The following is a 60,948-nucleotide window of genomic DNA, read 5'->3' as shown; positions in this document are numbered from 1 at the left end:
TTTTTATTTTCAAAACATATATATGGATAATTTTTCAACATTGACCCTTGTATAGCCTTTTGTTTCAGATTCATCGCCTAGATGGCCAATAATCCAACATGTTATATATGTTAAAATATGTTAAATCCAATATGTGTAAACATATTTATACAATTCTCTTGCATAGCAATTTTTCAAAGTCAAGGTTTTTTCTTGTTCTGTTTTTGTTCATTTTTCTCCCTATTTTGTGACTTGATATTTTTAATGTGAGAGTTGGCTCTGCTCCTGGTACCCTCTCCAGCTTCTTGTGTGGGGATTTGGGACCTTGGTGCTGATTTTTACTGGATCTCAGAACCTAGATGCTGATTTGTCCTGAAGGGAAAGCCTCCTTCCTGGCTTGTATTGGGGTGTGGAGCCTTTCTGTTGGCCTCCTGGTTATGTGATTTCACTGCTGAGTGATCTAGCTGTTGGATGGCCTGTGGTCTTGCTACCCCGGTGGAATCTTCCTGTTGGTGAGCATAAGGGGCAAGGCCTCACCCTTGTTCAGTAGTGGGGACCAGAAGGTTGAATCACCAAGGTGAAGCTTCTTGGAGTTCTTGCTTGCATCCCTTATAGCTGGGTCTATCTGCTGAATTGCCATGGGGCTCAGAACCTCCCTGCAAGCCTCCTGCTGTGTGGTCTACCACTCTCTACCTTCTTCCCCTCACACCCCAGTGAAACAGATCTTTCCTATTGGGATCGTCTCCCTTTTTATTTAAAATCTAATTAGAAATACTGAATTGGGTGAGTCAAACAGTTTGAATAAAGTAAAAATGAGATGTTTCTTCTTTTAAAGAAAATAATGAATGCTAAATTTTTCCTGATGTTGGATTTATATGAGCAGAAACAAAAGATCATCTTGTAATTTGGAGAGCAAATATGGGTTTGGGGTAAAAAAATAAAATCTGCCAATGGAAATTACTAGGAAACTTGGCCACATATTCTTCAATTATGTATCACCTATAAAGTTCAGTGTCTCAATTGGTAATAACATTTTATATTCACTAATTGTTCAGAAAACCTATGAAATTAGGATAGTAGAAAAGACAACCTCTTAATGGATTTACCAGATCAAGAGCTTATTTATTCCTTTCCATGTTCCCTCAGGTCATTCTCCTGCTGTTGAAATTTTACTCATACTTTAAATTTCAGCTCAAATACCATCTTTTCCTCTGATCTTACCCTGGCACCTCTCTCTACCTCCCTTCATTGCCACTCCTTCCCTACTTAGCATTCCCTATACTCGAAAAGGAGGAAGTATCCTTTCTTCCTCAGAATTCATCATGCCTTTATTTCTAATTTTTTTTCATCCTTATCATTTGATATGATAATTATTTGTACATGGCTCCTACTGACAACTAGATTTTGAGTGACATGAGAGCAAGGACCATGTCTGACTTGCCTTTGTATGCTTCATAGTATGTAACAGAATTCTCAGGCTTAATTCTATAGATGTTTGCTAAAGTCCCCAACATGCCTCACATCTATTGGAATAAACTGAAAGCACAGAGTAGCAACCTTTTAGTAGATAGAATATGTATGTTCTATACTAGGAAGATACACAGAACAATTCCTATTTCTTCCACTGATTCCAATTATGAAATCAGAGAATTGCCATTCCAGGAAAAAATGAATATTTAAAGACTAAAAATATAATTTGGAGATTAAGAATGTTAAAAAATTGAAGAATAAAGTAAGCCCTTCTTATTTAAAGAGTATAAATTTTTTTCAATTTAAACAACATATATAATGCTTCAAAATAAAAATGCTGAACTTGAAAAAAATCCAACATAGGCATTCTGAAATATTATTATTATATGGGATTAACATGACATGGAAACTTTCTAATTTTGTGATTTTTTTTCAGATGTTTAAAATTTCTTGAACTATTTTCACTTCTAGTTTTAAAGCTTTTTTTTAAAAAAAGCTTTTTATATACTATTTTCTATCTTCCTTTGAATCCAAGCTAAGAGGTTAAAATGCCTAATTCTGGCTTCTTAAGTGTAATGTTGCAGAGAGTATAATGTAAAGCAGAAGGAGAGTGGTCCATGGATGGAGGAAGTGGAGTTTGGTCATCTTCTTAACTCTCAGGCAATCTCCAAATTGTGCTTGTTTCTCCCCTTATTATAAAAAAAGTCCCACAGGGTAGCCATAAGTGCTGACACCAGGACTTCCCTTCTGCCTTTGGCATGGCAACTGTGGAGGAAGAAAGCCACATATATTCCAGCTGCCACTTTGGTATTTTTAGCCTAGACCTTGTTATACTGGGCTAGAAGCCAAGGCCAATGCCCTGGCCAAGATGGAAAAGGACCAGAGAGAGGCTGACAAGTCATGTAAACACAAATTGTAAGATAACACATGCCCAATGTGTTCCCAAAATTATAAAATCTTGCAACATTGAAATATCAAATCCTATTTTGGGCCAACCTATATCAAGAGATATATCTTATACTAATAAGGTACCATGGAATGTAATTTCAGAGGAATTGTTTCAAACCCCTGTCTTCATGTACAAAAAACCACAACTCTTGATAAATAAAACATTATTTAATGATTTTTTAATCTAATTTTAGACATGGCTTATCAAATGTACTTTAATCAACAAAGGCATGTATTTAAAACATGGCATATTGATGGAGAAAAACCAATAACAGACATGGCCTTTAAAAATTAACTTTACAATTCAGTAGGTTGGACCTTAAAAGTCTTTAAACCTCAGTCACAGATGAATATTTAAGTTCAGTTTTACGATGAAAAAAATTGAAGGTAAAATTGAAAAGAGTTTCTGCAGACAAGACCAAAATGGCACAGTAGACTCTAGAGCAAACATGTTACTCCAACAGGTGTGAAGGTTGATTCTTGAAACCACTTTAGGGAAATCCTCTGCCACTATTTGCACTGAGACAATTTTGGCAGAGTAAATATTTTTATGGTACTTCAAAGGAAACCAATGTCCTCATTTAAATGTTCACAGTGGTTTGTTCAAGATGCAGAAATTGACATTTCCAGGTTGTATTCCCTCAAAGTGCAGCATTTGAAATAAGTGCAAAGATTGAGTACATTGTGCTGTTTGAAATGCAGAAGGGGCTGCCAACCTCCAGCACTCTACTACTTGCTGAAGACTTGATTTGCCAGTTTATTTTATTTCAGTAATACAAATCTAGGCACATAGTGACAAGCAATGTTTAAAATCTCTAAAGACTGGTCATCCTTTCCTTCTGGATATTCTGAAGATTAGAATACTACTACCGGTCCAGATAAATAATTTGAAAAATTATGAATAGTTATTGTAAATCATGAGTAAAAGTCATGCCCCTAACTGGAATGCTTCAAAAGCAGCCCCCAAAACTCAGTGAATAGGGACTGTTTCTTTTTATTATATCTGTATACCTAGGACATAGTACAATGAATGGTATGGAGTAGATTAATAAATGCTTAGAGAAGGATTGGTTTTAATAGACCTAGGGTTTAACATGACTGCATTTCACATCACTGGCTCCCAATTCTGCAATTCAGATAAGTATGATTAGAACAATAGATCTTTAGAAAAGACATATGGAATATCTGTGAAATCTGAGGATCTAAAAAATTGTATGTTATACAAAGAAATCTGACTTTAAAACCAGGTTGTCATTTTGAGACTGCACGAAGATTTGAATCTAAATGCATTTCAATTTGCAGCAACATGTGCCAAATTCTTTTTTTAGTATCAAAGCATCTTCCAGGCTTTGCTTAACACAGGACCCAGAGCTGCTCTAGAGGCTTCTTATATGCAGTGGAAAGGACCAAAAATTCATTCTTTGAGCCCCAAAAGACATAAGAAAAAGGTAGTGATGGGAGGTGAAAGGAGATGACAAATGTTGGTTCTGATTTCCTTCAGGGGAGTCTGGAATTCTTGTGATTCCAAAGGATGTTTGTGCCCAACCAAGGGTAGGGGCAAGGAGTAAGGAGTCAGTATCTTTCAAAATAAATGAGGCACCTGCACCTTTGAAGAGCACCTCACTGTGCTGTGTAGTTAAATTGGAACAAACTAGAATAATTTAGTACATCTTTCGGGAGATGAGTAACAGAATGAACAGGGGAAAATCTCATTTCAACAAATAAGTTTGTGGGTTTTAAAAGCACATAGTTATTGGAGGAACAGTGAATGGATCCAACCATTCTGGAGAGCAATTTGGAACTATCCTCAAAAAGTTATCAAACTGTGTATATCCTTTGACAGGCAGTGTTTCTACTGGGCTTATATCCCAAAGAGATCTTAAAGGAGGGAAAGGGATCCACATGTGCAAAAGTGTTTGTGGCAGCCCTCTTTGTCGTGGCAATGTAGTGCCCATCAATTGGAGAATGGCTGAATAAGTTATGATATATGAATGTTATGGAATATTGTTGTTCCATAAGAAATGATCAGCTGCATGATTTCAGAAAGGCCTGGAGAGACTTACAGGAACTGATGCTAAGTGAAGTGAGCAGAACCACGAGATCATCGTACACAACAATGGCAAGATCATATGATCATCAATTCTGATGGATGTGGCCATCTTCAACAATGAGATGATTCAAACCAACCAACTGTTCAGTGATGAAGAAAACCATATACACCCAAAGAGAGAACCATGGGAACTGAGTGTGATTCACAACATAGCACTCTTTCTGTTGTTGTTCACTTGCATTTTGTTTTCTTTCTCAGGTTTTATTTTTCCTTCTTGATCCAATTTTTCTTGTGTAGCAAGATAACTGAAAAATATGTGCACATGTATTGGATTTAACATATTTAACATGTATTGGACTACCTGCCATCTAGGGGAGGAGGTAGGGGGAAGGACGGGAAAATTTGGAGCAGAAAGTTTTTAAGGGTCAGTGTTGAAAAATTACCCATGCATATGTTTTGTAATTAAAAAAAACTTTAATAAAAGAAAAAGAAAAAAAAAGCACATGTAGGAATCAGATTCTCCAGTCCCAGTTTTTTTGTCTGTCCTTCAACTTCCCCTGTTAGGCAATTAATCTGAGGCCAGTCTTTAGATTCAGTCAATCCATCTGTCATTGCTACACCTTCACTCAGATAGCCAACTGAGAAGAGTTTTGAAGATAAAATGCCGTGCCTTTTTGAGATTCTGAGGATCACTGAATGGGTTTTTAAACATCACTTCACAGTGGGAACTATCTGAAAAGTGAAAACATTACAATTGTCAGTATCTTTGTTAATTAGTGTTTCATGTAAAACAGCTAGCCAATATTCAAAACAATGAAAATCAAGGTGAGAGAGTGGGGGGATGCTTAAGCCCTTAGCTTTAGTGAACATGATTTTTAGCTTCCTTGGCTAGGCAATATCATAGTTCACAGAGTTCTGGGTGTGGAATGAGGAAGAATTGAGTTTGAATTCAGCCACAGTTAAACATATTGCATGTAGTTCCTGCACTTAGCCCAGCACAGTAGAATATAACTGTTTGACTAGTGTGTGGCCAACACACACTAGATGTTTAATAAGTGTTGATTAATTGAAATGGCTTGAAGACATCAGACTTCTATTAAAGTGTCTAAACTTCACCCTCTGGATCTTGGGGATTTTGGGGTCTTTTGTATTTGTTTGCTTGTTTTTTAATATGCAACTACGCTTGAAAGGGAGAAGGAATCAGATTTTATCAACTAACATCATAATGGGAATTTGTTGTCTACTAGCTGGAAGCAAATCCTTATGGGGATGGTAAGTAGAACTGAAGGAGTAGGGGGGGAAAGAAGACTGCAGGAAAGGAGAAGAGAGATGCTAAAAGGGGAAACAACGGGGCACTAAAAGCTACATAATCCCCTTCTTAATTTTGCCTATTGAGGGGGTTACATTTAACTTACAAAAATGCAGCTGGATTTTTTGGCTAGCATCTCTGAACAGACAAAGGCTCTAGCTCTTTTATGAGATTCAGTATGGCAAAGGGAAAAGAATACTGAATTTAGTCATGGGATTTCTAATTCTAACTCTGTTCCTTGTGACACTGAGTAGATCATTAACCACTCTAGGCCTCAGTGTCCCTATTTATAAAATCAGGAGGTCGTAACATTTCTGGTTCAATTTTCAAATGATTCCTATGGCAATTTTTCTTTTCTACTATTTGGACATCACTTCTTCCAAATTCTAAATGAAAGATAATAATTACAATGAATTTCTTAGTGGATTTGATATTAATACTCCCTGCCCATTTTAAAAAACATTTTTATTTAAGTTTTGTTTTCCAAATTCTATGCCTCCTTCTCTGCCTACCTCCCTCCCTGAAACAGTAAGTAGTCAGATATAAAGTTATACAAGTTCAATTATGTAAAAAATTTTTCATTAGTCATTTTGTACAAGAAGACTCAAAAGAAAAAAATAAAAGAAGGTTAAAAATTATCATATTCCAGTCTGTATTAAATAAATATATGTTCTTTCTCTGGAGGCAGATGCTTCTTCTTTACTTCTTTGGAATTATCTTGGATCATTGTATTGCTAAAAATAGCTAAATCATTCACATTTTTATTGAACAACTTTGCTGTGTATAATTTTCCCCTGGTTTTGTTCACTTCGCTATGCATCAGTTCATGTAAGTCTTTCTAAGTTTTTCTGAAATCATCCTGCTTGTCCTTTCTTATAGCACAATAATATTCCATCAAAATCATATACCCGATCTTGCTTAACCAGTTCTCTATTGATGGGTATCCTTTTGATTTCCAATACTTAGCCTCTACAAAAAGAACCACTACAAATATTCTTAAACAATGATGTTCTTTTCCTTTTTTTGACATGTCTTTGAGATACAGAAATGGTATGCTGAATCAAAGGGTTTACACAGTTTTGTAGCCCTTTGGCAATTGTTCCAAATATCTCTCCACAAACGTTGGATCAATTCATAACTCTACCAATATTACATTACTGTCCCAGTTTTCCCATATATACTTCAACATGCAACATTTTCCTTTTTTTGACATATGTGCGTCTCTCATGGTTTATTTTAAAAGAAGTTGCAAGCTGATAAATCATGTTCACAACTCATTAGATATTATGGTGATAAGAGGTTTGGGAACTGGTACCTGAGAACAATATCATCAATTGTAATATCTAGGGATCTAGTGACTTTGAATTGTCTAGCACTAACATGGCACAGGGCATCTCAGTGACACAGTGGATAGAGTGCCAGGTCTGGAGTCAGGAAGGCTCATTTTGTTGAATTCTAATCTGACCTCAGACACTTTCTAGCTGTGTCTTACCCTGGGAAAGCCACTTTACCCAATTTGCCTCAGTTTCTTCATCTGTAAAATGATCTGGAGAAGTAAATGGTAAACTACTCTAGTATCTTTGCTAAGAAAACCCCAAATGGCATTACAAAGGGTCAGACATGACTGAAACATTTGAACAATTATGATACAAACTTGGCACCAAATCAAGAGGGAAGGAATAATAAACAAAACTCAACAAAGGCAAAAGGGATTTTCTCTTTTTCATTTTCATTTTCATCCACTATGTATTATGAACCTATTATTGAACCTGAGGCATCATGCTAAGGGGGAGAGAGCAAGGCTCCAGGCAGGAAGACAAAGTCAAGACCTGCCACTGACCCTCCTCATGCTTCTAGGCTAAGATGACAATTCAGTCCTCATCTGTGTCTGATCCTTACTCCCAGCCAGCACAGGGCTTTGCACATTTGTTTTACCAGACCTGCAATTTTACAGGCTTTGGTAATGTGAAGAAACTCCCCTTACCAATACAGATACTCACCTACTCTTGCAACCTGATTGAGTATGATTGTAAGCTTTTTCACAACAGAAAAATAGAAAAGAATTCATATGAGAACATTGAACTTTGAAAAATTTTAAGTTATCATAAAGCATAAATGATAATCTTTCCAAAAATGGGGTTTAAATTTGCCCTCGATAGACCACATATAATCTGAATTTATATCCCATATAGAAACATAGTAGACATTGAAGATAATCAGACTTAAAAAACTATTTACATTTATATTCATTTCAACAGTTCACAAAATAAATGAATTATTTTTCTAATTGTTGGAGTACTAATAATAAATACCTGTAGTACATTATGGATTATCTGATGGAAAGTGAAGAGAAATGATCTTGGACCTGTTTGTAGAATTCACCCAAGATCATAAAGTTATAATAGAAACATATTAAAACAGGTAAACGGTGGTCTCCTCCAAAAAAGAATGTAAGACACTTGAAAATAGGAAGTTAGCAAAAAAACACCAAAACACCAAAATAGATGGCTCTACTACTGAATAATAGAGCAATTCTCATGTAAGCCTTCTGAACTGGCTATATGATTTCTCATATATTAGCTTCTTATGACTTTGAGGAATCAACAATAGCTGATATTTGAATCTTTTCATGCTCAACAGAGAATTTTTTATGACATTGTTAAAACTCTCCTTGAAAGCCTTTTTCTGTTATTTAAGAAATCAGAAAAAACTGCCACAATTGCATGGTTATGAGTAGGACTTTTCATCAACCAAGTCACAAGAATTCACTCTGATCTCACAAACCTTAGTGATGCTTTTAGAAATACTACATTAAAATAATAAGCAACAGATTTTTTTTACTGTTATGAGGAGAGTAACACATGAAAATTTTAACAAGAATAAAAATATTTCCCTTTTCCAACTTAAATCTTCATATTTTAAATCCAAACCCAGAAAAGTTTAGATGGGGACAATAAAACATAAAGAACGATTATAGGTTTCAATAGAAATTCATAACTCTGAGAATTGAGAGGGTACGGGGCATATATGGGACACTTTTATTTCACAACATTTAAGCCTTTTTAGATTTAATGAATACCAGAATTCATAACAGGATCAATCTGCTTCTTCTCATTTAATTACTGGGAGGCATATTAAATGCTCAAAGGAAAACCACTGAGCATAACAATCAGTCAAGTGGTGGATTCAGAATGCTCTCTCCATTTTACTGTGCTATCATTTTTCATTGTTCTGTTTTAGATGCAGATGTGATTATTCATTATTTTCTAAAGAGGAAAGAATCTGATAAATTAAATATTGCTTGCTTGCTCACATATCTCTATTCCAAACAGCAGGTATTTATGTAAGTGCTTTTTGTAAAGTGCTTTGCATACATTATCTTAGTTGGTCTTCCCACAAATGTGAGGTAAGTGACGATATTATTCCCATTTTACAATTGAATAGTTAGGCTTCAGATAGTTTAGCTGACTTTATACCACATGATAATGTATATGGGATTTGAACCCAGATATTTCTGATCCCCAAGTGCCGCACTCTACTCTTTCTGCCATGCTGCCCCTAAAAGAGATTCTTAATCTGAACTCTGAACATATATGTAGATATAGATATACATGTATATATAAAATACATACACATGAAAACATATCTACAAATCTTTGGATATGTATGTGTGTTTTGATCTGTCTTTCTTTGTAATTCTAAGATTTTTATTTTATGAATTAAAATCATTATTTGGAAGAAGCCAAAGGTTTCACAAGATGCCAAGAGATTAAGAACTCTTGATTTAAGATCCAGTTGTCCATGCTTTTCATAATGATCCTGTATCCCCTAAACAAAATTAAATGATACTTACTTTTAATGGTCATCCCTACTAAATTTCTTGGCATTCTGGCATTGATACTTAGTGCATTCCAAGGATCAAGATCACCGTTGAGAAACAGAATTCTTTGGCCAGTCTTGATTAAGGGTTTGAAATAATACTTGTTGGTATTCTTGACAGATTCAAGCACTGAATTAATGTCGAATTTCAAGTCAAATATTTTATTACATTTATCAATATAAAAGCTGCAAAGAGAAAAGGGAGGAACAGGAAAAGGAGGTATGCAGAGTGAATATTTTCAATGATTTCCCCTTATTGAAATATAGCTTTCTTAAAAGAGCCAGATGAATTCCATCTATTCAGAAAGGTCATCATCTTAACTTTTTTTAGTATGCTATTTTCATGCAATTAATTAACTTTGACCCAAAAATCAAATACACTGAAGATATCTGCCTCCTGCCACAGACTGAAAGTTACTTTTTCATTTCTCATTTGGTTAATATATTGGATATGGTTCGTCATTTTGCTAAAGCATGTTCTTTCACTCAAATCGACAAATGCTTCTTATGTAGCCTCCTTGACTCTTAGACAATTACATGACCAAAATTTAAAAAGTTTTCTTAATCAAGTAAATCAGTTTCCAAAATTCCTAAAACAAATATTGAGGAAAGCAGTACAATGTCTCCCCAGGAAAGGGACCCTTATTTCTCCATCTCAATTCTTTGTTCCTTATCCCCACAGTATCAGTTGTATCACTAACCTTTGGACTAATCATTGATCCAGTTTATATTTCAGTTTTTCAATTTTCTAAAATATGGTAACATTTTGCCTTATACCCCACTCAGGGTCAGGTGATAGCTTTTAGGTTCCTTGAGATTTCAAGAGCACTATCAGTAAAATTGATAATTTATAATTCATAATAATCTATCCAACATGCAAATGACTGTGAGAAAATTATGAATAAATGCACTAGTTTTCAATGAGAAATGACATGAGATTATTATGACCTTGTAGTAGTCTTTTTTCTTCTTCTTCTTTTTTTTTTTTTGTTTGAGATAATTGGGGTTAAGTGACTTGCCAAGGTCACAGAGTTAATAATTGATAAGATTTGAATTCAGCTCTTCCTGACTTCAGGACTAGTGCTCTATCCATTGTGCCCTCCTGCTTCTTACTGCATCCAGGGCCATCTGTAGTCATCCTGATCTATATTTGATCACTGGACCAGATAGCTCTGGAGGGGAAAGTGAGGCAACCCTTCTTCACTTAAATCCAATTCCCTTGCATGTCATGCCATCAGCTCTCTGATATCATAGTCTTCTTCAAGAACAAAGGGCAAACAACAACAAAAACATGAGATCATGGTTGTTAGATATAAGGAAACTGTATTCTAGTTTGGTTAACAAAAAATCTAGCACATGTGTATTGCATTCTAAGATTCTATCATTGCTAAATCTCTTTGTGGCTAGTTAAAACATGGCACTCAATGTCTTTGACTGGGCTAACTAGGAAAATTGTTCATCTTCCCTAGATATATTTTCATTTCTAATATGAGAGATTCTTTTAGATTATTTCTGAAATTTTTGCTGGCTAGAAACTATACGACTGTTTCTGGTACTTTTATTTTACCATGTAGAAATTTTGTGTAGCTCATCCTCCTCTCAACAAATCCATAGATAGCATTTGCATGTATTCTGTTTGTGTGTATTTCTAGATGTGTGTGTGTGCGCGCGTGTGTGTGTGCGCGCGTGTAGTGTGCGCGTGTATTCTTATAACAAAATGCTAGGATTACCTACTTTACAGCACTCTTGTGAGAACCAAATGATAACATTTAAAATGTTCTAGAAGCCATCAAATGCTAGGTAACATTTTAAATATTTGGCTATGATTATTATCATTACGAAGATAACAAATAAATTACTTATTCTTGTATTTAATCACCTTCAAAAGTTGGAACAGATATGACAATGTACCTGGTTTTACATAGTTTTTGAATTACAACTATTCCTTGATCTGAAGGCAACTTTTTTTCAGACAGCTACCGCATTCTCATATCTTATAGCATGACCTTGATTGGAGAAGCCTCCTCTAAAAGCATTTGGTCTTCACTCCTTGCTAAATTACATCAATATACAACAATTAGTTTAAGTAATAAAATCCTGCCTCTAAATCCAAAATATTCAGCAATGGTAAGTTGGACTAAGCTTAGAGAGAACTGAAACTTTTTAAGTGGTATATACTTTACCTCATAGGTACTCCTAAGAAAGGTTGATGTTTTGAATCAGTGGTCTGGAAGAAACCAAATTCTGTGCAAGTCTGATAAAGCCATTGTCTCGCTAGAAAACAAAACATTAAATTAAGTTAAGACAAATAATCTCACTAATAAAGGTATTTTTAGTGTTTTTGAAAAAATATATGTATATATATTTAAAGAGAAAGAGCTTGATAAATTCCATCTAATCAGAAAGGTCATCAGAAAGGATCTAGAAAGAAAGAAAAAAAACCTGAGAAGGAAAACAAAAATGCAAGCAAAAAATAACAGAAAGAGTGGAAATGCTATTTTGTGGTCCATTCCCATTTCCCAAAGTTCTCTCTCTGGGTGTAGCTGATTCTCTTCATTACTGATCAATGGAAACTGGTTTGAATCATGTCATTGTTGAAGAGAGCCATGTCCATCAGAATTGATCATTGTATAATATTTTTGTTGCCATGTACAATGATCTCCTGGTTCTGCTCATTTCACTCAGCATCAGTTCATGTAAGTCTCTCTAGGCCTCTCTGAAGTCATCCTGCTGGTCATTTCTTACAGAACAATAATATTCCATAACATTCATATACCACAATTTATTCAGCCATTGTCCAATGATGGGCATCCATTCAGTTTCCAGTTTCTTGCCATGACAAAAAGGGCTGCCACAAACATTCTTGCACATACAGGTCCCTTTCCTTTCTTTAAGATCTCTTTGGGATATAGGCCCAGTAGAAACACTGCTGGATCAAAGAGTATGCACAATTTGATAACTTTTTGACCATAGTTCCAAATTGCTCTCCAGAATGGCTGGATTCATTCATAATTCCACCAACAATGTATCAGTGTCTCAGTTTTCCCATATTCCCTACAACATTCTTCATTATCTTTTCCTGTCATTTTAGCCAATCTAAGAGGTGTGTAGTGGTATTTCAGAATTAATACCACACTATCTCAATCCCTCTCATTTGCTAGTTGTTCTTCCCAATCCCTCTTATCTATATGTAGTCCTCCCATTCTCAGTCCTAAGTGCTCTGCTATAATCTTTCAAAAGAAGTTAATTTGTATTCACAGTTTGAATGACTCTTAGGAGTTAAAAGCTTAATTTTATCCTCTTATTCCCCCTCAACTTCTCTCCAGGTTAGTGTTTTCAATTATCTGAAGGGCTTTTTCATTTGATCATTCATTATCTAATAGTTAAAGACAAGCTATTCATCTCCTATTTATGGAAAAAAATTTAGACTTCTTGTTGATAAAAGTGTTGTCTTATTAGAACAAGCTCATAGTGTTGAAGTCCCATTATCTCTTTTCAATCACCTATAAGCCTTCATCATTTAGGCTTTGACAAACATTACCTGGACCATCTGGGTCTTCTTATTTCTCTCCTTCAAATTTCTTCGTTTTCTAATGTAGTCCATCCACAATAACAAGAATCAGCTTCTTTAAGACTTATTTTTTATCAAGTTAAAAAAGCCTTCATCAACTTCCAAATACTTGTTAGTTTTGTCTGGAAGTATGGTTTTAATGGTGTAAGAAATTCTCCACAAGGAAAACACCTACTCAGTGGAAGCAGATCATCAAGGAATTTATAGTCTTAGTGTTCCAGAGTACTGAGAGTTGACAGAGTTCTACCCAGAGTCACACAGCCTGCATGAATCACAAGTTTTCCTGACTCTGAGGTCAGTTATTCATCCCCTATACCAATGGAATCTAATTTATGTATGTCTTCTGCTTTAGACAAGGAAACTTATGCAGTATCATAGTTTGCCAACAATACTAAACCATGAGTCAACTGATTTTCTCCTTGTTATATTTGCATTCATTTTCTGTATGATCTCGGGCAAGTGATTTTGTCTAAGTACTTCCAGCCTGTAAAAAATGTCAATGATTTTATTTGATTCAATGAAAATGGACCTTACTCCTACTTTTGTTCACCATTTTTTATTTCATTATTATTCTAGTAGCTCCACAAAAGTCATTTCTGATGAAACTCCACTATATCTTTATTAATTCTAATTCAGATTACCTTGATGCAAATTAATTTGTATCTAATATAATACAAACTAATGCAAGTTTATTTCTCCAAATCTCAGTTTCTCCATATGTAAATTGAAGAGGTTGGACTAAATGATCTCTAATATTCCTCCCAGTTTAAATCTATAATCTTGTGATCTGAGGACTTCTTATCAACTATATTCTCCTATCTAAAATTAGAATTTGGTGCCACCTTGAGAAATGTTCAACTCAAACAAATTACAAAATACATGAAACCTAAGGCATAAAGTACTATCTGGCCACTTCAGTTGGAAAGGTTCCTTCCCACTATTTGTGAGAAGGTCACTCTCAAGATCTCTCTAAAGAACTTTGGAATTGATTGTGAGACATAAGAGACACTGTGCACAGGACCACCCAGCATGGGTACCCCCATCAGAGAAGAACCCTAAGTTCTATGAGCAAAGCAGAATTGCAGTAGCTCAAAAAACCATGAGATACACAAATTTAGAGACATCTCCATACCAAATGTGGAGTATTTCTGCCCAACCTATGTTAGAGGCTTCTGAGCTTAAATTGATTTAATCAGCTACAGTCAGACCCATTATAGCTCAATTCCAATAGAGTGATCTCATTTTAGTTCTTGAGAATGGACAACAACAGATCAATGAACCAACTGACTGAGGTATTGCACGGAGGGTTCTGGATAGAGGAAATCACAAGACCTCAGGGTTCCTAGGTGCAAAAAGGCACCACATTAAAAGTAATGGCTATCATACCCTATAACAGAAGTCTGATAACTATACTCTATAACATTGCCATTCTGCCAATGGTAGTTGATAGGTTCAAGAAGTTAAAAGAAGTATAAAAAAGTGGTAGCATTATATAGGAAATGGCATCTTAGCATATCTTGGCAGAGTGGATAGACTGCTGGACTTGGAGTCAGAAGATTTGGTTTCAAATTCTGCCTCAGACACTTGCTTAGCTTGATGACTCTAGGTTAAGTCACCCAACTTCTCTGTACCTCAGTTTCCTCTTCTGTAAGTAAGAGGTATGATGGATTCATTGATCTTTAAGGTACAATTCTGAGCAGCAGGACCATTTCCCATCTCCTCCCTCAATTAACCCTTCAAGGGTGGAGCAAGAAGGAGGAGGGGAAGAGGCAGAAACACAAACAGAATTGCCGGTGAAGTAGCCTAAGCCTATGACAAGATTAGAAAAAGCATTGATTAAAGCTAAGAGAATCTCTAAGGGAACCTTCTTTTAGCTTGAAGTCTATGATCCTGTAATCTAATCAAATAAAGAGAAGTTCAGGTCCTTCTGAAAATTATTAGAGCACTGAAAGATATTAGAGCATGCCTTACCTCCTTTTGCAGCTTCTCTATTCCATTCAGAGTGCCTCATAAATGCTAGAAAGTTTTCATAGCTTGAATTCCAGCATGGGAATTGATAGGCTTTAAGATTCTTAATAAAAAAATATGCATATCTCTCATATGGTGTCCCAAGTGACTTAGTAGTCATTACTTGGCAGAAATAATCAAGAGTGATATCAACAGTTGTAATCTGGCCAAAATTATGATTCATTTGGTTCTAAAACATAAAACAAAACAAAACAAAAAATTGAAAAAAAATGAATAAACTTTAAATAGTGGGTTTGAATATTACTTTCATTGGCTGAAACTACTACTCATATTTCAAATTGATTAAGCAATCAATGGTCATCAAAAGCAAATGGAAGAAATAGTTCCTGACCTTAAAGATTTTATATTCAAATTAGAAAGAGAATTTATGGATACATCGGCACATAGAAAATAGATAGGAAGTATCCTCATAAGGGAAAGCACTATTAATAGCTTGTTGACCCTGAGAAAGGCCTCTTGCAGACATTGATCCTTGAGCTGTCTTAAAGGAAGCCAGAGATTTTACAAGGCAACATTTAAAGCAGAAGAGCATGAGAAATCCATGCATAAAGTCAGTTTAATGAAGAGATGAAGTGAGTGTTCAAATTCTTATCATTTGACCTTGAAGCTAAAGTTTGGACTCGCTTTTTATTTGTGAAAAATTAAAATCATATCAATTTGTCTCTTTCAAGTCAGTAATCTGACCAACAGTTTAGTATAAATTAATCTGGCAGGCTGTATGGGTCTGAGGTAAAAAAAAAAAAGTCAATCAGCAAGGGAGCAGGATTTACTAGGTATTTTAGCACTGAATTAGATATTTGTTAGAGAAAAATTCCCAGGTAATCAGTTGAGATCTAATTGTTCAGAACTAGACTTTCAACTTCTATAGAAGATTGTGAGACATATACTGGGAAAAGAGGGAAGGGCTTGGGTTAATCAAGGAGAAAGAAGGTGTGGAGGTGGTTAGTAGAAATTTGGGCTTGTGAAAAAGGCTGGGATTTGAATTTGGGAAGGAGAAATTTGGAAGAAACTGAGAAGGTTTTGAAGGAAAATCTTCAGGATCAGATGCTTTGTTATGAAGACTTTTGTGAGACATAATTGAAGGAGCTGGTTCCATAAGGATCAAAGAGAATGAAGAAAGATTAGAGGAGAAGACTCCAAGAAGAAAAGCATTAAAGGGTATGACAAGAAAATGAAGATTTCAGGAGCACAGTTTGTGTTTTACTCACTGCTTTTGTCCATTGAAGGCAAGGAATAGAGAAGAGAACAATGAACTTAGGGAATGGACAGCAGGCTGAGAAGATGATGTTTGAGAAGTTTGGAATTCTAGGGCATGGTGGAAAATAGAAGGATTACAACTCAGTCTGGTAAGGTTGCATCTTAGTGATATTTAGCAAATCTAATCAAAATGGCTTTAAAAACAATTTAGTATATTCCATTGGTTTTTACCAGATTGCCAAAGGGATTATGATTCAAAAATGACCCAATATAATTTTATTATAATCATAAACTATTTTAGCAGGAAAATGTAACTGTTTCTTATACATTTGACACTAAGATGCTCTGCTTATGGAAAAAATTCTGTCTTGTCTTATACTTCAGTTTGAGATTCTAGCAAGCTTTTTTTTTTTAAATAGACAGTAAGATGTTTTTCCTCAGTCATAGTTTCACCTTAAATTCTGAGGCATTCCTACCTGTGGGAAGGAGGAAATCCTAAGCTTCTTGTCAGTGGGACTACTTAGGATGAATATTCCTGATATATATCTTTACCTGTAGCTTGCCCACTGGTGTTACACCAAAGATCAAGCCTCTAACTTTCAATAGCAAATAACCTTGATCTGTCCTGATCTCCTAGAAAGTTTGCTACCCTGACCCTGTAGGCAAATGAGTAGGATAGGAGCTGCCTGTTGGTCAGGTTGACTTGAAAGAACACATGCCCTTGTGGGTATTCAATCTGCTTTATAATTTCTCAGCAAATCTGATCTTCCCATTTTCTCCAAGGGGCTGCTATTTCTTTCAGTTGTACCAAAATTTTTAATGAAAATTTCTTCCTTAATTTTTTTTTTCATTTCAAAACCTTTGCACGGTCTGTGACAAACTGCTTCAGTTTGATAAATGTGGCAGATTCCTTTTATTCAAATAGTCATTAAAAATGCTTAAATCCCAAAGATATTTCAGAAAATTTTAAAGTTCACTTCCACTTACAATTAGCTCTCAGAAGACTAAATTGAATTATTTTTCCATTACCTATATATAATTGCTCTTCTAGAAGTTGCTTGGGAAGAGAAATCACTAGTATTGAATTTTTTAGTAAAGGGAAAAGAATTAAATTACATTTAAATTCAGGTCAAGTTTTGATTCTAAAACAACTATTCTAAAACATTCAAAACTATTTTGGGGAATTTATAAAGATATATTCCAGGTAGAAAAATTAGTCTTTCATAGACTGTGAACCTTCTATGCCATATTTGGCAATATTCTCTGTCCCTCTGTCTCTGTCTCTCTCTGTCTCTCTGTCTCTCTTTCCATCTCTCTCTCTCTGTGTCTCTCTTTCTCTCTCTCTCTCTCTTTCTGGTTCTCTTTGTCTCTGGCTCTCTTTATTCCTGACTGCCTCTATCTGTCTCCTTCCTTCTCATAAAAAACAAGTAAGGAAAAGAAACAAGTTTTGATTGCAGGATATAGAAGATAATTTTTTAGTATACATGCCCTCATCCCTGAGTTTGAACCAACTCTGTTATAATAGTGGATTTTAAGACTGGAAACCTATTTATTTGTGTATTTTAAAAAGAAGGTATCCTACACCCAGTGAATTTGTGCAACTTTGATTCCATTCTCCCCTTCTATTTGTTATCATTTACTCATTAATTACTTATTCTCTTCTCACCTGATTCAAAGGTCTCTCTTTATTGTATTGAACAAGAAAAGAAATCCTGCTTTTCAGAGTTTCCAGGAAATAGGATATTTTCTCTTCTGAGTCAAGAATTACTTTTTCACATAATCTGTGAGAAAAGAAGAAATACTATATGTATTTTGGGGAAACCATATTACATTGCCATCCTAATATGGATGACACTGAATGGAAAATATTAAATGATTTTAAAATGCTTACATTATTGTACAAATATTGCTTTCAAATGTTAAATTATGTTAGAATCATAGATGTTCAAAGGCTGGATAAAACCAACAAAAAAGTCCAAAGTACTCATTTCATGAATGAGAAAACTAAGACTGAGAGAAAAATTCAAAGTGAGGTAGAGTAAAAACCACTTTTTGAATACGAAATATGCTGATCTTAGGAAAGTTAGTTAATTTCTCTGAGCCTCAGTTTTCCCTTATATAATACGACAGGCTTAGACTAGATTAAAGTCCTTTCTGTTTACAGATAAATGATAAATATAAATCTGGAACTGGTTCTTAAATCTTAGTTTCAAGGAAAATATCTTGAACATGTTATTTCACATTTATGAGTAGTCACCAACACTTAAGGATAAGAAAAACAAATTGAACTAACCAGGTTGGCATGGAACTTGTCAGCTCTCGTGCAACCTAAGAATAATAGTTTGCCAATGATTTTTCTGAACTGAATACTTTTTAATAGACATTTAAGCACATAGTATTGAAGGCATGCTAAAAATGGACCATTTCTCAAAATGCCACACATAATTATCATCATTCATGACTATTTTTCTTTGAGTCTTTGAAATCATCAGGAACCTCATTTTCCACCCAAGTCTATCTCCCACTTTTAAAATTTGCTATCTGCTTTTAAGATTACTGAAATTGCATTGACGTCAATTCTCAACCTTCCACTTAGCTTTGTGGCTAAGCTCTCTTGGTTCTGCTTATTTCAGTCTTTATTATTTCATATAAGTGTTTCCATGTTTTTCTAAAATCATTGAGCTCATCATTTCTTATAGTACAATACTATTCCATCACAAACATGTCCCACAACTTGGTCAGCCATTCTTCAACTGATGGGCATCTTGTAATTTCAAGAAATTTCCAAAAAAAAGCTGCTATAAATATTTTAGAACACACAGGTTCTTTTTCTTTTTCACTAATTATCATTGGAAACAGAACAAGTGGTGATATTGTTGGGTTAAAGGATATAGATAGTTTAATAACTCTCTGGCCATAATTCCAGATTGCTCTCCAAAAGGTTGGATCAGTTCACAGCTTTATTCTTACTTATTCTTACTTATTCTTGTCATAGCACTGGGCAGGAGTTTTACTTTCTATTTTACTGGAATATATTCATGGACACAATCAATCATTCAATCTCTAAGTACCTACTATATGCCAAACATTGTGCTAAGTACTTGAGGATAGGAAGAAAGACAAAGTCTTTGAAAGCAAGTCCTTGTCCTCAAGGATGTCACACTATAATGTGTAATCTAATCAGAACAGAAAATGTGCAAAATGTAAACCATAAACACACAAAATGAAGAAAAAATCAGTCAACAAGCATTTATTTAGCACTTATTCTATGTCAGAAACTGCACTATTGAATTTCAAAGAAAGACACAAATTATCCCTGCCCTCAAAATTCTTACAGTTCTAATTAAAGAGAGAGCACACAAGTAAATTAGCACATAAAAGACAGCTGTAGAGTGGATGGAAGAGAACTTTTTAGGGGAGGCTCCAGCATCTGGGGGTTTACAATGAATCCTTAATTCTTCAGATAGAGAAACTGCTAAGGATAGAGACTGATTGTTTCTCGAACTTTATGTATCAGACTTAGAAATGTATCAGCCATAATTGTGGATAGATTGCCAGATCTAGAGTCAGGAAGACTTGAGTTCAAATGTAGCTTCAAACGCTAACTAGCTGTGTGACTCTGGACATGTCATTTAATCCTGTTTGCCTCAGTTTCCTCATATATAAAATGAGCTGAAGAAGGGAACAGCAAAACCACTCCAGTATTTTTTGCCAAGAAAACTCTCAGTGGACTCACAAAAAGTCAGACATGACTGAAAAATGACTGAATAGCAATATAAACTTTAGGGCACTAAATAATAAAAATGAGAGGCAGCATGAAATATAAGGGAGAACCTAGGTTTAAATTCTGACTCTACTACCTGATCTCTAATGCTAAATCCTAGAATCCTAATGGCCTAAAGCAATTTTAATGCAGTCTCTTCCTAAGAATTACATGCAGCTGCCAGGAATTCCTATAAACAGGACATTTATTTGGAGTTGCCTTTTCAGCATTGGAGGTTGATTGCTTTATTCAATCATATGTTTCCCACTTGCTCCAAACACATTGAACTCCAGATATTATGTGACTTATCCAAAACTATAAAAATAATCCAGGTTCTCTGACTCCAAACTCAGTTCTTCCTCCTTACAGGAAACTATAGTATAGGAAGCACAATAGTGTTGGGAAGTATACTTTTTCCTAAAGCAAAAAAATCCATGAATCTGACAGCCTTAAACTGATTAAACCATTGTCTGATATTGATCACACTGCTGTCACTCTCAGACAGAAAGTTTCCTTGAAAATTGTGAACTGGGTAAATCCTCCAGACAGTTAGGATTTGAAATTCAAGGGGATGTCACCCCCTACTGGTCAATTTATTAACATTCCCAGAAACTAATTGGAAAGCCAAGGTTCAAAATAGATACAGAATGGGTGCATCCATAACTGAACTAGGAAACTTGGGTCACAGATACAGACTAGTTCAGAGAACAGAGAAACAGTCTCTCATCCAGTCCTATCTTTAGCAGTTCTTTCTCTTCCTCTAACAATCAAAGCCAAGCCAAAGGGCATTTATTAGTGCTTTATTAAGCACTTATTACATGGAAAGCATTTTTTCAAAGTAGGGACAAGAAAGATAAAGATGGAATAGAGCTCTGCTCTCAGAGGCCTTATATTTTATTTAGGGGATAGAGCATATAAAGAGATATGAGGGAATTAAAAAAGGCTTCCTAGGATATAGCACCTGAAAAGGAAGTCAGAGGGCAGTATCATAGAGTAGGCAGAGCACTGTACTTTCAGTCAGAAGACTTAGTTTGAATCCCAGTTCTACTTCTTTGCTATCTGTGTGATATTGGGCTGAAGAAAGTGAAGGGGAAACATGGTATATTGGCAAGAGCATTGATCCTGGGGTTAGGGGATCTGGATCCAAATCCCACCTCTGGAAGCTTACTAAGAAATTTACTTGTTTCTCTGGTTCTCAGTTTCTTTATCTGTAAATTTAGGAGGTTAGTCCTAATTAGGACTAATGACCTTCAAGGTCCCTTTCATCTCTAAATCTGTGAGGTTTTGAAGGCATCTCCGACATGAGAAGCAGCCAATATAACTGAAAGGAAAGCTGCTCTGAATGAATGCCCCAGGAAAATTCTGGGAAAACTCTATCTGTTGTGAAGTGTACTTTTTAATCTTCTCCCCTCAGATACAAAGTTTCTGAAACTTGTGAACAGTTGGCTGAATGAGTTTCATGAAAGATGCTCTTATTATGCTACAGAAACAATCAAGCAAAATCCAAAACAAAACAAAAATGCTCAGTGCATCTGACCCAGGCCCTTTGTACATCAATGCTCACCTTTATAGACTACTTTAAGATGTTGCAAAGTGAATTACATATATCATCTAGTAGGCACTGTTCTTATCCCCCTTTTCACCAAGAAGGATAGTAAGGGATAACTTAAGTGATTTGCCTTGGGTCACTCAACTTCCTGTGTCCAAAAAGAATGTCACATTCTGGGCTTCCTTACTCCATGCTCAATTCTTCTCCTGCTTCTTCATCTTTTCCCCATTAATCTTCCTCTTTTTACTTTTTGCCTTTCAGTGCTCTTCATTTCAGATTAGAGACCCTTCTGGATCTCAATTAATTAGAGGCCCTTCTGGATCTCAAATAATGTTCTGTAGTAGTGATTTTTGAAAACTCTTTGGTTTCAGTAGATTACTGAGAGGCAATTAGATTACTAGAGAGGCAATGCAACTGTTTGGAGACTGATGCCATCCTCTCATTTTGGGCTTCAAAGTACATTGTTACTTTAGGAAAGGGCAATGATATGGATCTAAAAGTTGTTGTTTGTCTTAAAAGTTCATATCCCTATTATAATTATGTACTCTCACCTTCTTTCAAGTTTCATCTCTCCCTATCCTTCATGGTCAATGGCTAAGCCTATCTTTTCTGTTTCTGTTCTTTACTCCCAGGCAAAGAAATTTAAAAGATATAGAGCAGGTTTCTCAATATCTGATGAGCTCTACCAAAGCTTCAATAAGGTAAAAATACATATGTGACTTGAATATCAAAGATTGCAACATTTAAAAATTAGAAAAGATCCCAAATCAGATGCTTTTCATAGCTCTGACTGGGGGGAGAATTCTTAATTAAACAAAGGACAGAAGCCACAAAGGACAAAAATAAGAATCAAATGAGGATGACAGAAAAATATCAATACTAATTTCAGAAATAAATATCCAACAAATTAATACAACTCAACGATATTAAAAGATGCTAATATAGTAGTCTTTTCTTCTAGGGACATTAATAAAAAATTTTTGCAAGCAGAGGTTTTAATCTAAAAGAGAAACTGAAAAGATAGGAATTTGAAAGGCAAACACAGGCCATTGAGAGAAATAATTTTGAGTGGGTAAATTTTATCGAAAGACCTCATAGGAACAATCATCTATTTTACCTACACAAATGGCTTTGATTACAATATTCTACAAAGTAAGCAATCTAACAGCAAAAGTAATAGAGTCCCCCACCCCTGTAGAGGTCCAGAACTCTGAAAAGGTGTACTTAAATCAAGAACAGGAGGGTGCTTATAATTAAGCACCTACTTAGTGTGAGATAATGATTCTCTAAATATATACTTAATGTAATGGTGATTTATCGGGGAGATGGCACATGCTTAGTTGTTATAGTGATATAATTGTACTGAGATATTTAGGGGCTGAGAGGATTAGGAACTGAGAGTCTCTCAGACACAGACACAGAAGAAGTCTCACAGACACATACAGAGGAGTCTCAGCCACAGACACTTCATCTTTGACCAGCCTCGTGGTGGCTTTCCTGCCTTCATCACTTCTCCACCTAAAGAAAGACCAAGGCCTGTCCAGAGATCCTCCAGAAAGCTAGCCCAGACATTACACACCCCACAAATAATTTCTTTAGTATTGAAGTCCTTTTCCTCATCTCTGTCATTCCATAAATATACCAAATCACTTACCTAAAATCCCTTGAAATATTACGATGGTATTTCTCATATTTAAGCATATACATCAGAACTTGTGAAGCATTTCGCACTGCATTTACACACTCAGAATTACCATGTCTAAACAAGGCTTTTTGGACCACTTCCAGATATTCTAGGATATAGGAAAATTTAACTAATTGCATTAATCCACATACTGAACATTATTCTTTTGTGTCTCTTTTTTTTTATCATAAAGAAATTAAATAATTGAAAACCAAACAAAAAAGAGACTGCCAGGAAGTCAGTGAAGAAACAAATTTAAAAATAGATTTGGGAACCTTTAAAGAACTAGAGAAAACATGACTATTTTGAAAGCACTGGATCTAGCTACGGACATATATTGCAAAGTGTTCATTATAAATAACTTGATCCAAAATAATAGCAAGAATAATTATAGGAAGGATAATTACAAGATAATTGAAATTTTTAAAAACTTTGTCTACCAAAAATAAAATTCTTACAGAGATTTTTCTATTTCCAATGAAGTTACAGAAATCATGGATTTTTTTCCTATGAAAAATTAACATTACTACCATCTTTAACTCATTATAAACCCACCTATCAGAAGCAGATAAATATATACATTGGTCTAAAATTTAGGCCTTTACTTCCCAAGGAACCTCAGAAACAATTTCAGTCCTCACTTATGGGACTCCTACTACCTATAGGTGATAAAAGTTTATTAACAACTCTTTAAAACTCACCAGAAAAATTAGCCTTTGCATAGATGGGTGCACTGTAGGCTACTGCTGAATGAAACATCTCAGGATGTTTTACCTTCAACCAGGCAGCAAGGGATCCTGCATAAGAACCACCAAAAACAATCCATTTATTTCTAAATAATCCTAATTTACTTATAAGGAATTTCCGGAAGTGAACAGCATCTTCCAAGGCTTGCCTGCTGCTGAGGAAGCGAAGGTTCTCTGTAGAAATATTCCTGTAAATTAAAGCACAAATAAGAGACACTGTGAAAACAATTGAAGCAGGCTAGAACGGTGCTTGATATCAGCTCAAATGGACACCGAAAAATCCTCTTCTTAATTGTGGAAATGCCCAGTTGCCATTTCTTTTAAACCCTGAAATGGTCATTAGAAGTTGCAGAGATATGTTGTCAAAGGAAATTATGCAGAAACACAAGAAATAGATAGTAGGAAGTATTTTATTTCAGCAATATTTCTGTTTGGAAAATGAAGAATTACTGAAGGAACTAAAGAAATTATCCAAAAGAAAAATCAAGAAGCATCTAAGAAGGCAGCAACCATATCAATCACTCAATAATGATCTACAAGTACCTATAAAGTTTGTCCTATACACCAGGCACCAGTGGCTTATGCACAAAACCAAAAAAAAAAAAGTCCTGGTGCTCAAAGAATTCACACTCTGTGAGTGGAGGGTTGATGGGAAGTCCTGTACACATAGCATACACAATTAAGTGTAAGGTTCTCTCATTCTCAAAATCAAGGATCAGAAAAGGTCCCATGTAAGAGCTTAAACTGATTTTTTGGAAGAAATGAGGAATTCCAAGAAGTGGAGGTGAAGAGGAGCTATATAGCTCAAGAAGTATATACTGGCTATTATGGATGAAGACAGAAGGGGAAGGGGATGTTTGAAGAATAGGACACAGATCAGTTGGGTTGGACTAGGGTGGGGAGAAACAACAAGAAGAAATTTGTCAGAAGTACTAACAGCACTTTCTTGCACAGGGCTGTTCAAAAGGTCAAGTGAGTTAACATATTGCTCACCTTAAAGTATTATATAAATGCTAGCAATTATTGTGATAATGGTTTTAAAACTACTCCAATTTCTTCAGTAGAGATGCAATCTCTTACAGGTCACTGTAATTTAATTCAATTACTTTAATTTAATTTATTTAATTAATTCAATTAATTAATTATATTAAATACAATCCAAAATATTTATGGAGAAAAGATAGTACTAGTGAAAAGTACTGGAAGATACCTCATTTGTAACCTGTTGCCTCTACCTCTGGTTGGTGAACTGGAGGGCTAAGCAAAAAACTACCTAAGTTTTCCTTTATAGTGTGCTCAGAATTGGTACAAATTCTTCATTTCCCACCAGCTGCTCTGATTTGTTTTGACTCCACCATTATCATACTCATCATACCCCCCAAATGGGTTACCCTCTGGTGTGTCCTCCTTTTTAGCCCCATTTTGTATATTGTCTTACCCCATTGTTTCTCAAGGGCAGAGACTATCATTTTTTTTATTGTATCCCCAGCACTTAGCACAATGTCTGGCACATAGTGAGTATTGAGTAATCTCTTCATCCTTCTTTTGTATGAATTTAAAATGTCAAATATTAAGGTAGCCTAAATTTAAGTGTGTATTTAGCTGCCACAATTATGTAAGAAGGTTAAAAGGAAGAAAAGAGATTGAGAAGAGGAAGGCAGTAATAGTAATAACAATTTACCTGGTTGGGAAGCTTTTACCATAATATCTGTGCTCCAGGAAAACACATAAGGCTCCAATTCTTTTACCATAGCTTAACAAGGAAGTTGTAGTTACCCTTGTATGAACAGCAGATTGTTCTCCTCCAAGCTCTAAGAAAACTGGACCACCTCTTCTGTAGAACTCATCATTGATAAGAAACCTCTGTGAAGAGAAAATAGGAGAAGTTTAAAATTATCATTGTTTGATTGAGTTGAAAAGATTTTTTGTTTAAGCTCTAATTATTCAGTGATAGCATCTTTGAACTCTGTTACCCTGTGGATCGGGATGAGTGGTTCTGAAGTCTACCTGAACTTGTGGCAATGATATGATACAAATAACTGCATCTGTAGGGTCAAAGATAAATAAAATTCCTAACCAGAGATATCATCTTATAAGGAAACTTGGAATGACTTAAATTCTTATTGAATATAACAAGAAAAAAGATTATGAAATGAATTATATATATATTTATTATAGATTTTTATTTAAAAGATATATACATGAATAATTTTTCAGCATTGACAATTACAAAACATTTGTTCCAATTTTTCCCATCTTTCCCCTCCACCCCTCCCCCAGATGACAGGTAGACCAATACATGTTAAATACATTAAAATATATGCTAAATACAAAATATGTATACATGTCCATACAGTTATTTTGCTGTACAAAAAGAATTGGACTTTGAAATAGTGTACGATTAACCTGTGAAGGAAATCAAAAGTGCAGGCGGACAAAAATAGAGGGATTCAGAATTCTATGTAGTGATTCACACTAATTTCCCAGAGTTCTTTCACTGGGTGTAGCTGGTTCAGTTCATTACTGCTCTATTGGAACTGATTTGGTTCATCTCATTGTTGAAGAGGGCCATGTCCCTCAGAATTGATCATCATATAGTATTGTTGTTGAAGTATATAATGATCTTCTGGTCCTGCTCATTTCACTCAGCATCAGTTCATGTAAGTCTTTCCAAGTCTTTCTGTATTCATCCTGCTGGTCATTTCTTACAGAACAATAATATTCCATAACATTCATATACCACAATTTATTCAGATATTCCCAACAATGGGCATCCACTCGGTTTCCAGTTTTTGGCCACTAAAAAGAGGGCTGCCACAAACATTCTTCACATACAGATCCCTTTCCCTTCTTTAAGATCTCTTCGAGATATAAGCCCAGTAGTAACATTGATGGATCAAAGGGTATGCACAGTTTGATAACTTTTTGAGCATAGTTCCAAATCATTCTCCAGAATGGCTGGATGTATTCACAATTCCACCAATAATATATCAGTGTTCCTGTTTTCTCACATCCCCTCCAACATTCTAGATTATCTTTCCCGTCATTCTAGCCAATCTGAGAGATGTGTAGTAGTATCTCAGAATTGTCTTAATTTGCATTTCTCTGATTAATAATGACTTGGAGCATCTTTTCATATGTCTAGAAATAGTTTCAATTTCTTTGCCTGAGAATCATCTGTTTATTTATCAATTGGAGAATGGCTTGATTTCTTATAAATTAGAGTCAATTCTCTATATATTTTAGAAATGAGGCTTTATCAGAGCCTTTGATTATAAAAATGTTTTCCCAGTTTATTGCTTCCCTTCTAATCTTGTCTGCATTAGTTTTGTTTGTACAAAAACTTTTCAATTTGATATAATCAATTTGATATAATCAAAATTTTCTACTTTGTGATCAATAATGATCTTTAGTTCTTCTTTGGTCATAAATTCCTTCCTCTTCCACAGGTCTGAGAGGTAAACTATCCTATGTTCTTCTAATTTATTTATAATCTCATTCTTTATGCCTAGATCATGAACCCATTTTGACCTTATCTTGGTGTACAGTGTTCAGTGTGGGTCAATGCCAAGTTTCGGCCACACTAATTTCCAATTTTCCCAGAAGTTTTTGTCAAACAGTGAATTCTTATCCCGAAAGCTGGGGTCTTTGGGTTTGTCAAACACTAGATTATTAAAATGATTGACTATTTTGTCCTTTAAATGTAACCTATTCCACTGATCAACTAGTCTATTTCTTAGCCAATACCAAATGGTTTTGGTAACTGCTGCTTTATAATTTAATTTTAGATCTGGTACAGCTAGGTCACCTTCATTTGATTTTTTTTCAAAATGAAGTATATTTTTAAAAGAAACTTGTACTGTAGCTTCCATTATTGACAACTTTAACCTCAGATTCTCTTCATTTTAATACATATCTATTAAGTGCCCATTATTTTCATAGGTGATGAAGAGTTGTTTACCTTAGCCTAGGCAATACATGAATACACAGATGAGTAAGTCCAAAGAAATGTGAGAAGGAAGATATGCTAATTACAGGGAGATCAGGTGATATGTAGAAATTAAACTTCAACAAAAACAACAGATTCTAAGAAATGGACTAAGTGTCTATACTAAAAGCAGGGAAGAAGTAGGAGATAGAATGGCAAGGGAATAGCAAAGAGGCCAGTTATTAGTCTTTCAAGTCCCTTCTGGGTGTACAACAAGTTCAGGGCTGTTGAAATGTCAATGTCTACATGTAGTCACTGTCAATTACAGCATTTTTGGTTAATAAATTTTCTGGCACTGATCCATATTACAGTAAGAAAATCATTTAAGGATGATGATGATGATATTAACTAACAGTTATATGTGGTATTATCTCCCTTTAGCTTCTAGCATGCTGAGCAGATACATAGATTTTCAATTAATATGATGAAACTTTTGATACTGATATCTGAGAATCTCCTGCAATTCTTTAGATTGAAAACCGAAAGTCAGTCAAGAAAAACTAATGTGATATAATGATGTATTAATAGAGCCTCAGCATTCAGATCAAGTCTGCTGTTCTCTGCTGCCCTCATCAGACTCCATCACATCAATTTTGTTCAGCTTTCAGGTATGTTCATTTTAGGAAGGGTCAGACAACTTGGATCAGTCCAAGAAAGTTCCCCAAAGCAGGAGATAGAATAGGAATTTCTGAGTTCAAATCTAGCCTTTAAATAATTATTAGCTATATGACTCCAGGCAAGTCACTCAACTTTAATTTCCCCAACTATAAAAATGGTTAATGATAATGTTGTTGCAAAGATACAATGAAATGAGATTTTTTAAGTGCTTAGCCCAGTGCCTGTACTACGGGTCCTTAGTAAATTTTTACTTCCTTTTTTTCTCCTTACCATTTATACTGGTACTTGAGGAAAGCATGCTTTATTTCTATCTGTTTCCTTACTACCTGGCCCATAAGAGGAGCTTAACTTTCTTAGAACTGAAATAAATTATAATTTTCTTGACCCAGGAGGCACAATTAGGAACAACTATTGGAAATTATAGTGAAAAAAAAGTTTGGCTATATATTAAGAAGAAACTCCTAACAATTAGAACTACCCATAGGTAGATCTTCAAAAAAAAGGCTAGATAGTCACTTATCAGATAGGTCTTGGAGAAATGTTCTGATTAGATATGGGTTGAACTAGATTATTAACTTGGGATTTATGAATTTATTTTTAAAAAATATTTTGATAATTGCATCTCAGTGTAATTGATTTCCTTTGTAATATCTGTATTTGATGTTATGCATACAACATTACTTTTGTGTGTGTGATGCATGACACATAAAAAAGAGTATTTATTTCTAAATTAGATGACTTCTGAGACTTCCATCTCAGATTCTAGGAACCCTAAGGAAACCAGAAGCACATTTTCCTTTCTCTTTCTGGTTCTGTGAAATATTTCAATGGAAACTAGCTCATTCAATTTTAACATTTTCACTGACCATTGACAGGTCAAACCACCCACACTAACAGATTTCCAAATCAGTTACCATATTAAGTTGAATATCAAACATATATCCATGAAGTGGTATAGCATCCAACTTCTTAGAGAAATTATAAGTTATCTATAGGAAGAAATAGACAGCAAAACTATACTAGTGGGGGACCTCAAATTCCCCTTCTCAGAATTAGAATAATCTGACCACAACATGAACAAGAAAGAAGGTAAGGAAGTGAATCCAATCTTAGAAAATTTGAAAGAAATCTGGAGAAAACTACAAATAGAAAGGAATATACATTCTCATCAGTACATGATACCTGCACAAAAACTGACCATGTATTAGGGCATTAAAAACTTCACAATCAAATGCAGAAAGGTACAAATAATAAATGCATCCTTTTAAGAGCATGATGCAATAAAAATAGCAATAAAGGTCTGGGGAAAGATGGACTAAAAAGTAATTGGAAATTAAATAATCTAATCCTAAAGAATGTATGTCCTTAATTAATATTGTTGCAAAAAAATTTTAAGAAAGTATTAGCAGAGAGGTTACAGTAATCTATCAACAGGTTAATACACTATGACCAAGTAGGATTTATAACAGGAATGCAGGGCTGGGTCAATGTCAGGAAAACGATCAGCCTAATTGACCATATCAACAACAAATCTAACAGAAATCATATGATAATCTTGATATAGGCAGAAAAAGCTTGTGACAAAATACAGTACCCATTCCTATTAAAAACACTAGAAACCATAGGAATAGATGTAGTTTTCCTTAAATGATAAGTAGTGTCTATCTAAAATTATCAACAAGCATTATATGCAATAGGGATAAGCTAGAAACATTCCCAGTAAAATCCAGGATGAAATAAGGATGCTGATCATCACCACTATTATTAAATATTTTATAAGAAATGTTAGCTTTAGTAATAAAAGATGAAAAAGAAATTAAAGGAATTAGGTTAAGCAATGAAGAAACAAAACTATCACTCTTCGAATATGATATGATGGTATATTTAGAGAATCATAGAGAATCAATTAAAAATAGTTGAAATAATTAATGATATTTGCATAGTTGTAAAACATAAAATAAACCCACATAAAACATTGACATTTCTATAGGTTACCAACAAAGTCTAGCAACAAGAGATGGAAAGAGAAATTCAATTTAAAGCAACTTTAGGCAACATAAAATATTCGGGAGTCTTTCTGCCACAACAAACCCAGAAACTATATGAACAGAGTTACAAAACATTTTTCACACAAATAAGGTAAAATCTAAACAATTGGGAAATTTCCAATTGCTACTGGGTAGGCCAAGCTAATATAATAAAAATGATAACTCTACCTAAATTAGTCTACTTCTTCAGTGCCATTCCAATCAAACTGACAAAAATATTTTACAGAGCTAGAAAAAATAATTATTAAAAAACCATCTGGAAAAATAAAAGGTTAAGAATATCAAGGGAATTTTAAAGAAAATGCAAAGGGCACTGGTCTAGCAAAACCAGTCCTAATATTATAAACCAGCAGTCATCAAAACTATCTGATACAGGCTGAGAAATAGAGTGATAGATCAGTGGAATAGGTTAGGTAAACAAAACACAATAAATAATGATTATAGTAATCTACTGTTTGATATATCTAAAAACTCCAGCTCCTGGGATAAGCACTCACTATTTGACAAAAATTACTGGAAATACTGGGAAACAGTATGTCATAAATTCAGCATAGATGGACATCTTACACCCCATACCAAAATAAGGTCCAAATGGGCACATGACTTACACATAAATGATGATACTATAAGCAAATTAAAAGAACAGATAATTTATCTGTTAGATCTCTGGAGAAGGGAGAAACAAGAAATAAAGAACATCATAAAATGCAAAATAGATTATCTTTATTACATTAAATTAAAAGGTTTTTGCACAAACAAAACCAATTCAGCCAAGATTAGAAGGGAAACAAAAAGCTGGGAAACAATTTTTACAGCCAGTGTTTTAGATAAAGGCCTCATTTCTAAAATATATAGAGAATTGAGTCAAATTTATAAGAATATAAGTCATTCCCTAATTGATAAATGGTCAAGGGATATAAACATAATATTTTCAGATGAAGAAATAAAGCCATTTATAGTCACATGAAAAAAATGCTCTAAAATGTTGATTATAGAAATGCAAATTAAAACAAACTCTGTGGTACCACCTTATACCTGTCAGATGGGTTAACGTGATAAAAAAAAGATAATGATAAATGTTCGAGGCAATGTGGGAAAACTGGGACACTAATACATGGTTGGTGGAACTATGAACTGGTCCAGCAATTCTGGAAAGTAATTTGGAGCGATGCCCAAATGACTACAAAACTGTGCATCCCCTTTTATTCAGCAGTGTCACTACTGGTTCTTTCTCTTAAAGAAATCATAAAAGAGGGGAAAAGACCTACATATGCAAAAATATTTGTAGTAGCTTTTTTTTGTGGTGGCAAAGAATTGGAAAATGAGTGGATATCTATCTATCAAGTGATGAATGGCTGAATTAGTCATGGTAAATGAAAGAAATGGAATATTACTGATCTATAAGAAATGATGAGCAGACTGGTTTTAGAAAAGCCTGAAAAGATTTACATTAACTGATGCTGAGTGAAGTGAGCAGGGCCAGGAAAACATTGTGTATAGCAACAGCAAGATTTTGTGATGACCAACTATGATAGACTTAGCTCTTCTCAGTAATTCAGTAAATCCCAAGGCAATTTCAACAAACCTTGGGTGGAAAATGCTATCTATATCCAGACAGAGAACTGTGGAAACTAAATGTGGATTGAAGCATACTATTTTCACTTTTTTTGGTTTGTTTTTTTCTTTCTTATGGATTTTCCATTTTGTTCTGATCTTTCTTTTCTAAGATAATTCTTATAGAAATGTTAAAATGAATGTACAAGGGGCAACTAGGTTTCTCAATGGATCCAGCACTTTAACTGCAGTCAGGAGAATCTGAGTTCAAATCTGACCTCAGATACTTGAGATTGAATAGCTGTGTGATTCTGTGCAAATCACTTAACCTTTATTTCCTTGCAAAATAAAGAAATGTCATTTAAAAAATGTACACATATAACCTATATCAGATTGCTTGGTAATGTTGGGGAGGAAAGAAAGAAGAGAGCAACAAAGAAAAAGAATTGGAACTCAAAAATCTTACCAAAATTATTGTTAAAAAAAAATCTTTACATATGATTGGAAAGTAACATACTGTTAAAATAAAAAAAATAATAACTTTAACTCTCAGCTTGCTCTATTAGAGCTAGCTCCAGCAAATGAATGGTATAAAAACTTATATATCATCTTCCTAGATAGAATGTATTTGAGGGCTGTTCCAGTTTCATTATCCATCCCCATTTGTTTTCCCAGTGCTTAGGAGAGTACCTAGCACTCAGAAGATCCTTACAAAATGCTCATTGATACATTGACTTAACCACTCAGTGCAGAAGGCAACTCTCCAAGACTGTATATTACAAAAAAATAGCTGAAAAATCTTTCCTTCCTAAGGTTCCTTAAACTAGGGGCTTCTTAAACTTTTTTTTATAGGACGTTTTTCTTTTCATCAGAGAAATTTTTACAAAATCCCAGGTATATGGGTATATAAAATAGATACACAAATCAAACATTACCAATAATAAAACATAATTTTGTGACACCCGCATTTAATTATATGACCCATGGCGGGTCACAACCCACTATTTAAGAAGTTTTATCTTTTAATTCCGATAAATTTGTGATAAAAAGTGCCATCTGCATCCAGTGAGAGAATTATGGAGATTGAATGTGGATCAAAGCATAGTTTTTTCACCTTTTTTGTTACTGTTGTTGCTTATTTTTTCTTATGTTTTTTTCCCCTTTAATCTGACTTTTCTTGCATAGCATAATGAATATGGAAATATGTTTCTAAAGACTGCACATGTTTAACCTATATCAGATTGATTGCTATCTGGAGGACAGGATAAGAGGGTAAAAAGGGAGAAAAATTTGGAACATGAGATTTTGCAAAGGTGAATATTTAAAACTACCTTTGCACATATAGAAAAACAAAATACTATTTAAAAAAGAAGAAACTTTGCCTTATACCAAGAAAACCCCAGGTTGAAAAGAAATTCCCAGCTCCTAACACCCCATCAGGCACATACTATGGAAAGCTTTTCAAAATGTACAATAGCTTAAATTGAAGTGCGTTGAGAAAAACTGCCCCTAGAGTGACCAGGAGGTACACAAAGAACTTTCCATCTAGTATCACAAAAGACTGACTAGCCCAAGAACTCCACATCATAAAGCTGAGAGCCCACTAATGGACATGTTATCTTCCCCAAGTTATTTAGCAGCCCACAATATCCCTTCTACTGGCCTCCAGAGTCAACATGGCTCAGTGGAAAGTGGGTTCAACTTAGAATTCCAATATCTGCCTTCACCACTTATTGCTTCACTTGATAATTAACAAGTCTCTTCTCCTCCAAAGAGAAGGTTGGACTAGGTGTTTTCTCTGGCCCCTTCCTGCTCTCTGATATTGTAGTCCTATTGTTGTCCCCAATGTAAGGTTGTGGAGTACCTGGTCAGCTCCTCGGTGCTATCTGATCTCATACCCCAATTTCTTTCCTTTTGCCATTTTCCATTACCTGTCTCCAGAATCTTGAATCTGTCAGATTAAAATGGTCCAGTTTTTGCCAAAGCCATTGCTGTTCCGGGTGATCTATCGGTTTAGGATAAGTGTCAAAGAACAAACTTCTGTGCACGCCCTCTGCATAGGTACAAAAGAGCAAGGGCAGCAGCAGCAACAGCCCCCAACCTCTAGAAATCACCAGGAGCATGATGTCTTCAGTATAGGGCTCCTGGTGTTCCTGCAAGAGCTTAACTATCTCTGGGTCCTGAGCCTACCTCTTCTGGGACATGCCAGAGTACCTAGACCTATTTATGTCCTTCCCTTCTCATATTTCTCCCAATTCATATGACCTTTGACTGGCTGGATAGAAACAGGCTGGGAGGCCTCCCCCGGGGCAATGTGTGAAAGAGTTGGAGTATCTAAGTTTTCTAGGACTCAGTTCCCTGGAGTTAAGGGAGGTAGAAAGGGTCCACCCAAGTACAGATACTGCTGCAGCAAAATAGGAAATTTCACACTCTTCAAGTTTAGGAAAGAATGGGATAGAAGAAAGAGTTCCAGACCTGGAGACCAAAGAGGGGGTCTCAGTGAGGACTCTCCACTTCCCATTGCTATGTATTACTAGTTGGGGGAAAGTGGGCAAGTCACCTAAATTCTACAAGTCTTAGTTCCCTCATTTGTAAAAAGAAGTTTCTTCATCTGAAAAATGGGCAAACCTATATTAAGAAGATCAAATGAAATTATGGGTGGAAAAAACCAGCTGATATTTGTATAGTGATATTTTTAGTATTTCACTTAGGTTTTAGATGGAGAGTTAGAGAGAATCTCAGAGGTGTAATCCTCTCTTCCCATTCCCAATTTTTAAAAACCAATGAAAGTGAAACTTCAAGGAGTAAAGTCTCTTGCCCAAGGCTTCCAGTTAGAGCAGTATCAGAGACAGAGCTTGAAACCAGAGGTAGTTCTTCCCCACCCCCATTTTCCCCCAAAAATCCTGCTCACAATAGTTCCTTTGATCCTTACATGAGCCTTCCTTATATGATATAGGTGCTGCTACCATTCCCGTTCCACAGCTGAGAAAACTGAGGCTTAATCTCACAGGTAGTCTGATGAAACATTAAAACAAAGCCTTCCTGATGCAGAGTCCAGCCTTTTATACATTATGATGCTTCTCTAAATATGGGCCATTATCCTAGCTTACTTTCTCCATTGGTAGATCTGCCTTCCAATACTTATCCCCAACCTTCATAAGCAATCTAATAATGGTTAAGACTGATGGAGTGAAAGATTAATTTTACCCCAGGGATTTCAGATGTAGCTCTACTGCTTTTTAGGTACATAACTAGATAAGTCATCTTAAATTTTAAGGATCTTAAAAACAACAATAATAAGCTTTATTAAGTACTTACTGAGGGCCAGGCATTGTGCTTAGCACAAATTAGAAATTAGAAAGTAGCTCTTAGTCTCAAGAGGCTCATAGTCTAATGGAAGAGATAACATCCAAACTATTTACCAACATGATAGATTTTATATACACACACACATATATATATGTAAGTAATTATACACTTTATTTTTGTTACATATAACAATTATATTTATACATATACATATACTGGAACAGTAATGAGACAAGAGTCATTGATCATTGAACAGATGAAAGAAAGGTGCAAGTAGATTTGGAAAGGCAGGTTATGATAGGTTTTTTTTTAAATTGTTTTAATTTTCAAAACATATACATGGATAATTTTTCAACATTAACTCTTGCAATACCTATGTTCCAATTTCCCCCCATTCCCTCTCCCCCTCCCCTAGATGGCAAGTAATCTATGTTAAATATTGTAAAAATATATTAAATTCAATATATGCATATATATATTTATACAATTATCTTGCTGCACAAGAAAAATCAAATCAAAAAGTAAAAAATAAGAAAGAAAATCAAATGCAAGCAAACAACAACAAAAAGAGTGAAAATACTATGTTGTAATCCATATTGTAATCCATACTCAGTTCCTACAATCTTCACTCTGGGTACAGATGGCTCTTATCACAAGATCATGGGAACTGGCCTAGATCATCTCATTGTTGAAAAGAACCACACCCATCAGAATTTATCACATATAAACTTTTTGTTGCCATGTACAGTTTCTCCTGGTTCTGCTCACTTCATTCAGCATCAATTCATGTCAGTCTCTCCAGGCCTTTCTGAAATCATTCTGCTGATCATTTCTTATAGAACAATAATATTCCATAACATTCATATACCACAACTTATTCACACATTCTCCAACTGATGAGCAGTCACTCAGTTTCCAGTTTCTTGCCACTACAAAAAGGGCTGTTACAAATATTTTTGCACATGTGGGTCCCTTTCCTTCCTTTAGGATCTTTTTGGGATACAGGCCCAGGAGAAATACTGCTGGGTCAAAGGGTATGCACAGTTTGATAACTCTTTAGGCATAGTTATAATGGGTTTTAAAAGCCAGGGAGACTTAAATTTAATCCTAGAGACACTGGGTACAGTAGAAATGGAAGAATGGATGCTGATAGTGATATGGGCACACCTGTACTTAAGAAGATCCAATTGATAATTGAATGTGGGTTTGACTGAAGTGGCAGGGACTTGAGGCTGAGAGATAAGAATTGAAAGACCACAGGTTTGCTATGAAGATCAAATGAGACCATGTCCCTAAAATACTTTGTAAATCTTAGACTGCCATAGATATATAAGCCCTAATTGTAGGTTATTCCCCCCATGTTTGCAAGATTGCTTTTGCCACCTGCCAATTTACCCCATAGCTGCAACCCTTAATTACCAATAGTCAGCCCTGGAGCAGTAAAAGATGAATATTGTCTTGGAGGTCTCATTCCTGTTCTCCCATTTGCCAACTATTTAGAGGAGATGCAAAAAGAATGCAGGCTAGGTCCATCAGATATCTCCTGTATTACTGTACTGCTCTACTACTGAACCCAACCTGGCCCTCAGTTTATTTAATTATAAAAAGGGGAGGTGAGGGCTAAATGGTTTCTGTATTTCCTTCCAGATTAGATCTCTGATAATTTAAATCATTTCTCTTTTCTGGATCTGAGGTTGTCCAGACCCTGAAAGGACTGGACTAAAATTACAGCTTTATCTGGAGTCTTTAAACCTGGTTTGTTTGGTTTTTTTTTTCAACAAATAAATTTATAACTGAATTTCAATAAAATTTCTTTTCCTTGTAAAACTATGCACTTAAATATATTATTCTGTGAAGGGCTCTCTGTAGGTTTTACCAGACAGCCAAAAGAGTCATGACGCTAAAAAGTCCATGATTTTAGATGATCTCTAAATGATTCAAGACTGGGAGTTAGAGCGCACAGGCAGATCTGGGAGTTTCTTCACTGAGAGTTCCTTATACCAAAGAAATCATAGATTTCAAAGGAATGCTTAGCCCCTAGCATGCTACCTGGCACATATTGTAGAAGGCTCTTAATAAATGAACAAGACATTTCATCTCCTAACTCCAAATCTCACATGGAAACTGATACTAATCTAGAAAAGTGAAGTTGATTGGCTTTCAGTGATCCCACAATGTGGGAGCTCTGGGCACAATCAACCAATCAACAATCATTTTTAGGCACTTACTATATATGTCAGGCATTATGTCAACTGCCAGTAATTGGAAAAATAAAAACCCAACCCCAAAAAGAAAAATCATCTCTTCCCTCAAAAATTTTACATTCTTATAAAGTAAAAAAAAAATATATATATATATATACATAAATAGAATCTATGAGACACATATAGATTAAGTGGGAGATAACCTTAGAGGAAAGGCACTAGTAGCTGGAAGCACCAGGAGAGGCATCCTCAAGAATGTGGTATGTGACCTGAGTCTTGAAGAAAGCCAGGGATTCTCAGAGACAGAGATAAGGAAGGAAGACATTCCAAGGAAAAGGGACAGCTTTTTGTGCAAAGGTTCAAAGATAGGGTAATAAGAAGTTCAGTAGCAAGAATACGATTGATTAGGAGGGATTATGGAGTATGTGGAGGGGACAAGATTGTCTTGCACAGCTTTTCCATCTCTCAGTTCTCTGAATTATAAGGTCCCTCTAGCAGGTAGTGATTTTTCCTTTTTGGTGCCATGGTAAGGCTATAATGAACTAGTGATCCCACAACCAAGTTATCTTTGTAAACAACTACAAGCATATATTAAAGGTCCTTATCAGGGCAGGGTAGAGAGTTAGATTCTTGTGACAAATAAAGCCTGGCCACCAATGGGCTTTTAGCCTTTGTATGTACTAGGAAGGAATTTTTAAAAATCACATTGGGGCATCTAGGTGGCACAGTGGATAGAGCACCAGCCCTGAAGTCAGGAGGACCTGAGCTCAAATCTGGTCGCAGATACTTAACACTTCCTGGCTGTGTGACCCTGGACAAGTCACTTAACCCCAATTGCCTCAGAAAAAAAAAAAAATCACACCACACACATACACACACAATGATGTTGACCATCACAAGATCTCATGTTAACTAACAATGCATTTATAGAGAGTCTAAGAAATAAAACGCTCACAAAAGGTGCTAGGCTGGTCAAAAAAGTTAATAAGTAAGTGCTCTGGGAGTAAGACAGCAATCCAACCAGGGTCTTGGAAAGGTATGGTCAATATGACTATTTCTCCCTTCCCCAGTAGGAATGGAGGCTTTTTAAATGGGTGCAAGGATTTTTTAGGGGGGTATCATTTTCAAGCCCCCAAAGCTCCATTTGAAGAAAGCTTGTAAACATGGGGTGAGGCGATGCTAAATGTTAGAAGTAGATGCAAGTATGCTCTCTAGGCACTGTTTTCATGGCAAGTAGCTACCGAAACAGCTTTGGATGGAAATACATTTCCAATACCAAGACCTGACTAGATGTCATTTACTTTTATGGCTCCTAAAAGCTAGTCTTTCAATTCTCATTAAGATTACTTCAACACATAAAAGAACTTGTAATTTCATCAAAACAGGCATTCCCTTAATCTAGGGGAAATACAACCTATCCAAGCATTCTCATTGCTGGGGATTATGGAGAACTATTGAGGATAATAGAGGATTTTCTCCAAGGTTTTGTACATTTGATGAAGGGGAAAGGGGGTGAGAAGAAAACAGAGCAATCCAATGTTGTGAAATAACTTGCATATATGTGTCATGTATAACCCCTGAATTTCCTTTGAGATACTTCTTGGCTTTTTTTTCCTATTCCTGACTATGACAATCACCAATGAGAATAGATGGATGGAATGAGTCTCTATGAAATGCTTACTACTTTATGTCATTTGATCCTATGCTATTCTTTTAATTTTTAAACTAGTATTATGCTTAGGATCTTTGCTTTCATATTCTTTAATGTAGTTAATCTGTAATTTTCTTCCTGTTTTAAGTACCAATATCATATTTGTTCCATAAAAAGAGTTTGGTAGATCCTCTTCTTTGTCTATCATTCCAAGTAATTTATTTAATATTGGAATTAGCTGGTCTCTAAATGTTTGATAGACTTCATTTATAAATCAGACTGGTCCTGTTGCTGATGAGCTTAGAAAGTTCATTTATAACCTGTTCAATTTCTTTCTCTATAATAGATCTATGTAGGTATTCTATTTCTTCTGCTGCTAATATTGGCATTTTATATTTTATAAATATTCTTTCATTCCACTTAAATCATTAAATGTTTTGGCATAAAATTGAGCAAAATCACTCTTTATAATTAGTTTGATGTCATTTTTGTTAGTGGTATATTCACTCTTTTCACTTTTAATACTAATAATTTGTTTTCTTCTCTTTCTTTTTCTTTTTTTTTAAATTATAGTAACCCATCATTGTTCATCTGTTTTATGGAGCTTTTCATAAAACCAACTCCTACTTTTACTTATTAATTTAATGGTTTTCTTATTATACTTAATTTTATTAATCTCACTCTTAATTTTTAGTATTTCCAACTTAGTGTTTAACTGGATTTTTCTAGTTTTTTTAAATCACATTCCTAATTCATTGACCTGCTCTTTCTCTACTTTATTTAGGTAAGCATTTAGAGATACAGATTTTCCTGATTATTGCTTTGGCTGTATCCCATAAGTTGCGATATATTGTCTCATTATCATAATTTCTTTAATTAAATTATTGTTTCTATGAATTCTCTTTTTAACCCACTCATTCTTTTTAAAAACACTCTCAAGATATCTTTTAAGAACTTTAGAATCAATTGTATGACATGGAAGACACTGGCATAGGATCACCCAGCATGGTGTGCCCTCATCAGAGAAGGTGCTGTGCTCTATAAGTAAAGCAGAACTGAATTAGCCCAAAAGAAAAGTGAGATGTGTAAAATTAGAGATGCTACCAGAAATGTTCTTGGGGATTATTTGAGTCCTTCCTGTGACCGACCACGCTGAGTTTGTACTGATCTGATTAGCCACAGTTGGCCACACTACAGCTCGACTCCAACAGTAATGTCATTTTGGTCTTCTTCAAGAACAAAGGAAAACAACCAACTAATTCATATTTTAAGATTAAGTTGTTTAGTATCCAGTTAGTTGATTTTTTTGGTTTTCAGTTTTGGGTTTTGCTGAGGCAATTGGGGTTAAGTGATTTGCCCAGGGTCACACAGTGTTTGAGGTCAGATTTGAATTCAGTTCTCCTGACTACAGCACTGGTGCTCTATCCACTATGCCACTTAGCTGCCTAGTCCAATTAGTTTTTAATCTATATTTCTTTGGTCACTTATTAAATATAATTTTTATTGCATTGTGATCTAATATTTCTACTTTTTTCTTTTAATTATAAAATTTTTATGCTCTAATATGGTCATTCTTTGTAAAAGTATCATGAATCACTGAGAAAAAGGAGAATTACTTTTTGTTCCCCATTCCATTCTCTTCAGATATCTTTCCTATCTTGCTTATCTAAAAATTTATTCACTCCTTTGACTTTCTTTTTATTTTTTTATTTTTTAGGCTTTTTAAGATTTATTTAGTTCTGAGAGGGGAGAATTAAAATCCCCTGCTATTGTAGTTTACTACTATTTTTATCTTTAATTCATTTAACTTTTTAAAATATTAATGTTCTATTTTTTTGGCCCATATAGATTTAATATTGATATTCTTTTATTGTCTATGATAACTTTTATCAGCAAGTTGTCATTGTGCTTATCTCATTTAATTAAATCTATTGTACTTTTAACTTTGAGATCATGATTGCTATATCTGTTTTATTTTTATTAGTTAAATCATAATAATTTCTACTTCAGTCCTTTATTTTAATTATGAGTATACCTCTCATTTTTAAAAGGATTTTTGTAAATAATATATTGTCAGATTCTGAATTTTAATCCATTTTGCTATCCATTTCCATTTTATAATTGAGTTCATCCCATTCACATTTGCTATTTGCTAATTACTATGAATGAATTTCCTTTCATCCTATTTTTCCTCACTATTGTCCTTCTCAGTCTCTCCTTTTAACCTATCTTTTCTCATACATCAGTTGCTACCTACTTTTAATCACTAAATGGGTACAGTCTCTGCCGAATGAGATCTGTTGAATACCTTACCTTAAAAAGACCAAGATCTCCCATTTCATCTAGGGCCATCTCCAGTCATCTTGATCTATATCTTGCTACTGGATGACTCCGGAGGGGAAAGTGAGGTCGGTGACCTTGCACAGCCCTCACTCACTTAAATCTAATTCATTTTCATGCCATCACATCACCTCCATGATGTCATAGTTCTTTTCAAGAACAGGATAAACAAGTTTTTTTTTCCCTAATCATTACCTCCCTCTTCAACACCCTTTTGAAGAATTCTTTCCTTATAATTTCCTGTTATTCTCCTATTCCTTATTCTCTCTCCTCCATACCTCTAAATCTTAATTTTAAAACATGATGTTCCCTTTGTAATCAATTTCCAGTAAAGTTCCAATATTGCCAGCCCTCCACTCCCACCTTCTTCTATATCAATTCTTCCTCCAAGGCCTCATTTATATGAGATAATTCCTCCTTTTTAACCTTTCCCTACCTTTTTTTTTTTTTTTTTTTTTTTTTTTTTAGAATCAACCCATCATATTAGCCAGTTTTATTCCCCTTCTTAAAGAAATAAAAAATAAACACTTTTCCTTCCTTCTGCTATCCTCTTTGATTCAACATCATTGAATGTAGTTAAGCAATCAATCTCTCTAGAACTTTTTATACTCTGGATGTAGTTTCTATGGGTCAGATAATTTGAATTTCTCAAGGGATATTAGATACTCTTTTACTTTCTCCTTATCAGAGTAACATGAGTATGCTCTGGAGTTGGATATATATGTTAATTGACTTTTTCTATAGGACAAATGTTCTGATCTCTTGCTAAAGGACATATGCAACATAGTGACTCTTGAATGGTATCTTAGTCCTTGTGGATGGATATTGTGTCAAGGTTAATTGACCATAAAATCAGGAGGAGTTATCAGATCATTAGACTATAAAAAGATTAAATAAAAAAGGCTCTATACTCTTGAGTAAATCACTTTGAGACTGTCAAATCTCCCTACTATTTGTGTGTATATGTGTGTATATGCTGGCAGTAGGAGGAAGGCGTAGGGTCTTTCTCTATTCCATTTCCACCAATAGCCAATTGCAGCTCTCAACTTGAGCCCAATACAATATAAATATGTGATTACTTTGGTAATCCCTTGACTGGAACGAAAGTCCCAGTTATCTCTTCTGCTTGTAGTTTCTTACCTGACCATAAGTGATCAACTAGCAACCAATGAATCTGAGAAATGGACATTTCCAGTCACGGTAATTATCTCATGAACTCAAGAGTTCCTAGATTCCTAAATCAGGATAAGCTGCCCACTAGTAGGTAATTCCTTAAACTATTCCCTGATCTGGAGGAAATGTCCACTAGTAAAGATCATTCTGAAACTGACAGGAGTAGGGGATATGCCTGGTTAACCTAGAGATCTGTATCTTGTGAATTGTTAGGACAATGCAGGACTAAGGTGAAAGCGAAATATCCTAAAGAGCTTCTGCCTTTTACGGAAATTATAATGTGTGAGATGGATTACTATTTTCTTGTTTTTTTTAAAAGCACTTACTAATGTGTGTGTAAGCCTCATGTTTTAAGTGTTTCCTCTGTGAAAAAAATAAATAGTTGATATATATATTTTTAACACTAACAAGATGAGACTCTGTTGATTGTTTTTTGGCAAGGACTTAGACAAGCTATTTGTAAGGTTTGGCTGAGAGATCATCCTCAAAGTTCTACTCCAGAGTAGGGGGATAATGAGGCATCAAGATGAGAAAAACCCAATTTCTTCTTTGGAGTCAGGCTGTCCCAAAATTTATAGTAGGAGGCTAGCTCCTCACTAGAGATACTAATTTGAGAGTCAAATCTCTGCAACTTACTCACTGGGCAACTGCAGACCAATCATGGAACATTTCAAAGCTTCAATTTCCTTATTTGTAAAACAGGGATAACTGTAGTAAGATCTTTTTGTAACATCCAAAGGAGATAATGTACAAAAAGCAGTTTGAAAGTCTTTAAAAAAATACATAAATATTGAAAATAATTGATTTTTCTTCTAGGTTGTTGGACTTTTTTTTCCTCTTTAAGACCACATAGACTGAATGAGATATATAAAATGCAAACTGCTTTATAAAATACTTCCCAAAATTTAAAGAAAGTATCATGGAAGTACTAGATAATATTATTCTAAAAGTCCATAAATACTTTTTTTAAAAAATAGCATAAGAAAATTAATTTAAAAATGTCAAATCTCAGAACATCTAATTTATTTAATATTTCACAAAAATAATAATTAATCACAAATCAAGTCAATAAGAATTTCTTAAGCGTTTACTACATACAGGCATGTTGGTGATATGATCATAAAAAAGTTTTGATAAAAACCAAGGGTTACCACTTTTGGTCACAAGGTGGTGATAGTATATTTCTTGATTTTTGAAATTCCACTTTGCTAGAAATTTTGCCAAAGCCAATACCGCAGAACTAGAGTGGTAGTAATTTTAATTGTGATGATAGTGTTTTATTAAACCCATTTCCCCCAGCATGGATTAAATATTTTCCATGTAAACAAACTAATTGAATGAAAATTTACCTGGATCCACCCTAAAAATGTGTTAGGAGTTGATTATATAGAATGTCCAAAAATATCCCTATATTAGTTTGGAAGTATAACTAATATTCTACCATTCTTTTCTTCTCCCCTCTCCCACAGAACCCCTGAAAGGGAACTTTATCTATATTTATATCTATCTGTCTTTATATATCTTTATATTCCTTGTTTCTTCCTTTCCTCTCTCCCTTTCTTTGTTTCTTTCATATGTATGTGTCTGTATCTATCTATCTATCTATCTATCTATCTATCTATCTATCTATCTATCTATCTAATCTTAAGACAGCTACCCTATTTGCCTCAGCTTATTCATCTATAAAATAGGGTTGATAGCACCTATATTCTAGGATTGTTATGAGGTTCAAAAGATAATAATTATAAAGCATTTCACATGGTGCTAAATATATAAATATGCTTCATTGTTGATAAAAGATCTCTACTATTAAGCATAGGACAACACAGAATCTGTATAGTATGCTTATCTACTATATCACTGAACTAGTCTACAATTATGATCAAAGGTGCATACCCTTTGGCACAACAGTGTTTCTACTGGACTTATATGTCAAAGAGATCTTAAAGGAAGGAAAGGGACCTGTATGTGCCAAAATATTTGTGGCAGCCCTTTTTGTAGTACTAGACAAGAAACTGGAAACTGAATAGATATCCATCAATTGGAGAATGGCTAAATAAATTATGGTATATGAATGTTATGGAATATTGTTGTTCTGTAAGAAACAACTATCAGGATGATTTCAGAAAGGCCTGGAGAGACTTACATGAATTGATGCTAAGTGAAATGAGCAGAACCAGGACTATATTATACTCGGCAACAACAAGACTATCTGATGATCTATTCTGATGGGTGTGGCTCTCTTTAACAATTCAAACCAGTTCCAATTGTTCAGTCATGAAGAGAGCCAACATCCACCCAGAGAAAGGCCTCAGGGAACCGAACGTGGTTCACAACATAGCATTTTCTTCTTCTTTTTCTTCTATTGGTTTATTTTTCTTGTGCAGCACAATAATTGTATAAATATATATATATATATATATGATTTAACATATGTTTTTACCATATTTAACATATATTGTCTACTTGCCATTTAGGGGAGGACATGGGGGGAAAGGAGAGAAAATTGAAACACAAGATTTTGTAAGGGCTAATGTTAAAGAATTGTCCAAGCATATGTTTTGAAAAATAAAAATCTTTAATAAAAAACAATTATGATCAAGACAAGACTGGTTTTCATTTTAAACTCTTAACATCAGTGAATGATAATCTCTTTCTATTATCCTAAGTTTTTATCAGACAAGTTAACTTACCACTATACTCTCTATACTGTATATATACTCTCTATACAAGTAAGCATGCCAGCTTACTTGAAGTATAGGTGTGGTTATTGATAAATTTCAAGGTTAGATTGGGCAGGATTTCACAGAATCTTACATATAGCTAGATCCTCATTAGTGTGAATTATTAATCTCATGAAACTGTCACACGTGTCAGAATTTGCACTATTTGCTGTTATAATTATGTAAAATATTATCACTGGTTCCAGCCCAATGGAAATATGCAGTGCATTTCATGAAACCAGGGAAGCCAGGAGTCAGAGTTGAAGAGGGAGGTCATTCCAGGATTGGGGGAAAGCAGAGAAAATGCTTGAAAGGAAGAGAAATTTTTTGTTTAAGGATTATATAAAAAACCTGGGTCCTTGATTCAAAGAGAATATGGTCGAGAATATAAGAACACTGGAAAGGTAGGAGAGTTCCCAAATAAAATCCCTCTTACTTCCCAACCCTACTTAATTCTAGTGCCTCACCTCTGTTATTTATTTTTTATTTATCCTGATAAACTTATTTATAGATAATCATTTGCTTTATTCTCCCCCTCCCCCCGCATCAGATTAAAAAACCTCGTTGAGTGAAGAAACTCCGTTTGCCTTTTTGTATCCACAGCACTTAGCACAGAACTTAGCATACAGTAATCACCAAATAAATGTTGATTGGTTGATTATGAAGAGTTTTGAAGGCCAAAATAGTCTTTCCTGAAATAAAGGGAGACCAAAAATTAGAAAAATATTCGCTGTTTAAAGTCAGAATATGCCAATAAAAATGATGATACAACTCTATATTGGTGATAGGTAGTATGATGGATAAAGTATTGAACTTGGAGTGAGAAAGACCTGAATTTGAATTTCATTTCCAGAACAACCAAGAGGCGCCGTGGGCTTTAGACTTGCCGGAGAGTCAGAGGCCCTGGGTTGAAATGCCCCGCCCAGCCACCTGAGTGACCTGCACAGGCCCCTCGACTCTGGGGACTTCAGTTCGTCAGTAAAGGAGTTAGGAGCAGATGACATCTAAGGACCTTTGCAGACTGGGGTGTGAGGGAAATAGAAGAGCCTATTGGGAGCAGGAGCCGAGAGAAGAGAGGAGACAGACGCCCAGAGGCAGCCCCAGCGAGCTCTACCTGCAAAGAAGGGCGCGTCCCCACGTCCGTTTGGGAAGGCAAGGCAAGGAGCCCTCCCTAGGGCGGAGGCAAAGCCCCTCCAACTGCTGGCCACGCACCTCGGACACGCAGCTTCTCCCTCGGCTGCACTTAGTGGCGCTTCAGAAAGATCATGCTGGGCCGGCGCAGAGCCGGGACCGAAGCCCGAATTTCTCCGCGGCGGGCTTCGCCTTGCGCAGAGCTCCGAAGGGACCCAAGGCTTCGTACGCGCCGGGGCTTGGCAGTTTGGGGGCTTGCGGGGGTCAGCTCTCCGCCTGGGGTCAGGAAAACAAGCCCCTGCCCGTTGTACTCACGCTCACGCACACAGCTTACTCCCCAAAGGGCACAGGACAGGCAGCGCGCAGGTAGCGGCGCCCGGGACCTCGGACCACTCACCCCGCGCCAGCCGCTCCCAGTCTGGCCCCCGGGCTCTGCTCCGGTCCCACCCACCGCTCCCGAAGCTCCTCCCCCTGCCGAACAGCTCCGCCCACACCTCGGCCAGCGACTGGACAGCGGCCCACTCACCTGCCAGAGCCCGGGAGGGCCGGGCAGCCATTGGATGCTGATCCCTTCCTGGCTCCCCACCCCATCCTCTTTTTGGGTCAAGATCACCTCCCTTTCTCTACCGCCTAGAAGGAGCGGTAGGCTGGCTGCTCAGGCACCTGAGCCGTCCACTCCACTGACCTGCCGAGCTTCGAAGCTTGGGTGTCAATGCGGATAATTAGCATGAGCTCACCCATTGCACTGGTTACCACGAGTCCCCATCAATTCTGGGATTTCAAAGGAGGCAAAAATAATGCTGGGTAGTAGTACCTGGCAGAGTAGGGATAACAATCCCAAGAGGTGGGCGGTTCAAGTTTTATTCTCATTTTACAGATGTGGAGACTGAGACTGACAAAGCTAAAGCGATCACAAAGCAAGGTTTTGAAAGAGGGCTTTTTATGTTCAAATCTGGCCATTTTCCCTTTGCTCTACAGCAAATGCATCTATAAATGAGAAAAGATTAGAATTTATCACCTAGATTGCTTCTCCATTTTCCATGGTCTTTCCCTTTCTCTCATGTTTTTAAATGATTGCACACGTATAGCCTGTATCAGATTGCTTACCTTCTGTGGAGGAGAGGAGAAGAGGAATGGATAGATTTTTGAACCCAGAACTTTAAAGAAAAAAACAATAAATGTTAAAAAAAAAAATTGTTGTCACATATAAAAACAACAACAACCAGTTTCCCAACTTTCTCCTTCTCTCATTTAAACAATCCCCAACAACTTTCCTAACTAGATGCTCCACTACTAAAGTAGCAGGAAGCAGTGGGGGTGGGGTGGGGGGTGTTGAGTTGAATCTTTATCTTTGAAGACAAAGGATCCTCTATCGGTTTCCCTCTCCCCCACCTCTTCTTCCTGCTGCTAAAAACCTTTCTCTTACTTCCTAAAATCATGCAAACCTTTAATTGTTCTTACAAACCAATTCTTCATAAATCACCTGCATTCTTCTTTTCAGTTCTCTTCAAAACTTTTAAGATTCACAATATAGTGAATTGCTAGATAACTCCATAAAACATAACTTACAATGTTAACAAATAAACTGAATCAAACCAAACTTCCTTTTTTTTATGCCTGAGTGTTTGTCTGTCCACAATTAGCATTTCTCTTATCTGTCCAGGAAGAGCTTGAATTTTATTGCTCTTTCCCTTTCTCTTTAATAATAAAGGTATCAATATTCAAGCAAATTCCAAGATCTTATACTCAGAATAAACAAATCTAGCATGCAAAGGCAATAGCAAAATTATATTTCCCATAATTTCGGAATCATCCCAATATTCCTAATCAAATGTTTTCTCTTGCCTGAGTTTCAATCAGATAAGGTTTTATTGCCCTTTACCAGGCTCTGAAAACTCTTCAGCCCAGTTTTTTTTTTTTTTTTCTTTTACTTACAAATTAGCACATCAGGTTAAAAAGTTTAGAATCACAAGCAAATATTCAAATAACCAATTCCCAAATTTCTTAATCATTGTTCTTAAAACTTACCAAAGCTTTTAAATCAGCAAAACTTTTTTCCAGAACCCCCACTCCCTGAGAGAAGTTTGTTTCACCTTGAACATTTTTCCCTCCCAAAATCCAAATGGAGCTTCTCTAAACTTTCAAGCCCATTTAGTGTATTTCTCTGCCTTCACAGAGAATGCCTAGATATTCCATTCAAACTTCTTTTCTTTAAATGTTAGCACACTGCTCTTCTATAGTTTTTTTTAAGTTTCCAAACTCTCAAATCCCTTTCAATCTATGCTTTTATTTCTTCCCTTCTCTCCCTTTTCCCCAAAAGACTGCTGCCATCAGCCAGAAACAGAGAAATAAAGAGAGAGAGAGAGAGAGAGAGAGAGAGAGAGAGAGAGAGAGAGAGAGAGAGAGAGAGAGATTTTTCAAAATCTTTCTTTTCCTGAGCCACTTTTGAAAGAATTACTAATCTGAATGAATTCCACTTCAAACAATTCAGCCTGATATCTTCAGATATCCTGATCTATGTCTTGTCATTGGGGATGGCTCTGGAGGAAAGAGGTTGGTGGCTTTGCATACTCCTGCTTCTCTTAAAGTCAATTCACTTTCAAGTCAAGGCATCAGCTTCCTGATGTCATTGGTTCTGATGAGGTCATCAAATTGAAGAGGGGACCCCAGAACTCTGAAAATCCTTGAAGGAGAAAATCTCCATCAACTCTGCCTCAATAAGGGACACTGTCCCAAATCTTTTTCCTTTAAATGAATTTAAGCTTTGACTGATTAAGGGGGGAATAAAGAGGGAACCCCAATACTGAAAATCCTTAAAGGAGAAAATCTCCTTCAACTCTGACTCAGTGAGGGGACCCCACCCAGAAGGACAAACAGTTTCCATCTTTGTAATCTGGGTGGGATTGGCTCAGTCTCAAAACCCATTGAATTCAATTCAAATTCTAGCCCTAGCTGAAACCCCTCAAGGAGCCAATCTGGGACTCCACCAATGAGCTCCCTTCAGCTTGTAGCCAAAACCTTCTATTATAAAAGAGCCAAACTAAAACCCTCTCTTTGCAGAGGTTCCAAACATTCCAACCTTACACTTGATGATTCAAGGGTCTCTGCCCATTGGAATACTGTTTCCAGTGACCTCTTCTCTTTACCCATATCTATTTCCTCAACTAGACTTTCACCTTACTTCCAATCCCCATAATAAACCTCTTTTATCAATCTAGGTTTTCGGGTCCGAAAATTCCTTTATAGAGAACTGTAGAGGGTTTTGGCCCCCAAATTATTTGGAAAACAATGTGAAGCATAATATTGTTTTTTTCAGAAATTAATGCAGATAATAATAGCACTTATTTCCCTCCCCTCCCCGCCAGGTTACAGAGAGGGATAAAAGAGATAATATATGTAAAGTGCTTTGCAAATTTTAAAGTGCTCTATAAATAGGAGGTATTATGCAGTATGCAGGGAAGTAGTGTACTGGTTTCTAAAATAAAACAAAACACTGCCTACCATAGGAAAATAGTTTTACAAATTGGAACTAATGTAAATGGTTATATTAAACTTGGAAAATTATATTGGTAAAGGTAAATCTTTTCTCAGTCAATTACATTTTCCATATCTTTTTTTTAGGAGTAGTGTGTTAAAATATAACTGGGGACTATTATGCCACAGTTTCCTTTTATTGTTCTGCCTCAATTACTTGAATTGTTCTGCCTCAATTCCCCTTCCTAACCATTAGGACTGATATAATTTAGGATTGGCTACTCTAGGGTCATAAATTGGAAATGTTTAATCTCAAATAAGGGGGAAATCTTCTTTTTCAGACATCCTGGCTCCTAAGTCCTCCTAACTTATCAAGAATTTATGGTCCTCAACCCCCAACCTGTCAGAACTGGAATTATGGTCCATTTCTGGAAATTCCCACTCACCAGTGCTCACTCTACCTTCCTCCCCTGCTTTTGAGTCCCCTGATCACTAGAGCCCTATAAAAATCCATGGAATCTCATATCAATGCTGAATTCTTTGAGACAAAAGTCCAATTCAGCCCTGGGAGCAAAGTGGATTCTGCTCTGCCCCCCCCCCCCAGACAATCTCTCCCTCTCAGAAATTCAAATAAAATATTAAAAACTCTCTAATCTCTACCTTGCCTCAGTTTCTCTGGCATTACATTATAGGTAATTTTTTTAGCATTACTTTGATAATTGATTCTTATTGAAGATGGTGCCACATATAATTTTTTTTAATATCAAAATGAACTTTAGAATGACTTACACAAATGCCTTGTTTAGTATATTTTAATTCAGTTCTTCAAATATGAAGAAAAAGAAGAAAAATTAAGTACACTCAGCTCTGAACAAATAGTATAGGAAAGGGTTCAAAATAGTCTTGTAAAATTTTACAAATTGGACACCATTTAGGCAAAATCACAATTATAATGAAAAAAAAAAAACTTGGATCTACTTCATCTCATCTACTAAATAAAATCTAATTTGGCTGTTTAATTCAATGAGTGAAGTTAACACTTGGAACAGTTAATTGGCTGTAAAGTAGGGATTAAACCTCAAATCTTGCTTCCAGACCATTGCTTATTAGGTTTCACATTGGTAATAGACAGCCTTCACTGTGCCTTGCACATCCTGCCTATTTTAAAAGCACCAGGTAAGGAGCTCGATTTAGTCAGTCTCAGAAAACAACTCTGCTGATGTTTGTTATCATTTTCTTATTTATGAGAATCATTCCTCTGATATTGATATTTATAATGTTCTTAGTTTGGTTTTCTGGAGGTCCTTGGGGCAGCCCTCCTTTTCAGTTGAGTAATCACCACGAGAATAGGCAGGTGTTAAAGTCTAAATCCTTTATTGCCTCTGGTGCTCAGCTTGCTTTCTCTTAGCCTTCAGAGGGGACTTGGTTTCAGTGGAGAAAATGCAGGAGGACAGGCCAGCCATCACAAGGTTGATGAAGATGGAAATGAATCTGAGTCCAAGGGCTTGTGCTTCAGCTTCCAGCTACCACAAAAGTGGACAATGGAATGAACTTAGCCTCCTTTTAAGTTTGTCTCAGCTTATATGCTCTACACTGAGTATAAACCCATCATTATATCACTAGGAAACCATTATTTGTTGTAAGATTAAATAAATCATACTGAATTTGAGAACTATTAAGCACCATTCTTGTCTCATCAATTCCACTGACTAACATCTTATAAGAATCCTTGTTTCAGAGTTCTGGTCCATAATAGATATTCCTAATCTACATTGAACAAAAGGCATATGTTTCCTTGTTTCAAAATTGTATCTAGTTCCATTTTTCTGTTCTTTCCATCATTTAGTGAGATGCCTAATTAGAAAAATTAGCAGGCCCATCTTCACAGATGTCAATACCATTAATTCATCAACAACTCATGCACTTCAATGAATTTACATTTATTCCATCCTCTTATCCTAGCTGTCCATAGCTGGTACAATTTTTGGCAAATCATGCAATAGAATAAAACTAACTAGTAAATTCAGAGACCAAAAATTAGTTTTGTCAGGGTATTTGACTCAGTAGGTGGAAAAAAATATCAGCTAGCTCTCTTTATGCATTCAGACATAATACTTCCCAGGGTTTTGAAATCCCTGTTGAAAATTGTTGCCAAAGGATGGACTATGGCTTTGAAAAACTGGATAATAAGAAAAATGCTATAGGATTTAGGAAAGGCAAATTTATGGATTTTCATAAAAGAGATGGTAAACAAATTTGCCTAATTTAATATTTGGTCAGGAGAACATGATCATTGAAGCCCTTCATTATTGAGGATTTAAACTGTCTTCATCAAATTTAAATAAATGAAAATTTCAATCACTTTTAGGCACAATGCTCTTTAAACTTCCACTGGAATATTGACATTTTATGTAATTTGGTAAAACTTTAATCCAAGAATTAATGTAATTTTGATATTGACCATATCACAATTTAATCTATCAGATCCATGTATCTAAAATATAAATAAATCATGCATAGTAAAGAACACTCCGAAAATAAATTAGTGACTAGTATCATTGAATAAAGAGAGATTTGGAAATTCAATATGGCACAGAAGGCTAGACATTAATCTGAAAACCTGGGTCTGATTTCCATAGGAAAGATCTGTTTGCATGCAATATGCTGCTTCTAATAATTTATAACTGTTCCATAAATATTCTTTACTACTCTGAAAACAACCTTGCTTTAAGATACTAGACCACATAGCTGAGTTTTTTCCTAAAAGTTAAGACTTTTACAAGAAAAATGTCAATTTATAATTGCATCTTTTTAAAGGAAAAAAGTTGAATTGTGTAGCTAACACTCAATCTATCAAGGTATTAGGAGACAGACTGCTTTACGCTATGACCCAGCAAACAAACTGTGCTCTGAGCTTGACATAACCACAATCCTTCGTGTTCACCCTCTGGAAACATCACTTAATTATTGTGCTGTTTTGATGAGCAACAAATGTTCTCTGAGCTCAGACAAGCGCCTGCTTCATCCATGTTCTGGTTGAGATATCCTACTATGAATCAAATTTGTCACATTTGCTGTATCCCTTACTGTCAGGGCTACATACAGCTCATTGTGCAGCCATTGGTCTTAAGTATTGAGATTTGGTTACATTCAAATGGATTCCCACCTCAAGGGAAGGACTTCATCACATGTGTTCTTTCTTGCAAGCCATTTTCCTCACTTCGAAGTTAAACTTCTGTTTAATTCTCGACTCTTTTGTTGCTGTCCTGCTCAAATTCACTAGCAAATTGTGACCTCTTCTTCCTGATGTCATGGTCCTCTTCAAGAATAAAGGAAAAACAATAACCTGTGAGTAGAAGTAGCTGCCCCATTATGGATCCAATTGCCCAGTTCTAGTTGGGAGACACAGTTTTTTCCTTCCTTCCTTCCTTCCTTCCTTCCTTCCTTCCTTCCTTCCTTCCTTCCTTCCTTCCTTCCTTCCTTCCTTCCTTCCTTCCTTCCTTCTTTCCTTCTTTCCTTCTTTCCTTCCTTCCTTCTTTCCTTCTTTTCTTCCTTCCTTCCTTCCTTCATTCTTTTCTTCTTTCCTTCCCCTTCCTTCTTTCCTTCCTTCCTTCCTTCTTTCCTTCTTTCCTTCTTTCCTTCCTTCCTTCTTTCTTTCTTTCCTTCCTTCCTTCCTTCCTTCCTTCCTTCCTTCCTTCCTTCCTTCCTTCCTTCCTTCCTTCCTTCCTTCCTTCTTTCCTTCCTTCTTTCCTTTCTTCCTTTCTTCCTTCCTTCTTTCTTTCCTTCCTTCTTCCTTCCTTCCTTCTTCCTTCTTTCCTTCTTCCTTCCTTCCTTCCTTCCTTCCTTCCTTCCTTCCTGCCTTCCTTCCTTCTTTTCCTTCCTTCCTTTGATTCTTCCTTCCTTCCTTCTTTCCTTTTTTTCCTTCCATCCCTCCCTCCTTCCTCCAAGTAATAGGCTGGAAAAATGAATAAACAACCAAAAAAGATTCTGATCATAGAAAGTTACTATGATAACAAGAAATTAAAATATACACTCAGAAGAAAATAAAATCAAAGCTCCTATACAAAGACTCCAAGAAAAATAAAAATTGATCTTAGGCCATGGAAGAGCTCAAAAAGGATTCTGAAAATCAAGTAAGGGAGGTAGAGGAGAAGTTGGGAAGAGAAATGAGAGTGACACAAAAGGAAATACAAAATGCTAATAAGGAGAAGATTTTCTCTTAAAAAGAAAAATTGCTCAAATAGGAAAGGAGTTACAAAAACTCATCAAAGAAAAATTAAAATTGAACAAATAGAAACTATAACTTCATGAGAAATCAAGAAAGAATCCAACAAAACAAAAAGAATGAAAAAATAGAAAATAGTGCAAAATAGTCTCACTGGGAAAACAATTGCCCTGGAAAAGAGATCCAGGAGAGATACTTGTAGCGAGCTGTCGTCTCTAGAAGCTGCCGGATCGCTCTCTGGGAAGAGATCTGCTGTGTCTACTCAAATCTTTCAGACAGATTCTTCTTCCTGTAGTGAACCGTTGTCTCCAGGCAGTTGCTGTTAACTCTTGTCCTTAGAAGTGACTTCCCTTCCTGCAGAGAGCCCCGTCAAGCCTGATGCAATGCAGAGTCTTTCTTTTTGAATCCTGGCTCTGAATCTCCTCCAGCTCTTATCCTTCTCCAGGCCGATCTGCTCTCTGCGCCCAGTGCTGTCCTCTCTTTTATTCTCCCAGAGAATGGACGTGGGATAATGCAAGGGCTTCTGGGAAGAACCACCTCAGCCAATGAGCTTGCCCCCTCTATCAAGTCAACCTGAGTTCTCACCTTGTAATTGTCCAGAAAACCTGAGTTCTCACTTAGTAATCCTAACATCTCCCCCTTTCTTTTGATTTAGAACATAGGACAGTCATGACCTTGAAACATAAATCCATCAATATGGGAAGTATTACAGATAATTACATAAATGACCTTGAAACATAAATCCATCAATATGGGAAGTATTACAGATAATTACATAAATTACATAAGCACATAGTAACATAGTAACATAACACATGCTAGAAGTATATAACATAATCATAATCAAATAATCATAAATTGAAAATTTATAAATGTCCATAAGTCCATTGTCCATTAGTCTCATCTTGTGTGAGGAAGTCCAATGATTCCTGCTGGTTTTTAAAGTTCTTTAACAGTCTTCTTATTATCCATGCTCTTTCAGTGTCAGATGTTTCTTAGATCTTCTCCTTTATTTTGAGGTCTTTCTCTTTTTCTGTCTCTCTCTGGTGGACAAGGCGAATATGACTCGTTGGCACCCATCTGATTCCTTCTCCTGCTGAAGAAATACAAGCAAACCCTCTCTCCCAGGCAGTTAACCTATCTAATTACCTTCTATTTACCACTTTCTAAATCTCTTCTCATCATCTGGCAATTACATTGGAATTGTTTGCACTGGACACAGCCCTGTTGGTTTAAAAGGCCTGTATTCTCCCCAAGTGTAATCCATTTTTGCAATCTGATTGCCTTTTGACTCACTTATCAGGTAATCCCTTTCTGCCATGTGATTGCTTTTCTGCTGGTTGATTAAATCAGAGTCCTGGCCTTCTAAAGGTTCTTTGGGTGTAACATCAGCTGCCATCATGCCCCAAGTCTTTTTTGCCTGGGGCCCTGGACCTGGGCCCCTCATCCCATTTCCCTGAATTATTCTACACTCTGATGCCCAATGGAGTCCTCTGTTGCATTTTGGACATGGGGTTTTAGGTCTTCTTTCACCCTGTCTTCTCACTGTATCTCCATACCTACACTGAGCTCTTAGATGCCCAATTTTTCCACATTGAAAACATCGCCGAGTTTCTCTAGAAGTCCCTTGCCAGGAGGGACCCTGCCTTTCCACATTCATCATTGTCCGGGTGTAAAAAGCATTTGTTCCCACTGTAGCACAGCGTCTTATGATCTCCTCTAAAGGAGCATCTTTGTCTAATCCCCATATAATTCTTTTGCAAATCTCATTGGCATTTTCCTTAGCCAGATGTCTGGTCATTATTTCTGTTGCTGAATTTTCTCCAATAGTTCTTTTGACAGCAGTTTGCAAACGTCCCACAAAATCTGCAAAAGGTTCATTGGGACCTTGCTGTATTTTAGTGAAAGCCTCTCCATGATCTTTCTGTCCAGGAAGGACACCCCAAGCTTTTATTGCAGCCTTAGCAATTTGTTCATATATTGTCATGGTATAATTAATCTGTTCCGAATTCTCTCCATACCGACCTTCACCAGCCAAGTGCTCAAAAGTGAATTGTGTGTTAACTCCTATTTCCAAATTGCATCTGACTTGAATTTTACATAATTCATGAAATTCCGAAAGCCATAATAAATTTTCTCCAGGTTCCAGGCATATCCTTGCTATGGATTTCCAATCATTCGGGGTTAGGACTTCATAAGACAAACCATCTAGTAACATTTTGACATAAGCTGATGTAGTCCCATAAAGGGTACAACCTTTTTTCAAATCCTTAATTTTATTCAAATCTAAAGGTGCATATCTTCTCATTTTATGACCTACAGAATCAATATTTTCAATCACAGGATATGCATGTATAAAATCACTTATATCCTGTCCTTCTCTCTTAGCTTTAACCAATGCTTTTTCTAATCTTGTCATAGGCTTAGGCTTCTTCACAGGCAATTCTGTTTGTGTTTCTGCCTCTTCCCCTCTTTCTTCCTCCATTTCTGAAGGTGGGGTTGATGTGGGCCTGTCAATAATCTGTTCTCTAGGCAGGGTTGAAGCTTCTTCAAGAGAATCATACCATAATTCCTCATTTAAATCCTCTTGCTCTAGGGAAAGATCTTGATCTTTCCTTTTTTCCTCACACTTCCTCCTCTGTTCATTTTTAGAACTTTTCCTTCTCCTACAACTTGCTTGATAGTTTAAGGCTAATTGAACTATGTTGTAGATATAAAATACTTCTGCAGAAATTGAACGAGGCCCATTTTTTGCTTGAAATTCTTTCATTTCATATCCCACTAGCTTCCATTTATCTACATCTATCTTTTCTTCCTCTAAGAACCAAGGGGATGTGCGTCTTAAGGCAGCCAAGAGTTTAGCAATCTGTACCCAGGTTACAAGTAAACTCTGCTCCTCAATTATCTTGATTATACTCTCTATAGTACCACTCCTGAATGGAGCTGAGGTTGCTTCTGGGGCTGGGGTTGAGTCGGCTGAGGTCCAGGGATTGAATTTAGCTAACATCTGCCCCATTTCAGCTATAAGAGATTCCTGGTTTAACCCTTAACAAGTTAAGTTCCTTGTTTATCTATTAGCACGCTCACTTAATCTTTAACAAAGTTTCCTCGTTACTCACGGTTCTGGGTCAGAGAGACTGAGATCTAGATCGGAAGCTTTTCCACTGGAATCAGGACCGTGTCTGTCCCTGTTCGGGTGCCAAATTGCGAAGGTCTGGTCTAGCTCCTCTTGTCAGGATAAGCAAAAGTCCTAGCCCCACGTTGGGCGCCAAATGTAGCGAGCTGTCGTCTCTAGAAGCTGCCGGATCGCTCTCTGGGAAGAGATCTGCTGTGTCTACTCAAATCTTTCAGACAGATTCTTCTTCCTGTAGTGAACCGTTGTCTCCAGGCAGTTGCTGTTAACTCTTGTCCTTAGAAGTGACTTCCCTTCCTGCAGAGAGCCCCGTCAAGCCTGATGCAATGCAGAGTCTTTCTTTTTGAATCCTGGCTCTGAATCTCCTCCAGCTCTTATCCTTCTCCAGGCCGATCTGCTCTCTGCGCCCAGTGCTGTCCTCTCTTTTATTCTCCCAGAGAATGGACGTGGGATAATGCAAGGGCTTCTGGGAAGAACCACCTCAGCCAATGAGCTTGCCCCCTCTATCAAGTCAACCTGAGTTCTCACCTTGTAATTGTCCAGAAAACCTGAGTTCTCACTTAGTAATCCTAACAGATACTTTTAAAAATTATTGGTCTACCTTAAAACTATGCTCAAAAATAGGGCCTGGAAAGACCAAGGTCTCCCATTGCATCTGAAGCCATTCCTAGTTATCCTGTTCTATATTTACCACTGGACCCAGATGGCTCTGGAGGAGAAAGTGATATTAGTGACTTTGCACAGCCCTCCATCCCTCAAGTTCAATTCACTTGGAAGTTATGGAATCACCTTCTTGAAGTCACAGGACAAGAAAGAAGGACAAGCAATAACAATGAACTCTACTTACTATAAATCTCTTGATCTAGAAAATTTCCTTTGCTATAGGACTACTATATAATGCTATTGTCTTATGAATTTGCATTGAACCAAAACTGTCAGCTCTTTTTCAATGTGAAAACTATCAAATATGTATCTTCCATAGCACACATTTGTGAAAATGGGTTTTGGAACTCACCACAATTATAAATATTAAACTTTTTTCATTGGATTACCTCCCCAGGTCTTGACAGGTTTTGTTTCTGGCATCCAATATGTTATTTGTCTTTGCTTTGTATTTTCTACAAATTTTATAAGCAATGCATTTTGTTTTGGCTTTTTTTTTTTAATCTGATTTTTCTTCTGTCACATGATAGTTATGGCAGTGTGTATGGGGAGGTACACATGTTTAACATGTATTGGATTGCTTGCCATTTAAGGGAGGAGATGGAGGGAAGGGAGGGAGAAAAAAATTTGGAACACAGGTTTTTGCTGGGGTGAATATTGAGAACTATTTGTGCATGCATTTTGAAAATAAAAAACTTTTAAAAATGTTTAGAAGCAAGTAGCAATATCTTTATCTAAGTTACTGATAAAATATTTCACACAGTCCTGTGAGTCATAATAACTCTTAAGTTGACATCAACTAATCAACTAGTTCCAATAATTAAATTTTTTGCAATCAGCAAATGTCACAACAGGTTTTCTGTTAATTATTAATTATTGAAAGGATCTAGTTATTAAGAAATATTAAAATTAACATTATCCTTACTAGAAAGCAGAAAATAAACTATGGCCCCAAAGTGAGGAATGGATTAATCACTATACTATGTACGTGTGTGTGTTTATGTACAGATACACACATACATATATATATAATCTCACATTTGAGATATGCAAAGGGAGGAAGAAAAAAATATTGGAACTCAAAATCTTACAAAAATGAATGTTGAAACTATCTTTACATATAAAGTCCTAAGGGAGCCAAATCTTCCTTCTGGGTATAAACAGTGTTAGGAAAAGGAAGTCACAGTTACATCAAAGATATGTCACAGTTTTTCTTGAGGGAGCAAGTGAAGGACTTGGAGAGTTGTCTTTTCTAATGCACCCAAAGCCAATAACATTTCATGGGATCCTTGGTCATCTTCCCTCATGTTACTTAGAAAAAAAAGCAAAAAATCATCCTGAAGATCACAGCATTACAGATCAGAGCATCATTACTTTAGAGATATCAGGGACACCTTAAGGATTATTTTGTTAAAACCTCTTCAATTTTTTAGTTGTAGAGACTGAAGACTGAACATATTACGGCTCTTGTTCAGGGGAATTAAAATGAGAAGTCCAGGATTGGAACCCAAATGTTGTGAATACAACTCTAGCAATCTGAAGTTCATTTGGAAACATTTGATACGTGAGGTGAAATAAGAAAAGTGTATGATGTCAGCAACATGAGAAATGGGATCTAAACAGCCCAGGACCTCTAATGCCTCGGTAAGTGCCATTTTCATTGTACTATATTTATATCCTATATGATGGAGTTAGCATTTAAAAAAAAAAAAAAACAAAACTTGACAGCCTAAAATAGTGAACAGAATCTAATTAGATTTAATTTAATAGGGATGTATAACATTAAATGTGGCTTAAATAAATAGATTTCATATATACAAATGAAGCAAAGCATGGTAAGTCATCTGAAGAAGATTGGAGGAGGGGGAATATGTAGTCATCTCCAAGTTCAGTGAGTAAACAGTGTGAGAGTATAGCCAAAAAAAGTTAATGCAATCTTAGGAAGCAAAATGGCTTCCCAGAAAAAAGATCATCATAGGGTTTGTATTCTTGCCATCAGGTAAAACCAAAATGGGGAATTGTGTTCAGTTTGTTATATCACATTTTAAGAACATTGGTAAACTGGACAATATTCATGAGGGCAGTCAGAATGGTGAAAAATACTAGCTTCATGTCATATGAAGACTTGGAGAAGGAACAAGGAATTGAACCTTATTTTACCCTTCTCCAGTACTTACTAATTATGTGGACAAGTGAGAGCATTCCTGAATCTCAATTTCCTTATCTGTAAAATGCTAAAAAATCATCTTTGTAATAAACAAGATAAAGGATCTCTGTAGGATCCAAATGAGAAAGTCTGTATGAAATGTTTTTGCACTTCTGAAAGTACTGCATAATTGTCAAGATATCTGCCAGTTTTTCTTTTTGGGACAAATTAGGGAGACAACCATTGATAAAGTTCATGAAATGTGTTTTTATCAACTTAACATTTTTCCTTATGACTTGGTGTTCAGTTTAAGATCTTTGTAAATATGAATCCTTATTTTAAAGTGTTTGATATCTGATCTGTAAAACCTAAATTAAACATACTTTTGGGAATAG

At 35.8% G+C, this 60,948-nt stretch overlaps 1 protein-coding gene and 1 long non-coding RNA gene across 3 annotated transcripts; both read right to left on the bottom strand.

Moving 5' to 3' along the window:
- Positions 1 to 4,901: 4,901 nt before the first annotated feature.
- Positions 4,902 to 34,578, bottom strand: LOC141560429 (putative serine protease K12H4.7). Of its 2 annotated transcripts, none has more exons than XM_074298589.1 (9): positions 34,313 to 34,578; positions 25,855 to 26,036; positions 24,129 to 24,224; positions 23,398 to 23,536; positions 18,098 to 18,212; positions 15,178 to 15,403; positions 11,819 to 11,909; positions 9,610 to 9,821; positions 4,902 to 5,179 (listed from the first exon to the last, which is right to left on the bottom strand). In XM_074298589.1, the coding sequence occupies exons 2-9, from the start codon at positions 25,922 to 25,924 to the stop codon at positions 5,070 to 5,072; spliced, it is 1,059 nt and encodes a 352-aa protein (XP_074154690.1). In that variant the 5' UTR covers positions 25,925 to 26,036; positions 34,313 to 34,578; the 3' UTR covers positions 4,902 to 5,069. The 2 variants fall into 2 exon arrangements, with proteins under 2 accessions (XP_074154690.1, XP_074154688.1); XM_074298587.1 differs by having other exon boundaries at positions 24,129 to 24,361; positions 34,313 to 34,574.
- Positions 34,579 to 45,617: 11,039 nt separating this feature from the next.
- On the bottom strand, positions 45,618 to 47,587 carry LOC141560431 (uncharacterized). Its single transcript, XR_012487715.1, has 2 exons — positions 46,896 to 47,587; positions 45,618 to 46,473 (listed from the first exon to the last, which is right to left on the bottom strand). It is a non-coding gene; the product is annotated as an uncharacterized LOC141560431 (long non-coding RNA).
- Positions 47,588 to 60,948: the final 13,361 nt, after the last annotated feature.

This window comes from Sminthopsis crassicaudata, chromosome 3 (assembly GCF_048593235.1).
Source record: "Sminthopsis crassicaudata isolate SCR6 chromosome 3, ASM4859323v1, whole genome shotgun sequence".
NCBI classification, from domain to species: domain Eukaryota; kingdom Metazoa; phylum Chordata; class Mammalia; order Dasyuromorphia; family Dasyuridae; genus Sminthopsis; species Sminthopsis crassicaudata.
The sequence above is the reverse complement of the archived record's forward strand: the minus strand, read 5'-3'. Positions and strand labels throughout refer to the sequence as shown.

What these genes read in the sequence shown, in the direction of transcription:
- LOC141560429 (XM_074298587.1), bottom strand. Translation starts at nt 34,504, where the DNA reads ATGCTCCTGGTGATTTCTAGAGGTTGGGGGCTGTTGCTGCTGCTGCCC. An exon ending in AATATTTCAAGGGATTTTAG is followed by an intron (nt 18,213 to 23,397) that starts GTAAGTGATTTG and finishes CTTTTCTCACAG; the next exon opens with ATTATGTGAAAAAGTAATTC. An exon ending in AGTAGGGATGACCATTAAAA is followed by an intron (nt 5,180 to 9,609) that starts GTAAGTATCATT and finishes TTCACTTTTCAG; the next exon opens with ATAGTTCCCACTGTGAAGTG.